At 39.0% G+C, this 72,089-nt stretch overlaps 1 long non-coding RNA gene across 2 annotated transcripts; it reads left to right on the top strand.

The window, feature by feature from the left end:
* Positions 1 to 13,811: 13,811 nt before the first annotated feature.
* On the top strand, positions 13,812 to 67,688 carry LOC121141781. Of its 2 annotated transcripts, XR_005878722.1 has the most exons (5): positions 13,812 to 13,933; positions 25,150 to 25,206; positions 61,458 to 61,554; positions 62,824 to 63,043; positions 67,545 to 67,688. It is a non-coding gene; the product is annotated as an uncharacterized LOC121141781 (long non-coding RNA). The 2 variants fall into 2 exon arrangements; XR_005878721.1 differs by lacking the exons at positions 61,458 to 61,554; positions 62,824 to 63,043; positions 67,545 to 67,688 and adding an exon at positions 30,273 to 30,442.
* The last annotated feature ends 4,401 nt before the right edge of the window (positions 67,689 to 72,089 follow it).

The following is a 72,089-nucleotide window of genomic DNA, read 5'->3' as shown; positions in this document are numbered from 1 at the left end:
GCAAGCTATTTTGTAGCTATCCATGCACATATGCTTTAGTTTATATGGTGACTTAGTTCACTGTGTGTTCACATAATAGGATATATGAGACTAGATTATTTATAAGGAATTAAAACATTTGTTTTCTTGATTTAAGGTAAGCAGAAACTAGTGAGAGGCCTCTTATTCCACTGTCATATGGTGGTGGCCAGAAGGACAAGTACGTAAGAGAGCTAACAAACTCTTGTAAGTTCTTTTTCTAATGGATTTAATAGATTTAAGATAGTAGATACTTATGACCTAAATACCACCTGTTGTGCCTGACCTCCCAACACTCCTACATTGTAATTACATTTCCAACAAAAAAAATTTGGGGGAGACACGTTAAAAGTATTACATGTCGAAAAGCAAAAGACCATGAATATCCACCAAAAAGTTGAAAAACAGCCAAGTTGGAAGACCAATAGTAGCCAACCTCAAGATTTAAGATACAAATGTAATGATTAAGTTCTGAGAATCGAAATGACAGACATCAGTGAAATATAAGAGGGATCCCAGATAAAAAGTAACCAACCTCAAGATTTAAGATACAAATGTAATGATTAAGTTCTGAGAATCGAAATGACAGACATCAGTGAAATATAAGAGGGATCCCAGATAAAAAGAACCTATTTTGCTAAATAATTAATCCCTGACAGTAACAGCAAGTTCATTCAATGCAGAACATGTAATTTATAGCCTTTTCAACAAATGGTACTCAGCATTGGATATCTATTTATATAAGCATTATCAAGACATACAACTTATACTTTTCAGAAAAATTCTGCATGAACCATATTCAATATGAAATACACAAGTTAAGAATTTCTGGAAAATACAAGAGAAAAATCTAAGAGATATTGAGCTTAATAATGAACTTCTAGTTAAAGTACCATAGCCAAGATTCATTAAGGAAAATACAGACTAATGAGATGGTTCAGTGAGTAAAAGCACTTGCTACCTGACAACCTGAATTCAAAGCCTGGTACTTAGATGACACAAGAAGAAAACTGACTCCCACAAGTTGTCCCAGATCTGACCTCCACAAATATGATACATGTGCACCCGCGCACACACACACACACCCCTAGAATTTAAATCTGCTTTATAAAAGTCATTATCAAGAGAATTAATCTAAAAGAAGAAAAATTAGATAAAACACATTAGATAAAATACAAAACTGATATAGGCTTTGTATCCAAAATATAAAAATGAATTGTAATACATAACAATAAGTAAACAACTGAAATTCACAAAAGACCCAAGCAAACATTTCTTCAATGATGATGAAGATATAGAAAATATGCATATAAAAAGAAGCTCAGCCGGGCGGTGGTGGCGCACGCCTTTAATCCCAGCACTCGGGAGGCAGAGGCAGGCGGATCTCTCTGAGTTCGAGGTCAAGCTGGACCGACAGCCTCCAAAACAATACAGAGAAACCCTGTCTCATAAAACCAAAAAAGAAAAAAAAAAAAAAAAAGCTCAACATCATATATCACAAGAGAATTATAAGGTTAAACAATAAAGAGGCATCCTTATTTACCAATTTGGATAAAATCCAAATATAACAAGGGGTAGCTCTTGAATCCCAGACTGATGGCTGGGAATCCAGCTTGGGACTGATCAAGACCTCCTGAATTTCGGTGTCGGTGAGGAGGCCTAGGCAATCTATGCGGCCCTGGGTAGTAGATCAGTATTTATCCTTGGCATACAAATGGACTTTGGGAGCCCATTCCACAATGAAAGATGCACTCTCACCCTGGACTCTGGGGGGAGGGTCTTGGCCCTGCCCTGGATAAAATGACAGACTATGGACACCCCCATGGAGGGCCTCACCCTCCCTGGGGAAAGGAGGGAGTATAGGGGGGGTTGGTGGGAGATCGTGGGAGGAGAGAAGGGAAAGGGAGAGGGACCTGGGATTGACATGTGAAGCAACCTTGTTTCTAATTTAAATTAAAAAAAATAAATTTTAAAAAATCCAAACATGAAAAAACACTAGCAAAGATTTAGAGCAAGAAATCTGAGTCATTGCTGAAGGGGAAAGAAGTAGTCCAACCTCTTTGGAATACTACCTAAGGTAGTTTTTCACAAAGTTAGTCTTACCATGAGATCCAGCAATTGCATTCCTATATATTACCTAACTGATTTGAAAACTTATATTTACACAGGTGTATGTATCAACTTTATTCCTAAGTTCCAAAGAACAGGAGTAAGCAAGATATCTTTCAAGGGATGAATTAACAAAAAAGAAAACTACAGTACAATACAATGGAATATTATGTACCAATAAAAATAAGTGATATATGAAGATATCAAAATATGAGAGAACCTTAAATGCATGTGGCTAAATGAAAACAGCCAGTTTGATGACATTGTATGCTTCACAATTCCATACATATCATTTTAGGAAAGGCAAAAACAATAGGCAGAAAAAACATTGTTGATTAATAGGCATTTAGGTGAAGGAGAAAAGATTGACTGGGTAAAACAGTTTACAATAATTAAATTATCTGTTTGCCAAACATTATGCATTTTCTAAAAACCTATGTAACTTTGGGAGAGTGATTATTTTGAAACTTTTAAAACTATTTTAAAAATGTAGCATCCCATAAAGGAAGGTTGAATATGACAAGAACACTTATCTGCATTACAAGTGTGTAATGATTCTCCTAAAGTGCTGAGGGGAGAGCAGTACACAGAAACAGAGATAGCGATCATGTGTGGTACTTTAGAAAAAGCAAGAAGAAAGGATTTAAAAAGGTTTACCATGAAGGAAAGGTGAATGTTTGCAGTGATAGTTGGTTTACTCTGGCCAAAACATGACACAATATATACATACATTCAAACAGCATGCTGCTCTATTATTATATGAATTTTTACATATCACTAAAAATAACATTATTTTTAAAATGCTCTATGGGAAATAACAAGTAATTGATGTGAAGGCTTCATGCCTAAAGGCAAAAGGAACTACACAAAGTCCTGTGATCACAGGTGTCTGGATTAACAATTCAGAAAACATTGTATACATATATATAGCAGATGGCGGTTGGTAGGCACCAGGTGTTTTACTATTGGAGTGTGAATTTACAGATACACAGAAGGAGGAAGCAAGATTGATTCACAGAGTAATAAATCAGAGTCACAGGCATTGGTATGAGCTCTGTGCAGCTTAATAAAGACATAGATCTTCACAGTATAGAAACATTTATTGATATGAGCATACTTGTGAGTATATATGTGTTTGTACTTTCTTGCCATGTCAGCAAACAGAGTCTAGAAACAACAGCATCCTAGTAGCAATAAGTAACAGCACTCACATCAGACCCTTAATAAGAAATACAAGGTCTATTTGGAGAAAATTGTTGTCTTGTCCTGAGGCACAAAATATACAACATAAGTCTTAGATTATCTACCTACAGTACCAGAAATTAAGAAAGTGATATTTTTTAAAAAATCCAGTAAGACAATTAAATAAGAGCAATTCCTCTACCAGTAAATAGTATCAAAAAAAGACTCCATATCAAAGCCAAAGACCAAATGCAAAAACAGAGCAATCTGAAGGCAAAACTAAGGTAGTTTGAGACATAACGAAAAAATAAAACCTCAAATATCTATAATTTTATTCTTATGCCAACAAAAATTTAAATAAATGATAAATGGCACCAAATAAGCAACATTATTTGTAGAAAAATTCCTAATTCTTTATGTTGCTCCTCTGTCCTCAAGGAGAGGAAATATCAGACCTTGCTATCTAGATATGAGTCCTGGAGGCTTTCTTTGAAATAGCACAAGCTGAACAGGAAGCAGGCGAAGGAGCTGATGACAGACAAACCTGAAAACCCTCCTCTAAGTAAGATGAGAATCAACAATGATTGATCTCTTTCCTATGGATACCTTTGATATGATGTGCTTAAAATGGCATTCTTTGGCTTAGTGCTTTCTCTTTAAAATTCATAAACTCTGTCTAACCAAGAAAATCCAAAATTCCAGTCGTGGAAAATCCTGTCAAGCACTTGTCCAATTTTCAAGCCCATCAAGGTGACCAGAAACAAGAGAAATAATCACAATCACCAGGAGCATTGGGAATCATAAGGGCTGATGTGATGTTATAGAGAAAGTCATGGGACTTTTGAAAAAGACATTTGGTGAGATCTAAGGACAGATGAATAAAGGTGGATTTCAACTAATAACTGTATATCAATATCTGCTAGTTAATGGTGACAGATGTGCATCATACTAATGGCATGCAATGTTAATAGCAGAAACTGGGTACAGGCTGTGTAGGAATTCTCTGTTCTTTCTTATTAATTTTTCTGTATATCTGAATCTATTACTTAAAGTGTCTTTTCAAAATCTGGCTTTAGAACCAAACCTGTTCCAACATGATGAAATTAGTTAAACACTTCTATGAGAAGGGAACTAACCTAGTTTTTACATAAAGATGTTTATTACTGCTAAGAAAAATCTATTAAACAATAGAACAAGATGGTTCTGTATGTATATATCAGATTCATAATGATATTTCCTTTCAGGTATCAGTTTAAGTAGATTAAGGAATGCCTAGAAGACAGATATAACATCTCTGGGTGTGTCTGTGAATTTCCAAAAGTGATGACTTATGCCAGGCACTCCTTGATCTTCAGACATCTGTTCTAAGCCTGAGAGTGGCATCATCAGTTTGCCTTGGCCTGAAATTCTGGCCTTGTACTGGTATCCCATGGCCTCTGTGCTGCAGATGCAATCTTTGGGGGGAATTCTTAGCCTCCATAATCATCCAAACCAACTTCCCTAATAAATCTTTTATTCAACTATGTCTTTTGGTTCTCCTCTAGAGAATATGGACTAATACAAAGGTTAATGATTAGCAGGAATGGAGACCTTTCAAATAGAAGAAAACACAGAAAATGGACAGGAGACTAATTTGTCTGGTGCTGTGTGATAGAAATAGAAATAAATTTGAGTGTCTGTCTAGAAGTTTGGTAATTTATCAAAAATTGTTGCTTTTGCACTCTTCATAAACCTTTTAAGACCAATAGTTACAGAGTATTTTTTCAAGTAAACTTGGGACAACTTATAAAAATAATACTGAACAGAGTGAAATGCTTGATGTTGGTTACAAGGATTTTTTTCAACTCCAAATCTATGGGGAAAAGTGTTTGTTTTAGAAAAATAACTTTTGGGATGATAGTAAGTCCATATATAATTTGTTTAGTCATCATATTCCCTATCTATTTCACTCCTTTTTTGAAGATACATTTCTAATTTGTATGTGTGTGGTGTACACATACATATGCATTTGTGTTTGTGCACATGTGTGGAAGGTGCATGTATACACTTGTGTGTGGAAACCAGTGGTTACATTAGGTATCTTATTCTATCATTCTCCATCTCATTATTTTAAAAAAGGTCTCCCATCAAACCTAGGACTCATCAATTTGGCTAACCTGGTCAAGCAAGGAGTTTCAGGACCCTCTTGTCTCCATTTCTCTGGAGCTGGGACTACAGATTGTAAAGATACACCCACCTTTTTATGTAAGGGCTAGAGATCTGAACCCAGATCACCTCACTTGGCACAGAAAATACTTTGGTCACTGAGCCATATCCCCAGCCCCTGTAGTACCTTTTAAATGAAAGATCAAATGTGTCTAGGTGTTATGTAGGGTTTTTAACTGTAAAAAATATCAAAAAATGAAAACACAAAAATCATAGACATGACTGCATAGTGAGTCAGATCTTCTAGAAACCAGAGTCCTAACCATTGGAACCTCACTAATTTAGATCTTTCAAAATTACCCTTGGTTGGAACACTACAGAAGACACAAGTTTTAAATCCCCTACTTGTGGCTCTTTTTAAAAAAATGATATTTTAAATTAAATTAGAAACAATCTTGTTTTACATATCAATCCCAGTTCCCTCTCCCTCCCCTCCTCCCCTGCCCCTCAACAGCCCCCTGTCCATCCCATTTCTGCTCCCCAAGGAGGGTGAGACTTTCCATGGGGGATCTTCAAAGTCTGTCACATCATTTAGAACAGGGTCTAGGCCCTCTCCTGTGTGTCTAGGCTGAGAGAATATCCCTCTATGTGGAATGGGCCCCTAAAATCCATTTGTACACTATAAATACTGATCCACTGTCAAAGGTCCCATAGACTGCCCAGTTCTCCTAACTGACACCCACGTTCAGGGGATCTGGGTTGGTACAATGCTGGTTTCCCCAGCTATCAGTCTGGGGTCCATAGGCTCTCCCTTGTTCAGGTCAGCTGTTTCTGTGGGTTTCTCCAGCCTGCTTTTAACCCCTTTGCTCATCACTCTTCTCTCCCTGCAACTATTCCCGGAGTTCAGCTCAGTGTTTAACTGTAGGTGTCTGCTGCTTCTGCTTCCATCATCTACTGGATGAAAGCTCTAGGATAGCAAATAAGGTAGTCATCAATCTCATTATAAGGGAAGGGCATTTAAGGTAGCCTCTCCACTATTACTTAGATTCTTAGTTGGGGTCATCCTTGCAGATCTCTGGACATTTCCCTAGTGCCAGATTTCTCTTTAGACCTCTAATGACTCCCTCTATTATGGTAATTATAGAGGTAAAGACTCCCTCTTTTCTTGCTCTCCTGTATTTTTCCCCTGACTCAATCTTCATGCTCCCTCATGTCCTCCTCTCCCCTCCTCTTATCCCCTTCTCTTTCTCCTAACTCCCTGTCCCCTCCACCATGCTCCCAATTAGTTCAGGAGATTTGTCCCTTTCCCCTTTCTCTGGAGGACCATGTATGTCTCCCTTAAGGTCCTCCTTGTTTTCTAGCATCTCTGGCTGTGTGAATTGTAGCTAGTAGTCCTTTTTTCTATGTCTAATATCCATATATGAGTGAGTACATATCATGTTTGTCTTTGTGACTGGGTCACCTCACTCAGGATGGTTTCTTCTAGTTCTATTCATTTCTCTGTGAACTTCAAGATTCCATTGTTGTTTTTTCTGTTGAATAGTACTCCATTGTGTAAATGTATCACATTTTCTTAATCGATTTTTCAGTTGAGAGGCATCTAGGTTGCTTCCAGGTTCTGGTTATTACATATAATGATGCTATGAGCATAGTTGGACAAATGTCCTTGTTGTATGAATGTGCATCCCTTTGGGTATATGCTTAGGAGTGGAGGCATATAACCACTCTTACTTCACCTGTTTGAATATAACTTTTCTCTTCTCTAACTTGAGACAAATGGTTTCTCAGTTTTATTATAAAATTTAAGGGATAAACAATACTTTAATATATCTGGACTCGTGTGCTATAGTAAGCCCCAATAAACATCTGGTATTGGTATTTGAATCATAAGTAACAAAGGTGCTTTCTTTTTTAATTTTTTTTCATTTTACATACTAGTCCCAGTTCCCCTCCCTCCCCTTCTCCCATACCCACACCCCCATCCCATGCCCCATCTACTCCTCAGGCTTGTTAAAGACATGCCTTCACTTTATGTCTCTATTGGCAAGACTTACCTTCTATAATCTTTAAGTAGAATTCCTGGATTGTATTTTTTTAATTGGCCACTCTGGTGATGAAGGAATTCAATAGTATTGTCCCATTTCATCCTGAAACAAATGTTTCAGGATGACTCTGTCTTAAATTATGCCAAGTATAATAACCAAAGGAAGTTTACATGCATATTGATTCCAAAAATATAAGGTGGTAATTCAAGTCCAAACTTGCTTTCATAATGCAGCACCTCAAAAAGAAGTGAATCATGAGTAGTGTGAATGAAAGAGATGTCACACCAGATGATGCCCACAATCCTTTCCATTTGTATCTCCAACAAAGGCTTGTTTTCCACAATCTATAGACAGTGTATGATAATAAAAGATCATATATAGGCCCAGAAGCTACCTTGGCCTCCCCCTTTCTATATATGCTTTCAGGGAGTATTTGATATTCATTCAGATCCTGTACATCAAGCACTAAGAAGCTTCAACATTAAATAATGGCAAAATCTGTAATATCTGTAATGTGCACTCCTAGAAGCCATTTTAACATGTGCAATTGTAGCTCAGTGTCAGCTTTATATGTTTATAAAGGAAAAGCTGCATTGACAAGTACTGCAAAACAAAAACAGAGGAGGAGGAAGCTTATACACAGTGAAAGAATGGTTACTATGTTTAGTAAAGGGGTACTAGAGAAATAGGAAAAGAAATAGATGGGCAATGAGCAACTTGAGAGAATTACTTTTAAAGATCTCATTAAAGAAGTGTAATGAAAATGAGTCTGAAGCAAAATTATGGGGGAACATATTTGTGTGTAATTTTGTCTGGGACATAAGATAGGAGAGATAGAGGGGGAGAGAGAGAGAGAGAGAGAGAGAGGGAGAGGGAGAGGGAGAGAGGAGAGAGAGAGAGAGGGAGAGAGAGAGAGAGAGAGAGAGAGAGAGAGAGAGAGAGAGAGAGAGAGAGAGAGAGAGGAGGATGCATGAAGGGAGACTACATTTTTAAAATTGAAGCAATAAATTATACCTAGGATCTCCCCACAGACCTGTAAAGAGGAAAGTGAAAGCATTCCCTTCTATTTATTTTATAAGTACAATAAACTTTATCAGCTTTTAGTATTGGGAGCTTGTGTAATATTTATAGGCTGCTTACTTTTAATGTTATTCAGAAGATACTATCAGGGGGCTAATGAAAAAGAAAATTGGGGTAGGGTTAGGGGGTCACTTTTCCTTCTGTCCAACAATCAGGAATCATTACAAAGATTTATCAGCTGCACCCTGGACTCTCCACCAGAGCCGATATGAGTTGCCCTGTCTAGCCTGTGGTATAATTGGTTGGCCACAGGAGAATGGTTCCTGCTTCCACAGAAGGCCATTACAGGCTGATTTCTTGCACAGTCATGGAAACAGCTATCTTCCAAACCCCCAAAGAAGAGACACTAATAGAGGAAGGACTGAGCAGTGGAGAGACTTGGAGTAGCTAGTGTCACTTGCTCTTGGGCATAGGGGAACAAAACAACACACATACACACCCTCAAATGGAAAACACAAAGACCTCTTTGCAAAGCCATCCAACACAAAGCTTTGACTGCCTGTTGAGGGCAACAGCTGAATGGATCTGTGGGCCATGAGGGCAGGCAGAGTTTTGATTCGGAAGTGATAATGCTGTTAGTTCATCTACAATTTAAATGTCTGCAACAAGCATATTTCAAGTTGTGGATCAAGGCAATGCTTATACTATATATGTAAAACTTGGACAGTCCCACACTTTACAAATTCTTTCCAGTGACCCCATATTCCCAGTGGGTCAAAAATCTTCTTGCCAGGTAACCCTGGCTATGAGGTGTCCTAGATTCCCCTATTTTTGGAAGTTACTTGGGTCATGGCTGACCCACCCCTTCATCTTTATAGACAGTCATGGAAATTCATCAGCTGTTAGTCATCGACTTTATCTTGTCATTATTAGCCATGAAGCAAAATTGCTCACAATTTTGTCTCAAGCTGTTTCTAATCTTTCCCAATATGCCAATTTTCGTATTTACTAGAGATCAGTGCTTTAATGAATGCAAGATATTCAGAACACAAGGAAACTTTTGCCTTAAAATTTATAAAACTCTCAGGTGTTTTTAAAAGCAATTTTAAAGCACTTTAAAAATATCAATCCTTTGACAATCTGCTCTGCCAAATAGTAAAGTAAAACAAACGTTTAAAATAGACATCTCTTGTATCAATATACAAAATAAAGATGGTCTGCAAATTGGAGAAGTCGAGACCGAAAGCCTACTTCATTTTTACATAGAAACACCTGCAAGTCCCATGTACTTTGGCCTACAGCCAAAGATCAGCTTTAGGGAAAAGACTAAAAAAAGAAATCATGCTAGGTCACTGTGATTACTACTCAGATCTCTGCATAGTTTTCCAAGTCTCACAGCCTGAGCCGAATTAGACCATGCTGCAGGCAACAACAGTCGTTTCTAAAATCATAGATGGTAAAGACAAAATTTAATGGAATTCGCGTATTACACTGAGAACTAGCAAGAAGTAGAACATTCCTTTTGCACCTGGTTTAGCTGTTTTGTTGCTCTGTATTTCATATGGGATGAACAACCTCACAGCAAGATCCACGTAACTAAAACAGCAACAAAGGACAGGAAACTGTTCTGTGTCCTCCACAGAGAAACCTCACTAAGACAAACGTTTATTGAACTTGAGTGAGAATCCTAAGCAGGCCCCCTGCATGTTCCGGTCAGTTCTGGGAAGCTCATGAAGGCCAGTTTTATTCAAATTCCTGCTGGATCAGATATTCAAGGAAGTCAGAGAACCTTACACTTTGTTCAGCAGGGTACACTCAGTCTATCATGATCAATAATGTTGGTTTAATTAAATGAAAAAGTCCAAGAACTTTCTGGGAGATAACAATAAGATTACATTTCATTCCATGTGTCCTGGGATTCCTGAAATGTTCTCCAGGCCATGGACATGTAAAGGTTGGAAAGGAAATGCTGGCCAGTGTCCCATTATTTGATAGGATCAGCGGCAGGTACTATTTTAAAAATTAACCACAATTTTAATTGGTGTTTTAGAGACTTGTTTGCTGAGTTCTTTGTAAATTTTGAAGATCAGCCCTCTGTCAGGTGTGGGGTTAGTGAATAGCTTTTCCTAATCTGTGGGCTGCCTTTTTGTCTTGCTGACTGTGTCCTTTGCCTTACAGAAGCTTCTCAGTTTCAGAAGGTCCTATTTATTAATTGTCGATCTCAGTGTTTGTGCTACTGGTGTTATGTTCAGGAAGCAGTCTCCTGTACCAATTTCTTCAAGGGTACCTCCCACTTTCTCTTCTAACAGGTTTAGTGTGGCTGGATTTATGTTGAGGTCTTCGATCCATTTGGACTTACGTTTTGTGTATGGGGACAGACATGGATCTATCTGCCAATATCCAGTTATGCCAGCACCATTTGTTGAAGATGCTATCTTTTTTCCATTGTTTAATTTTAGCTTCTTTGTCGAAGATCCAATTAAATTGGGGTACAGAACTAAATAGAGAATTTTCAATAGAGGAGTCTAAAGTGGCTGAGAGACACTTAAGAAAGTGTTCAACATCCCTAGCTATCAGGGAAATGCAAATCAAAACAACTCTGAGATACCATCTTACTCCTGTCAGAATGGCTAAAATCAAACACACCAATGTCAGTTTATTCTGGAGAGGATATGGAGAAAAGGCAACACTCATCCACTGCTGGTGGGAGTGCCAACTCATACAGCTACTTTGGAAATTAATATGGAGATTCCTCAGGAAAATGGGAATTAGTCTACCACAAGACCCAGCAATTCCACTCTTAGGCATATACCCAAAAGATGAACATTCGTACAACAAGGATGTCTGTTCCACTATGTTCATAGCAGCATTATTTGTAATAGTTAGATCCTGGAAGCAACCTAGATGCCCCACAACTGAAGAGTGGATAGAGAAAATGTGGTACATTTACACAATGGAGTACTACTCAGTGGAAAAAAAAGCAATGGGATCTTGAAATTTGCAGGCAAATGGATGGCACTAGAAGAAACTATCCTGAGTGAGGTAACCCAATCACAAAAAGACAAACATAGTATGTGCTCACTCATATATGGATTTTAGACATGAATCAGGGGAGTGCCAGCCTACAATCCCAGTGCCAGTGAGTCTGGGAAACAGGGAGGTTCCCAAGAGATATGCATGATATCCCAGAAAAGTGGAATGAGGCAAGACCTCCTGAGCAGATTGGGAACATTGGGGGAGGGGAGAGGGCACAGGAAAAAGAGAGGGGGATAAGAGGAGGGGAGAAGAAGGCATAGGGGAACAGGAAGGTAGAGTTGAGGTAAGAATAGAGGAGAGCAGGATGAAAGATACTATAATAGATCGAGTCATTATAGGCTTGAGGAGAGAGCTGACACTAGTAAGATTTCCAGAGATCTACAAGGACAACACCAACTGGAAAACTAAGCAATGGCAGAGAGACTACATTAATAGCCCCTCCCTGATGATAAGGTTGATGACTACCCTATATGCGATCCTAGAACCTTCATCCAAAGACTGATGGAAGCAGAGACAGATATCCACAGCTAAACACTGAACTGAACTCCTGGAACCCAGTGATAGAAATGGAGGAGTGATGAGCAAAAGGGTCAAGACTGTGCTGGTGAAACCCACATAGAACAGCTGACTGGACAAGGGTGAGCTCCTGAACTCCAGACTGATGGCTGAGAGGCCAACAGGGGACTGATCCAGACTCCCTGAATGTAGTGTCAGAGAGGAGGCCTCAGAAATCTCTGAGGCCTTGGGTAGTAGATCAGTGTTTACCATGGCATATGAATGAACTTTGGGAGCCCATTACACATGGAGGGATGCTTTCTCAGCCTGGACACACGTGGAAGGGCCTAGGTCCTGCCCTGGATGAAATGACAGACTCTGGAGATCCCACCAAGGAGGGCCTCACCCTCCCTTGGGAATTATGTGGGGATTTTGGGTGAGGGACTGGTAGGGTGGACTGATGGAGGGACAAGGAGGAGGGGTGGGAGAGGTAGCTGGGATTGACATGTGTAGCATGCATGTTTCTTATTTAAATAAAAACATATACTGAGAAAAAATTAACCATATTACAGATCCTTGGTAGTAATATACTGCAAATTTACAACACTATACAAGTTTGACATATTTAATATATTTTGTCTTTTGGCTAGGCCCCCAAACAATTAGCAGATAATAAGAATTACTGAGACATGAAAATCAGTTTAAGGGTTTTGTATTTGGTTTTGGCTTTGTTTTCTGCAGATAGGTATTAGTAAACACAAAGACTGGAGAGCTTCATGGAAGTTACTCTTTGTAACTTTTTGTGTGCTTTCTCAAACTTCACTCGTAAAGCTTTTTTCTTAAGTCACTGTTGGAGCTGTAGAGAGAGCTCTGCAGTTAAGAGCACTGGCTGTTTTTCCAGAGGGCTTGGGTTTAACTTCCAGCACCCACATGCTGGCTCACCATCATCTGAAACTCCAGTTCCAGGGAATCCAATGTTTTCTTCTGCTCTCTGTGGGCACCAGGCATATATGAAGTGATGCACAGACATCAGACATACATGAAGGCAAAACACTCCCCCTCACACACACACACACACACACACACACACACACACACACACACAAACCTTTTGAAAATTAGAATAATTTGAGTCAAGTTCAAGCGAAGTAAATGCAACTGAATGTTACTAACACAGACTGCCCAGCTGTGCAGCTGAACAGAGAGAAATGTTTGGAACTGATTTTTGATAAATGTAACTATTCCCATAAGCCCCCTTCCATTTCATCTTTGTAACAGGCTGTTCCTATTGATGTGGAAGCTATTAACTGAGCTCTTCCTGTTTACCTGGTGGCTGTTCTCAATCCAAGAAGCTATCATGCTTGTTTATTACTTGGAAACAAGCACAATATTCCACTGTGAATCCTCACTCACCAATAAACTGAATGAGAATACCAAAGCTTCCATGAAATACATCAGCCCATGGTATTCCAGCAGCAAAATGTTAAAGCATGAACAATTACATTTGGTGTACACCTTGTTTTGAAGGTTGATCTTTCCGATATTTGTTTTTTCTACTGTAACCTGTAGCTCATAAGCAGTCCATACAACAGCTCACATCATAGTAGAAAGTAAACAGTAATGTACAGGTAGCAAGTGGGTGCTCTTGAACCAAATTCAAATGTTCCACAAAGCCTATTATTGTCAGTAGTCCAAATATTACCTCATACATTCATGAAGTTCTAGAGCATTATTACTGTATGTCTGTAGATCTAAGTTCTATTCACTTTATACAAATTACTATCTATAAGCTAAAAATAGAGTATGTTTATAACTTTTAACTTCCTAAATCAATATAGATTACTTCAAACTTGAATGCGATTTGATCTGATTTGAAAAATAAGGTATTTCAAAGTTAATCTATTTATGCTGTTTATGTGTTCATCTATTTGGTCAGATTATGGGGGATATTGTACAGACGTAAGCATACATGGAGTTTAGATGATAAGTATAGTCAAATAAGCAGAAATAGAAAAAATACAAGGAGGAATTCCAGTGTAAACAATGATTATGGGAATGAGGCTGACAGAATACAATGAATCAGAAAGTTGAAAGTTAAATGATGATATGAATGTTTGTTATCAAACAACCAATGTACTTCATAACTTCAGTTTTATTTCTAACCCTGAACATTTGACTTTCTGACTATACATTTGTTGTAACAGTCAACTTACTGTTGCTACAACAAATACCTGAGATAAAGTACCCAGTTGGTTAAATTATGTGACTGAATCAATATAAGGATCATGGAGTTTAGATTGAAAGTACACTCAGGTACCCACAAATAGGGGAAGAAATAAAAGAAGAATTCCAGTGTAAACAAAAAGAGAGAGAAAGAGGAAGTTCTGGAGTCCTGATATCCTCTTCAAGGATGTGTCCCCAATGTCTTAACTTATTTCCAGTAAGATTCCTTTCAGGGTTCATAACCTCCCAAGAAACAAGCCCTAGATTTGGGTCTCTGAGGTCCATTCATGCTTTAAATAATAGTTCTAGAGGGGTCATTCAGTGGTTAAGAGTGCTTGCTGCTTTTCCAGAGGACCAAGTTCATTTCTTAGCTGCATGGTGTACTGTCACAATCACCATTAACTCCAGTTCCAGAGAATCTGACAGCTCCATGGGTACTGGCACACATATAGAATAAACACACACACACACACACACACACACACACACACGCACACACACGCACGTGCGCATGCACGCACACACACACTAAAATTAAAATAGATCATTCCCAAACAAGCTAAAGTGTATATTGTAATAGTATCTCAGTATCCACGGGTTTAGAGTACTGTACAAGAGATAATCACAGTATATGTTGAACCTTGCTCAGACTACCTTGGTGCAGTTCCTGTTGTCTGAGTACCAAGCCACAGGGGACACAGCCATGAGCCCTATACTTTAGCATTTTCATTTCAGTATCAGAGAAATAAATTAGGGGAGCTCCTCATAGGAATTGGAAGTCTGAGCCATTTTTGGCTGAGAGAAATCACAAATGTATTTCCATAGTCATATTCAGGAAGAGATTTGCCTCAGAGCCAACTGTGCATGACTCAGTCCATTTTATTAGCTGAATTATTATTAGATGACAATTTCCTTTTCATCCATATTTGATTGAATAAGGATCCAAACAGCTGCCCTGTCCTTTGGCCTACATAAGATGTTGTATTTTCCTATCTTTCCAGACCCAGGAAATCCCATCATCTTATCATTGATTCTATCCACTCTTCAACCTTTAAAAACAAAGTTGGTTAGTAACTGCCAAACTAACTTTTTCGATTACTCAATTACTCTGACAAATATTTGCCATTTTCCCTAGGAGACAAAAATGAAAGACATGTTTCAGAATCCAGTATGTAGATCATGAACACTCAAGCAGTCACCACCAATTGTTATGTATTATCTGTGAAGTATCAGGTACTTAGTGCAGAGCCAGACCCAGAACAAGTCATATATCTTAGTCAGGAAGCTAATGAACTATGCCAGACAGATAGAGCAGTTTGGTTATAAAATACATCTGCAGGAAGGAAGATTTTAAGCAAGGTTGGTGTTATGCTTTAGGTTACTTTAAAATTGGAAAGGTAGTGTAGGAAAAACCTTAATGATGAGAAATCAATGAAGCTATTCACCAAGGAAATGGGAGACAGAGCTATCCAGAGAGATTGGCAATTATTTCATGTCTATGCTGTCATTTGTTTCAGCAGTTTGACAACATCTTGCCTGATGATATGATTGCGACATCATCTTTTCTGTTGAGTTGGAGTATTCTCTTAAAACTAGAGATCAGTGGGCTATCCAGCTTCCAGTTTCTAGTCATCCAGGCAGTGTCAGCCATGGGCACATACGGTAGAACCAAATGATTCCTAATGATACTCCATTATTATGATCATCAGTGCCTAGCCCAGTCGTCATCAGGGAGGCTTCCTCTGGCAGCTGATGGGAGCAGAGGCAGAGACCCACAGTCAAACATTAGTTAGTGCTACAGGAACCATGTGGAAGATGGGGAGAAAGGATTGTAGGAGCAGCGAGGTTGAGGACACCAGAACACAACCCACAAAATCAACTATGCAGGGCTCACAGGGATCTACAAAGACTGAGGAAGCAATCTCGGAGTCTGCACCTGTCTGCACTAGGTCCTCTGCATGCATACTGTAGTTGTTTAGCTTGGAGTTTTTGTCAGACTCCTAACAGTGGGAGTGGGGGTTTTCTCTAACCCTTTTGTCTGCTTTGAGACCCTTTTCCTCCTCCTGGGTTGCTTCATCCATATGAGGGTTTGTGCCTACTCTTACTACATCGTGGCATGCCGAGTTTAGTTGACATCCCTGGGAAGTCTGCCCTTTTCTGAGGGGAAAGAGAGGAGAGGAGGCAATGGAGGAGAGGAGGTTGTGTGTGTGTGTGTGTGTGGGTGGACCTGTGAGGAATGGAGAGAGGGGAAACCAGTTATCATTCCTAGCAGAGTACACAGCCTATAGCATATGCTTAATAAATCTTGGGGGTGTAAATGAACGAAAGCTTAATCATTTCAAAGTTGATACTACTGAAAAACATTTGGGCCAACAGAGTTAGCCTACAGAGGGAAGCTAGAAGACAGAAACTATAAGGCACCTTATAGAGGTGGCATTTTGCAGAAAGATTTCTCTTCTTTGCGTTATACATTTGCAAATTAATTTGCATTCTGCAATATTCCTTATTCTAAAAATAATATGGAGTTACCTGCGTAACTCAATAAAGATACAGCTGCACATGGTTTGCTCTGGGTAGATTATGAGTAATAGAAGCCAACTTAGAGACAAATGGAATGAATATCAGACAGGATCAAAGAAGGGACACAAAAAGAAAATGACACAGGTGGAAATAAAATTTTGTCTTTGTAGTGATTCTCTAGACATGTAGAAATTGAACATATGGAGTAAGGCATGTTTCTAAGTTATGTAGCTAGCTGCTCTGGGCTGTAGCTCAGCCAGTTCCTGATGTTCTCATTGAATAGCAATCATTAGGCATAGTTCATTTGTTTTCTAGGGTGAGCTAACAAATTAGACTGTAGGAGTATATTCATCTGAAATTGTAATTCTGCTCCCAGAATAAAACAGAAAGAACAAACAGCATACCGAATCTAAAGAATGATTAGGTACAACAACGAGGCATGGTGACACTTAGAATGCCAGGGCCCCCTTAGTGGCAGGCAAAGAAAAATTGGTTTGATTTCACTGGGACCATCACTGCCACACAAACATATTGGTAACTCATTTCATTTATTTCCTGTGGTGCATTTTTTAGAACTCTGGAGTTGAACCCCAAAGATGTCTTCCAATCTATCTCCCCAACTAATTTACTGAATAAGGCAGGAAGCTGATTTGTGGAAATTCATTGGTATCTTTATAGGATGTCAAGGGAATCTTGACTTCCTGAGATACCAAATTCAGGTTTCTCCTCGACAGGATTCTGACTAGAAATAACATGGTAACCATAGAAACACCCATTCAATGAATGGCCATGGGAGAAATGACAGCACAATTCCATTCAAGAAAGAAAAAAGCAGACAGAATTCCTTGCCAAATTTGATATAGAAAAGGATTTTTTCCCTCAACACAAAAGTATTGTCATAATACTCAAAGGAGGGGCATTGAGGCCTTTTGTTGTTGTTGTTATTGTTTTTAACTTTATTTTGTTGTTTAAAGGAGACATTATTTACCTTTCATCCATTCAACAAATATTTTTGAATTCCAGTCACATCCCAGGTAGTGTTATAAGCACTGCAGTAAACATAGCAACCCAGAGCTCTGTTGTCAAATGTGGGACACAAATAGAAAATGAATGCTTGCTGAGTAAGGAAGTGATAGGGGCAAAGGAGAAGAGGGCAGGGAGAGGAGAAATGGCATAACAATAAGAGATAGCAAGAGGGTGCTGATTATGGAATGAGCCAAAGGACTTCCATGAGAAGGTGGTAACTGGACTGTGGCATGGAGACAGTGGGGGAAAGGAGCAAATTGATTTATTTTTCTTTGAAATTACATTTGTTTGTTTGTGGGACAAGAGGATGGGTAAGCTATAGCATGAGCAACATGGTCAGAAAATGACTTGAAGAAGTCCACTCTCACCTCCCACAGGAATCAGTCTCGGCAGCAAGCATCCTTCCTTGATCACCCATCTAACCAGTAAAGGAAGCCGCTTTTTCCTCTCAACCTTTTGTAATCTCTGGCAGTTTGTCATAGTGATGGAAAACTTTTATCTGAGAATTCTAAGCGTGTTCTTGGTGCATAAATCTCAGAGTTTTGGAACAAGCCCCTAAAAAAACAATACTCTAAGAGCATTGGACTAAATAACTATTTCTCTCCTTCTCTGATTTAACCTTGACTGTGCTGAGGTGAAAGTCTTCTATTATAAGAGTCCAAAGAGGAACCAGTTGTCAATGACCTGCTAGCATCAACCCTAACTCTTTATGGTCTGTTTGTACTTGTTTTAAACAAGTATAGAGTTCAAAAGAAACTTGACTATACTTAAGAAAATAAGAGAACTGATATTTTGTAAGAAAACAGGTAATGAAAATTTTTAAAAAATTAACAAACTGCCAATGTCTAAATGATCAGTTTATGAGTATCACTTCAATAATAGAAAAAATAAAAAGTAAAACAGGTTCTATGAATCGCATCTTGGGAAATATTTGACTTCCCTTATCCCAGTGAAGAGTGAATAGAGAAAAATAATCAGGATGCATATAAAGAAGAGCTAGGCAGGTGCAAAGATGGCAGATCTCTGGACTGGGAGCAAGCCCTGGAAACAGACACATACAAGTAACATTATACAGTAAACAGACTGACCAGGTTGTATTTCTATTTGTATTTATTTATATTGCTAGAGTTCTAAGATTAATAGGGAAGTATATCATGAATTACAGGCTGAGAATTCTCAGATATAGATTTTCCATCACTGTGGCAAACTGCTTGAGATTAAAAAGCTTTAAAGGAAGAAAAGTTTATTTGGCCTTACACTTTACATATATACACAATCACAGGTTTTATTTGCATACACATATCAACAATTAAGGAATAAAGGGCATTGAAAGAGAGCAAGGGCTTGTACATGGAAGGGTTTGGCAGGAGAAAAGGGAAGGGGAAAATGTTGTAATTATATTATTATCTCAAAAAATTTAAATATTTTTTAAAAAGAAAACACAAGTCTTTATATGAAATGCTTCCATTTCATGTGATCTTCTGTTTGCAAAACATCGCATTCAGTTTCCACAAAGATGAATGTTTACTCTAACAACTAGGTCATTGCCTGAGTTAGGGAGAAAACAACTCTCCCCTGCTGCTGACTTTCTCATCTGCTTTACAAAAATGTCTCTCACACTGGACACTTCGTTTCTTCTTCAGTCTTCTCTCCAAACCACTTGCTTCCCTTTGATCTAATAAATAATTGTCATCTTGATGTGAATTTAAATCAGTCACAAGCCTGTTATTCCTGCCTAGGCTCAACCTGCTGGCTGACTGTGTAGTCTCAGCCCCTTTCCGATAGTTAACTCTCCCATTTTCACATTTCCCAACTCAAGTTCTCAAGAGAAGGAAAAGAGTCTGAGCATCCCAATATTCAACAGAGTGCTTTAAAAAAATGCATGAAGTTAAGAGGCTATGTACTCTTTCAAAAAGATCGTAGAAGTGATGGAAGGGGAAAGTGAAGTGAAAACTCCACAGTGAAGCAAACACATTGCTACCTGAGATGCCTGAGCAGCTTGACATCCCCTCCAGCTTTAAGAAATCTTTTCTCATCCCGATCCCACCTTTCTCCCTGTCTTTGCAGTTCCTCCCATTTTCCTACCACGCTTCTTTACTTATGTTCCAGCATTTCCATCTTGGTTTCTAATCTTCCTTTAGCATGATTGCTGGGGCTATCACTATGAAGTCATGTGAATACTAAACGCTGTCAGAAACAAACATTCGTGCACATTGAATTGTTTCAAGTGTATGGTATCAGTAGATGTTTTGTGCAACCTTCCGATGGTGATGATGGATGAGACTCAGCAGCAAAGAAAAGGAAATTGAAACCAGAATATGTGTTTTCCCAGCCAAGGTGAATCACTACCATTCCCAGGATAAATAGGTTCCAAAATAATCGGCTTGCCCCTATCTGGCTGTTTGGTGACCTTGAAGGATGAAACTGTATACAAGATTCCAATTATTTGTGTTGTTGTCAGATGCAAAAATCTGTGTGTCTACCAAGTATATGTAAAGGGGACTGTTATGTGGGACAGTGACAAGTGCTTGGGGTTAGGGGAGACTGAACCCATTTAAATGTAGGTAGCATCAATAGCTGGTTAGTAGAGACCAATGACATTTAGTCATCTTTGGCAAGAATGTAATATAATGTATCCATTATGCCAACACTGTGGTGATCGATGACAGAAGCTGGGTGACATCAGCTGGCTGAGTCATTTTGTCTACTTAGCTGTTTAATGCCTCTTCCATGATGAACAATCTCTAGTGGGAATTATCATGAGCTACAAAGTCATTTAAACCCTATCTGAACTGTAGGAAACTTCCTGTATTTCCTTTTTATCCTTACCTCCAACATTTCCTTTTTATTTTGCAAAAAGAAGAAACAGCTGTGGTCTCCTGACACTATTCATTTGGAGTATATGGGACTAGAGAGTCGTAGCAGTGTTTTCTCAGCTTTCAACCGTGTATAGAGACAACCTATGTATGAACAATCTTGTCCTCATTCTCTTTTGTTATCTGATAATAAAGTTCCTTATGTGGCCCTAACAATGAGCTGAGGGAGATGGGCCATGTAACATCATAGCTATCATAGATGTCTGTGGCAATTGCCATCCATGTGTGCCTTCCTGCTCTATTTATCCTCAAGTTCACATATAGCCCTTCCATTTCATGATGAATTGCTATTGGTTCACCCAATCATATAACTTGATGAACAATTTTTTAATGCATAGTCGATTGATAGTGATATTTTTCTCTGTCAAGTCCCAGTAACACAGTCAGAATACTCAACCAATAATATGTTAGTCTCTAGCTCTCCTCTATAGATGATTCTGCCTTACTTGAGAATTATAAGAGTTCATGGTGTAATTTGCCTATTGGGGTTTTCCAAAACCTTCAAACATCTTTTCACATCATACATAACATTAGTTCTTCAAGACCATATGCTCCAGACATACTGCAGAACCTTTTCTTATTCTGAGTTTTAATTAAAGTTAGTCATCTTCTCTGTTGCTTGGGGCATGGGTTGCAGCCTGTGCCAAGCATGAAATATGCTGTCCTCAGAAACCACAGAGGCCTTAAAAGTGGAAAATGTGAAATGCAATATTCTTTTCAGAAAGAGTATCCCGACATGCCCAAAATAACTATCTCCCTTAAAACTACATGTCACAGCCTGGATGATTATGACATTTATCTTCCATTTTTTGAAGTATGTATATTTTATCAAGGCTCGTAAAGTACTTCTCATTTCTTCCTTATTGAGCATCACAATTATGTTCTTCAGAAGAAAAACAAGAAAGAGATTGAGGTTGGAGAGGTACCTCAGGAATAGAGTACTGCCTGTCTTCTGTGAGATCCTAGTTTCACTTACCCAATACACAAAAAGAAAAAAATCCAAACAAGCATCCATGCTCTTTGGTACTATAGTGTGACAAAGGGCAGGAAAGAAAAAACCATTCAAGGCAAGAACATGTGGCACTATGTTCATTCCAAATGAACACATTCTGATACTGGTACATCTTCCTGAAAAGGATGAAGGAATATCTGAGTTTCAAGATGAATGAAAATGGGGCTATTAATCAGCTCTAACAGCTTTAGAATAGCATGGCAGTTAGAAATAGTTCCATTGCTTCATTGTTTTGGGCAAAGCACTATCATCTGCAATGATTTACCCACTTGTTCTAGAAACTATATTGGTGATAGAAATGAACAACTCAGTGAAAACCCCAGTGGATCCATCAGGTTTTTCTAAGGGATTGAGAGCAGTCTCATTCAGTTGGAAGAAGCAATTGATGGTTCAATGGCCAATGAGCAAGTGCCAAATAGACTCACTCCGATTTTATATTTGATGACTAGTAAAGGGCTACCTACTGACTCCAAGAACTTAATCCCACTGGGAAAGGTAGTGTTCAGATCTCTAGTTATTAACTGGATTTCATAGATGCCCACTGCATGTCTCCAGAAATCATTGTCAATGTAGACTTTTTGAACATTAGTCCAAGTAATTGCATATTCTCTCTTATCCAAGTAAAATCACTTGAGGAAGAACCAAGTGCCTATACTTAACAAACACTAAATATGAGGTTATAAGTTTCTTTTTCTTGGATACCTAACTTAGCTATCAAGCAGCAAAACCTAAAATTTTACTGACTCAGTTTTCTTAAACTGGGGAAGGGATTTTTACTTCAAGGTACAACTTTCAAAATTCTGACTATCTGTCTTTAACTGATTTGAATGGATTGATCAAGCGTATCTTTGATGGTTGCCTACAGGTTCCCTCTTATTCATCTCCATATGGACCAGTGTGGGCCAAGCCTTTCTGGCTATAACTCAGATTGGTCACTGTATTAGTTACTTTCCTATAGCTGTGATAATAACCATGACCAAAAGCAACTTAGAGGAGACAAGTGTTTATTTAGTTTACAGTTTCATAGAGGATAGCATCCATCATGTGAGAAAAGGCATGGCAGCAGGAAAGGGAGGCTAGCCACAGTCAAGAAAAAGAGATCTGCTTACAGGATAAATATCTGTGTATAGGAAGCAGAGGAGGGTATACAGAAAGCAGAGATATGCATGTAGGAAGTAAAGGTCTGTATACAGGAAGCAGAGGTCTTCATATAGGAAGCAGAGGTCTGTATACAGGAAGCAGAGGTCTTCATAGAGGAAGCAGAGGTCTGCATATGGGAAGCAGAGGTCTTCATTTAGGAAACAGAGGTCTGTATACAGGAAGCAGAGATTTACATACAGGAAGCAGAAAGAGAATAGTACATGAAGCCAGGTTATAAAACCTCAAAGCCTGGCTCCAGTAGTTTACTTCTTCCAGCAGGGTTCTACCTCCTAAAGGTTCTGCAACCATACCAAACATAGCCAGTTCATGACCAAGCATTGCAGTTCATAAGCATATGGGGAGTGTTTCTCATCCAAACCATCAGACCACTTGTAATTGTGACCATATTGCATCCAATAGTAATAAACTACTGCTGGGTACTCATTGCTCTGGCATCTTCTTAATTTCTATTGGTGTTCTCAGTTCTGTGAGAGCATCTCCCTGCTGTACCTGGTCTACAGAGGACAGCCACCACTTACTTCCTCTGGGATGTCCTTCCCTCTCCCATCAGTAGCTTCTTTATCAGCTGGTAAATGGATCCCTGTGGATCCTTAAGTGAAACATGGTTAAGAGGTAAGCACTCTACTTGACACAGTTTGTCTTTTCCAGTACAAGTATTTCTGTGAACTTTTTGAGCCAGTCGTTTTTCATAATGAGTCATGATTTTGGACTTTTTACTATTTGATATGACCTGTAGCTTTTCCTAAACTTCTAAGACCTATTCTAGCTGAACCTTTGAATGTTTTACCATGCTCTTTACAAGGTATTAAGCCCTGTACCAATGGAAAGTGCTTCCATATTAATAAATTCTCTTTCATCCGGATTTCTGTTTTAACTCCCTCTGCCTTTTATACTCTACTAGCACATGCTGTCCAGGTCCTGCAGGTGTGAGACATGTAGTCCCTTTTCTCCCCTACTAGTTGCACTGTAACAACATGATCTTTGTTGTTGGTCTGGTGGTCAGGAGGAAAGTGGAAATCAGAGGTGGGTGGAGAAAATGAAAGGAGAGAGGGTCCACATCATATGAGAAGATTATAATCCAAGGGGAAATGATAGCTTTCACCAAGAAGGCACAGAACCTTCTGTGACTCAGAGGAAATCGGGGGCTCAAGATTTTCAAGTATTACAGCATAATGCCTATGACTCAGTGCACATCAGAAAGGCAAGCTTGAACTACATAGTAAGTTCCAAGATAACCTGCGCTAATGTGGGATACTGCCTCAAAAAATGTTTCTTTTCAAATGCATCGACCTAGATGAAGTACTGCTGGCATCAGAACTTCATGCTTTCCCAGCTAAAGCCAGATCTTAGTGAAACATATTTGTCAGGATTTGCTAATCCGTCTTCTATGAAACTGCTACACTTAAAAATGTGATCTAGGTTTAGTCCAGTGCTTCTCTACCCACAAGCTCTTTGGGTCTCAAAGCTTGTCCTGAATGCTAGTTTAATTAATCTCACTCCCTCATTATTTTTCTCAAAGGCCTTAACAGCACAAAGCCAAAGTAATCTGAGCCCATGATCTTCATACCATCTACACTTCTACAACCTCCCAACTGTTAGTACAGTCTCTGTGCTACTGATGGGAGAGGAAATTTGGGCCATGTGGCAGTACACCCACAGGCCATCAAAATCTCACTTACCACCTGTACCCAAGTTCTGTGGCAGCCAAGGGATGCCACAGCTCCAAATCACCTGCCGGAACTGCTTCGTAGGACCACTCTGGTGTTAATGCTTTTAGAACAGGCTTCTCACACAGCATACTGTGAGGTAAAGATTTGAACGTATATTTATGGAAAGGATTTGCATCTGATTTATGGATATAAGAAAACACTTGTCAGAGTGTAAGGGAACAGGATTAGACAAAGGGAAAAGACGCAGAGCAACACACTTCTAACAGGTGGCTAAGCCAATCATTCTATGAGAGAAGTTCTGAAGTTGGAGGTAGCTAAGTTTGAATCACTGCAGTGTTCAGCTATAGGATACAGGCAGCATGTGGGATAGTCATGCAGCTTTGGTGTATGGTACCTTCCTTTGGTGGACGGACAAGCTTTCAAACAGTGAACAGTCCTTGCAGTTGTGTATTTGTGTGTTGATGTCAAAGACTGGACATGTAAGATACTGTAAGATCTGGCCTGGTCCAGCAGGTTATTCTTCAGTATCAGGATCTTAAAGAAGAAAGTCTTGCACAAGCTCTATCCTGTGCCAAGAAATTTTATTAAGAACCTTATGTATTATTTTCCAGGGAGAAAAATGAGACAGAGTCAGCAAAAAGTCATCATACAACAGGACAAAGTCAGCAGTAAGTTAATCAAGCAATGTTGCACTAAGGAGACATGGGATATCTCCAGTGTGTCACAGATAGAGTGCTTATCAGCCTTGGGACTGATAACTCCAGTCTCTTCAGTTCTCTGGAACTTTAACTTTAGCTCCTTTGAGGCTCTGGCCCAATCTCCAGACCAGATCTTGCCGAGCAAGGACAAAAAACTAGGTTCCCTTTGTTCTTTCATTAGGTTCTCAGAGAAAGCCTTGGATCAACCTGGCTCTCAACAAACCCATTAAGCATGGGCTTTTGCTTGGCTGTAAGAAGTTCAATACCCGCAAATATGAATGTAAGAGGGATATGAATGTAGGACCAGATGTCTGAGGAGTTATTGGATCAAAAAGGGTATTTGATGACAATAGTAATACCCAATAAGCTCCTTGACATATAAATCTGGATTTCAGAAAAGATATTGATACAGAATTATCCAATGCATAAAATCAAATTGAAAGTCACCAGAAAGTAGATCATTTGAGTTTGAGTTGAGGAATTTTGAGCGCCACATATAGTAGAGATAAGGTCTTGGCCTAATTACATAGTGCTCTGAACACAAATTTCCTCATTTGGTATACCTTCCCATGACTGTTACAGGAATGAATATGGAGATTCACACAAAGTGGTCAAACAAAGCTTGCCACACTGTAAGATTCCAAGAGATTTTATTTATTATTATCGTTAGTATATGAATGGAAATTTAAATATGAATGGAAATTTAAAAGTGAATGGATAATGGAGAATTTAAAGAAGAAAAGGAAAAAGATAATAGGATATTATAGATGGCATGTGAGGGAATGAGGGTAGACTGGAAATTAGGCTTCTGACTCTTTGTATGAGCTTTTCCCTGTTTATGTTCACCTAGATGCCAAATGGTCACCCCAGTTTTACTGACTGTAAATTCAAATTCATTAACTTTCCATAAGTTTCCATTGCATGTGTGGGCATTTTAGTGAATGACATCACTTTTTTCCTCGGCACTATGGCCAACTCCAATTCTCATTTCATTGCTGATTCCCTAAAACTTAAGGATTACTCTCATTATTCCCTTCTAAGTAAAAACTTCCTAATTAACCACTAACATGCTTCTCACCTCCAAAACGTTTTACAAATACAATTTCGTAACATGGTCATTAGTTTCCTTGTCCCTACGTTTGTCTTTTTTGTTCTGCCTCTGTGTGTGTGTGTGTGTGTGTGTGTGTGTGTGTGTGTAAAACCTTGCAGTGTTCATGCTCTACAGTGGCTTTACATTAAGGCCAAATTCCTCCATAGCTAACAAAGTTCTTAGACACCCATCACACATGAGCTTATGAAACATCAATCACTCCTGTCATTATTTTACACACTTTCAACAATTCTGGGCATGTATAACATGTATCACATATTCCCCAAACTAGTTATACTCAACCCTTGCCCCTCAAGTACCTTGATCACTTCTCCATAGGCTTGAAGAAACCATCTCTTAGATTTGCCACTCTTTTTACCTTACATATTCTCATTAAAACAGCTTTGTATCAGCTAACTTCTAAACAGCTGTCCAAATAAATGTTACCTCTCATCCTACTACATCCACAATGCAGTTGTCATTTTGTTTGTCTTTTGTCTGCCCAACAGATTCCTTGGTTCTTAATTTCCATGTGTTTTTCTCATAAGAGAAGTAATGAAACTTCATCACAGAAGACATTAAATTTCTATTACACTGTGATAGAGAAGTCATTGGACAGTTGAAGTTACTGAGCCCTTAAAATGTACCTTATGGGCTGGTACACAGAGTGCTTGCCTAACATATATGCACTGGATTCATTTCTACAGCATCACCAAGGTGGGGTAAAAAAGGATAGGAGAGAAGATGGCTCAGTGAATGAGAACACTTGGTGCACAAGTGTGAGGACATGACTTTTAATGCCCAGGACACTTATAAAAAGCAAAATATGGACATATATGCCAGTAACCCCAGTGTAGGTATGCAGACACAGAAAATCCCTAGAGCTTAATGGCTAGCCAGCCTAACAAAACAGCAAGCTTCAAGTTCAATGAGAGAGACTGTCTAAGAGACTAAGGCAGAAAGTGATAGAGAAGGGCATTCAACATCTTCCTTTGGCCTCCTCCTGTGCTCATGGGTTTGTATACCCACATATACTACACACACACACACACACACACACACACACACACACACACACACAATCCAGCTCCTCTGAATTAAAAACATGCTTCCTTAAAAAATGTGCACCTTAATTTAAAGGCTTAGTACTGAAAAATGTTGTAAATATCTCATTAACAAAAGTTATGTTGCTTATATGCTGCCCTAGTTAGTTTTAATTGTCAAGATGATACAGTCTAGAGGTATCTGAGAGGAAAGCCTCCGCTGAGGAATTGCCTTAATCAAATTGGCTTGTAGGCATGTTTGTGGGGGATCATGTTATTAACTAAATGTAGGAGAACCCAGCCCACTGAGGGTGACATTTCTAGGCTGAAAGAGAACTAAACAGGAGCCCCATGAGGGAGCTGGAAGCAGGCCTCAAGCAGCATTCTTCCATGGCTTCTGCTTCACTTCCTGATCTGTGAGGGAGCTCCTGTCAAGTTCCTGCCCTGACTTCCTTCCATGATGGACTGTGACCTGGAAATGTAAAATGAAATAAACCCTTTGTTCCTTCAAGGTGCTGTTAGCAAAAATGTTTTACCCCAGCAACTTGATGCAACCAGAACCTATGCTAAAATACTGTTTTGGATATATTGAGCTATTACATTATAAAATGTAACTACTAGAGAAAGCTAACTAGCACTCACCTTGCATTCGATTCCTATTAGTCATCACTGATTGAGAAGACGAACCTTTCCAAAATGAGGAAAGTTGAACCTGATTTATAAATCTATCACTAAGCAGTAATTACTATCCATGTTGTGACACATATATTTCCATTGGATTTATGGCTATTGTCATGCAGTATATTTCTTCATGCTACATATCTTTTAATATGTCTTTGTGCCATCAAAATATATCCCTGTAATGACAAATAATTACATGCTTGATATTTAATTAATTACTAACATTCCTAAAAGTATTTCCAGTTGGCCATATACTTATATGAATGTATGGAGTTCCTCTTCCTTTCTAACTAGGCTACAAGCTTACAGAACCTAGCTTATTTACTTATCTATTTGATGCACAATTCAGTAAATATACAACCAATGAATGAATCAATATTATATATAATATATATCAATATTATAAAATATCAAATGATTATAGTTAGAGCACATATAAAATAGTTTATTTTATTATTGCCAAAAAAGGCTCCTCAACCCATTTTCTTTAAAGGATATCATTGCTTTGCAAAATATTGCTGCCATGTGAAATTGTGTGTGTTGCAACTGCCAATAGTTCTCAAACAAACAACAGTAACTTCTTGGAAAAGTAAATTAAGAGACATTGAGCTCCAAACCATATATATTTTCCTTGAGTTAACTGAACAGTTTTATGAAAATAGGAGAAAAGTAATTCTGCTGTGCATTTGGTTCCAAGGGAGATGGAAACCTAAAAAATCCTAGGGAGCACAAACAAAATGTCAGGTCCAGGAGATGTAAAGAGCAAATTTTAAATTAGACATCAAAAATGTACCCCTGGAATCTGTCAGGCACAATTTCCCCATGACTCAGTTTTGTGACACCTGTGTGTCGCTGAGAGCCTGGACTTAGGGAGTGTGATGTGTGAATATTCATTCCTTGGATGAACAAAAATAGCACTCAAGTAACTCTAAATGTTATGTGATGGAGATCAAGTCAGCCCTGTTCCATGCATAGTCAAGCACTTTGCTTGGTACCCAGTGCAAAATAGGTGCTGGATATAGACGGTGGCATAAATGAACAAACAATGAAACAAAAAAGGAAAGAGAAAGAAAAGACAGGGAGACAAGAGACAGAGGCAATCTTAGGTTGATCTACAACCAACATCATGGGTTAAAATACAGGTGTGAATCTCTGTTTTAGTTATTTGTATTAAGTTTTTACCATGGGGTCGTCTCTCACTGTAGTAGGGCTATTTGTACTCTAAAGAACAGCTAGTTCTACCTGAGAAAGACTGGTGGAATGGTGTGGATAATATTAGACAAAGTCAAACTTGCTTAATCTGAAAATGATTTGGGATAATCTTCATGCAAGATGATTAGCTTGTGACTTCATGTTTCTTTTTAAAGACAGTCTTTGAGACATTTTGAATTTACATGAAAATAGAGAGAATATGGAGATATTCCATACACCGGGAATGCACATCACCTTCCCATTGCCGACAAAAATACTCTTTTACTAACTGTTTTACTTGACGTGGTTAAGCCCACAATTCCCTGCATGCTAAGACTCTCTGGACCACCATAGCAAGCTCACATCAGTATGAAAGGTCTTTTATACTTTCAAGGAAGTTATATTTGTCAAAGCTGTGATGAGAAGCAAGTTTCATGTGACAATCAATGTGAACAGGACTTAAGTTGGTAATATCAAACCTTCCCTTAAGTGTGGGCATAAGACATGAACTCCCATCCCCAACCAAAAAGTTAGCTCCAGTTGACAACCACTGGCAAAGGAAATATTAATTTATCCAAGGCATTTTTACTGGATATAGAAACCACACTTAAGGGCAGGGTAGTCACTAGGACCACACATCTCATGGGTAGATAACTACATCTGACTAAGATTTAAAAGTTGCAATTTAGGGATGGAGAGATGGTTTGGTGTTTTTAGTAGCCTGGTCTGTTTGTGGGGTCCCTGATGTCTATCCCAAGTACATGAGCTGACTTTTTGAAGCACATTCCATATGCTCAGCCTCAATACAGGGGTGCAGGAAGGTGAGGATGTATACTTGGTCCTACCTCAACTGAATGTGCCAGGATTTGGTGACTACCATGGGAGGCTTTACCCTTCCTGAGGAGTAGATGGGGGTGGATTGGGGCATGTGGGTGGGGAAGGGGAACTGTGGTTGGTATGTAAAATGAATTTTTAAAAATTTAAAGTTTTTAAAAATTTTTTAACACCCCACTGGCTTTTTTTTTTTGCAGAGGACCCAAATTCAGTTCCTAGCATCCACGTGGTGATTCATAACCACCTGCAACCCCAGTTCCAGGGTATTAATGCCCTCTTCTTGCCTTCTTGGATACAAGGCCAACATATGGCGTATATACATACATAGAAGTCTAACACTCATATACAAAAAATAGATAAATAGAATTTTAACTTGCAACTTATGTTTCATTTTTTAAAACCGGCTACTAAATTCTTAGATGACAAATGATTTTAAGTTGTTTGGATCTAATAAACAGAATTATTTGATGTTATTTTGGCCAAGAGGCCTACGGGAAAATATACTGAAACACTAGAAGCATTTGAGAACTCTGTGCTTAAGAGGTATTTATTCATATTGTATTCAAAGCTGTCATCAACAATATAGAGACAATTTGAAAGGTTTAGTGAGGAAAATGCCTTAATGATATAGACATCTAGTAAAAAGTACAGAAAGTAGTTTTCATGCTACCCTTTCATGTGCACATCCTTGCATAGGGACTAATAATTCCACCTCTTTAAAATTGTAATTTAGAAGTTGATAGCCTCCTGTCACCATGTGGGATCCAGGGATGGAACTCAGGTCCTCAGACTTGGTAGCAAGGCATCTTAGCAGCCCCACAATTTCCCCTCTTGACACCCATCTTCCTTTTCTTACACTTTCCACTTTATATTGTAGCTATTACAGTGCTTTTACTGTTATTCTCAGAACAAATTCTCACTTTAGCTACCTAGGTATTTATTAGTATCAGATACTAGTCTATGCTTCTGGGATGTAAAAAGAGTAAAAGGAACATTTATAAATGTCTTTATCCTGCAAGACATATTTTTGCCAATTGTGAACAACTGTTCTGCGTTTGTTGTGAAAACAAACACGCATTATAAAGGGGTTAATGGAGGTTTTGCTGAGATTAAACAAATTCTAAACAGCGTCTTTCAGGACTGGTGCTCATAATGAACTCACAGAGACCAGTAGCATGCACAGAGCCTGCACAGGTCCAATCTATTTGGGCTCCCAGCACTGAGATGAGAAAGAGGACAATTGACAACCACTGGCAAAGGAAATACCAATTTCTCCAAGGGAGTTTCACTGGATATATATATGTATATATATACATATATATATACATACATATATATATATGCCACACTTAAGGGCAGGCTTGGGTCCCATGCCCAACAGTAGATGGCCAACATAAAAAGAACTCAAAGATACTTTTAATGATTTTTGTCTGAAATATCCCTTTGTGGACATTTTCTTATCTTTCTTATTGGTTTTTATGGCATGTGCTTATACATTTTTCTCATGTGTCTCTTTGTTTGTATACATTTTTGTGCTCTTTATTTCTTTTTCTTTTTTGTTGTTTGTTTTGTTGTATTCTTATATGTCTTTTTTATTTCCCTGCTTCTTTTCATAAGAAAGAAAAAGAAGGCATGGTGTTGGAAGGTAGGGAAGTGGAAGGATCTGAGGGTAGATGTGGGAGGGAAAACAATGATCAGAATATATTGCAGTACCTAAATTACTTTATTTTCAACCAAAACAATTCTTACTGCTGTAATACTGGGGAAGATTCTGTAACTTGCTTCTCTGGCATTTTTGGAAACAGCATGGGTGCTCTCTGGGCTATGGAGGATGAAAAGACCAGGTGTGCCTCCTAAGCTCTGGGACTCAGAAACCTGTATGTGGATTACATAATTCCAGTATTGTTCTCTGGCCAACCAAAGGATTAGTTCAGAGATGACAAGCCCCATATTATTTACTATCCTTTAAAAAATACCCACAAAATAAGTGCCCATGTGTGCTGAGAGCGAGTGTGGGTTGGGCTGCTATTTGTCATTCATGTCTGGAAAATGAAGGGTGACCTACTAAGATCCTTGGCTAAGGTCCCAGAGTAGGATGAGCCAGGACATTCAGTTCATACCAGACCCTTAAGTTCTCTATGTCACTGGGCTCTGTGGACATTAAACTCATTGTAACGGATAAAACTCTAGGATCTTCTTTCTGAGGTCGTTTTTCAGGGACTAGCCTCAGGTGTGGAGAAAAGTTGACATTATAAGGTTTACAGTGGAGACTTTGACAGATGTAGTCTCGGGTAACAGAATGATGAGGTGCTATAGGCCTGCACCTGGGCTCTGAGGTCAGCCTTGGGGTGAAGGAAGCAATGGGTGTGCCTCTGTGAAGGAGGTGGAATATTGTCAGTTTCTTCTCCTCAAGAGCTAATGAGCTGCCAGTGTTAAACTGCTGCCTCCCTCTGGGTTGGAACAGCCCCTTTTCCTGATTCTTTCAGCCTATTATATATAAATACCATTAGAGGAAGGGCAGACGGAGAAGAAACCCTGGAAATTCCAAATATATAACACATGTTCAAAATGAAGCTGCAGCTATAACCCAAATAGGAGAGAGGGCATTTATTTGATCCTGTGGGGTGGAGGGATGGACCAAAAGAGACATGAGTTGGGCGAGAGAGAAAGGGAAGAAAGAGAGGTATGAGCTTCACAGCTATCAAATTGAAAGACTTGTCAATTTGTTGAAACAAAGAACTCACATTGAAAGTTAGGTTGACTAAATATAAATGTAATCTGCAACTCTGAACAAAAGAAAAACAATCTTTATTAAAAAGAAAGTCACCCCAGGCAGTGGTGGCGCATGCCTTTAATCCCAGCACTCGGGAGGCAGAGGCAGGCGGATCGCTGTGAGTTCCAGGCCGGGCTGGACTGACAGCCTCCAAAACAATACAGAGAAACCCTGTCTCATAAAACCAAAAAATAAAGAAAGTCACCACACAACTCCTTAGTATTATAAGTTTTTTATCCTACTTTCTCTATTTGCCGCAGATCAGGACAAATTAGTAACATTGCAAGTCAAGGTTTCCTCCATCTCAAGAGCCCAGCATTAAAGAGTACATAACTGATCATAATTTTCTAGAAAGGTTATTTGAATGTTCAGATTTTGAGTTCATTTAATAATATCCTAATCTAGTGGATCTCAGAGGGACCCAAGAGGTGAATTTTTTGTCTAAGCAACTCCTTGTTTCTTGGTGATGTGAGGGGGCCAAAAGTCAGGCTTTGAGAAACATCACACATGGGTACTGCTCCTCTCACCTTTAACCTAGCTATCAGGGAGCATCAAGGATTAATAGACAGATGTTTACCTGGCCGACCCAAATAAGAAACTAGACAAACAGGAGAGTAAGAATAAACAATTTCCCCCTCAACAGTTTCCTCTAACTAGGAAGCCACAAAGAATGGCAAGACAGTCATAAGGAAGTCACAAGAGATTATGAAGCTGACTAAATAGTCCACTAGCTGTTCACTCAAGTGTAAATTGCAAATGATGTATAAGGGTCAACTCCAATATAGTTCATAATTCACTGCCCATGTCATACCTAAGGATTCTTGACTCCTTCAAAAAAGGTGGCCAGAGTAGTCTTCTCTCCAGGTCTTTATATGGAATCATTTTTAATCTAACAAGTCCCACTTCTGGCTTTGCTGAACTCAGAGATAGTAAGAGCAGGGAGCAAAGAATAAGGAACCAGATCAACATGGTTTTAAATCCCATTTTCTCAAGCAGATGAAGCTTTGTAAAAGATCCCTAATGATCTTGAAAACCTCAGAGTTTTCTGAAGATGTTAACTTTTTTGTGGGGATAACCTAAAGTTAAGTGCTTGGCCCAACATGAAAGTACTCAGTAAACTGTAGTTACTATTCTGACCCCTATGGCAGAGCTAAGAGACTTTCTGCAGGGAGATCACAGCCTGTCTAGGAAACAATTTATCAAATTTGAGTCTTTATTGTACACACTTATGCAAAGTGAAATAATCATTTGTATCCCATTTGCTACTTCGATTTCTATTCTTAATTCCTATCACACATATCCAAACAATATGGAGACTTCAGGAGACATCATAATCATAACCTCCTTCCTGTCTGTATTGAGCAGCCATTCAGAATCTTAGGGTCACCAGTCAATGGGCACAGGTCACCACACTGAGAGTTTATCCACCTTTTCTCTACTATTCTATGAAAGAGATATTTCTTATTGTACAGTGGTAAAATATCAGCATACTGATGCCAAAATCATTTTAGTGATCAATATGGTATGCCTCCAATTTATTTCTCTCAGTATATTGACTAATAGCAACTATCTTCAATTGTTATCATGCTTACATAAAATATAGAACATACTAGCATTAAGAAAATGAAGAAGAGAGATATCATAACACACACAGACACACACATACAGGCACACATCTTATTACTGTCAATGGATGTCTGTTCAATGTTGAAGTAAAAGGGGTTTACTCTTGAGTCAAGTGTTTTGTAGGTCAGACATTTCCTAGAATGTATATTCTTATCACTGTAAAACTTCTTTTCCCTGACTGATCTTATCTGCAGATCTCTCCACTGGGTTAGTGACTGAATGTGGTCTACTGAAGATCGTGTGCTCTAAGTTTTAGTAACTACCTAGACACCATACTCCCTTTCCTCATAGCCAGATTTATTGATATTCGTTTTAATAACACTATATTGAGCACCTCATGAAAGGAGGATACTATTGCTGATGGAAGCAGACATTAACACTAATGAGTGAACTGGTTTGAAGGTGAAGAGAAGTAGAATGAGTGTGGGCTGAAAATGGAAGGATGGCATAATGCCAGACCTCATCTATGTTATTACAAAATGTATGCAATGGCATCCTGGCTCTCCCGTATTCTCTACAGTCCACTTTCCACTCCTCTGCCAACTGTCCTTCTAAAACATAAGTTAGGTTATGTCACTTGGTAAAACAGGTCTCCTGTCTTGATCAGAGAACACCTTCCAGAAGCCCTTGTGATCCTTTTCTCTGTTTTTGTTCTTTTCAACTATTAAAAAATCCTTTATTTCTTATTTTTATGTGTATGGCTATTTTTGCCTGCATGTATACATGTGTATGTACTGTATGTGTACAGTGCCCAAGGTGGGCAGAAGAGGGTGTGGGTCCCTTGGGCGTTATAGATAGTTGTGAGCTGCCCTGCAGATGCTGAGAATTGAACTAGACAGTTAGTACTCTTAACCGTTGAGCCATGTCTTCCTGACACTTCTTTTCAACTCTTTAATAGTCCTCAAACATAGGACAATGGCTTAATGTATATGTTACTCCAAAATACATAGGTTAGAACTTAGAATCCCACCATAAAGAGGAGGGCCTTTAGAAGCTGACCAAACTGTTGGAGTAGAACCCTTACAAATGATGCTAATGACTCTATGAAAGGACCCAGGAGACAAGTTCAGCCCTTTAGCTTCCATGTTTGGATGGAATCTATCTTCTCTGGAGTATGGTACCATCCTAGGAAAAGAGAGGAAGTTCCCAGGTGCTGATGCTGCCAGTTCTTCAACTCAAGACTTCCAGGCTCAAAATTATGAGCAATGTATTTCTTTATCTGTAAGCATATGTGGTATTTGGTATAATCACAAACTAAGACATAAGTGGCAATGACCTTATCTCAGGGGCGAAGCAATTGTTCCTTCCTCTCTGCCTGGAACGTTCTCCATCAGGTAACAGCATGGCTGACTTTCTCATTCCGTCTAGATCTCTCCTTTAAGATGTTTAACATTATTGGGTTAGCAAGAAACCTGGCACTAGGGAAATTGCCAGTAGTTCACAAAGATGACCCTAGCTAAGACTCTAAACAATAGTGGAGAGAGTGCCTGAACTGGCCTTCCCATATAACCTATGATGACTATGTTAATTGTTATCATAGAACCTTCATCCAATAACTGATGGAAGCAGATACAAAGATTCACAACTAAGAGTCCAGTTAAAGACAAGGAGGAGTGATAATCTGAGCAAAAGTGTTAGGACCATGATGGGGATACCCACAGAAACAGCTGACCCAAACTAGTGAGAACTCACTAATCCTCAGACTTATAGCTGGGGAACCTGCATAGGACTGTACTATGCCCTCTGAATGTGGGTGACAGTTGTGTGGCTTGGGCAGTTTATGGGGCAGTGGGACCAGGATTTATACCTAGTGCATGAGCTGGCTTTTTGGAGTCCATTCCCTATGGAGGGATACTTTGCTCAGCCTAGACAGCCTTGATGGGGGGTGGTTGGTCCTAATTCAATGTGATGTGATAGACTTTGTTGACTTCACATGGGAGGCCTCACCTCTCTGAGGAGTGGAAAAGAGGGGAAGATGCTATGGGGAGTAAGAAGAGGTGAGGGAGGGAAAACTGGGATTGGTATATAAAATAAAAATAAAATAAAGATTATGTTTTAAAGGCCATTTACTCAAACTCTCTCACCCTATTCTACATATTTTTCACAATACTTATATCTCATAGAGCATGGGCTCTAGGAAATGAAAGCATTCAATAAGTTGAATGAATGAGTAGTCAAAGAAATAATGTGTATATGGTAACAGCCATGGACTTTGTCAATCGTTCCTTAGGATAAATCCACAAATAGTTGCTACTCAGTACATTTTTTAAAAACAAAAGATAACTTCCTTCCACTGTTTCCTACCATATATTTCCCTGAAGTAGATCTGAGGCCAGACTGTAAGTTTTAACAAGACCTGGTTGAAAGCCTTGGGGATCCTAGGGAGGTCAGAACTTGTTGCATATATGATTGATGTTGGAGCTTAACACCTACATCTGGCATAGTAGGTCTCTACCCAACATATGGTTAAATCTGATTGGCTGAGCCAGCTAACTGCCTCCATAGATTATTCATCTCACCAGTTTATGGTCAAGTGATTCCTTAGAAATAGGAAAAACTTGGTTTCTCGTTTAAAGCCACTGCCACCTTTCTAAATCATCACTCTAATTTTAGATTTGCTTTTTCCTTTAGATGGCTGGAAAAATGCATGTCCATTCTTTTTTGGGGGGATGAGGGGGCAGGAATCATTCTTTTAACTTTAAGGACAAAAATCCAACTTCATTATTTCCTAAAATAGACAGTATCAACAATCTAACAATATGGGTCTTGTATGGGGTTTAGTCTTAGAGAAGATCTTAGATGAAGCTCCAATAGAATAGGCCATGTTTTATGTGCAAAACACAATCTATGTTTTTCAGTTTTCAGGTCATAAATCCCTCTAGTCCTTCTGTTATTCCAGGCAACTATTCAAGGGATAGTGAATGCAATTCTGTGAGAAACTAATATTGTGTAGGCATGGGAAAGTCTAAAGTTGGATTTAGAAAAGCATCAGAAAGCATTTCTCCAAGGGAAATCATCCATGGCCTGCCCTACACAATTCTTAACCACTTCAGTCTGAGGCACATCTCCAGCCACTCGTCTCCAGTCAGAGCTTACCCAGACAAACAGAATGCTCACATTCCCCTAAACAGCAGCAGCAACGAAACAAATTAAGCATTCAAAAAACATTGATAATCTATCTTAAAGTTAATTCTCATTTCTACTACATAGGGAGAAAATTGCCAATAATAAATAAAATGTTTTATGTTTTAGCCTTCAACTATTAGAACTTAGTCTCTATCTTTTTATAAACTTTATATTTAGTCCTAGCCTGAGATCAATTTCCTTAGTTCCTTAAAGTGTCTAAAGCATTTATGTTCCCAAATAAAAAGAAAGGCCAAGCCGGGCAGTGGTGGTGCACGCCTTTAATCTCAGCCCTCAGGAGGCAGAGGCAGGCAAATCTCTGTGAGTTCCAGACCAGCCTGGTCTACAAGAGCTAGTTCCAGAACAACCTCCAAAGCCATAGAGAAACCCTGTCTCAAAAAACCAAAAAAAAAAGGAAAGGTCAATTCTTTTTCTTCCAAAGTAATGGTAAATGGAAAAATAAAATAGATGGATTGCTTCAACAGGGATGTCTTGTTTTTGATCATCCTTATTTTCTACGTGTAGTAATAGTAGAATAAATTTAATTTTGTTTTGTTTGTTTGTTGCTTTGAAATCACCCAAGGAAGCTTTCTCTTTCCATTAGTCACTAAAGCTAGGACTACTTTGACAGCTTTATAGAGACAGTTCAATCGAGAGCTGAATTCTTTATAAGCTAGTGTTGCCAGGGTTTGGCAGGAATAGACCAAAATGTGGCTACTTACTGGACCACACTATTGAGATTCTGATCTTAGGACTTTAAAGTTGTTTGTAATCAGCCCCAAACTACTTTTTACACTCAAGACCTTCAAGTCATTAGCAGGACAGTCATTACAAGGCTCAGGCTAAGTCATTCCATTTCACATTCAAAACTGGTCTAGACATCCCCAATCCAATGTGCCAAGAGGCCCTTCATTCAATTATATCTTCACCAGTTTTCTTTTTTTCACTGCCTAAGCTTAGCTGTCCTGAAACTGTATCTCTAGATCATGTATCTGAGTTAATGAGGGCCAATTGCATTCAAACTACCACAGCAGGGAAGACTTAGCAGCAGGTGACTAGAGCAAGAAGATGAGAGATCACATCTCCATCCACATGCAGGAAAAACAGAGCCAACTGGAAGTGAGACAAGATTATGAACTCTCAAAGCTTGCCCGGTGACATACTCCTTCCAGCAAGGCTATACCTCCTAAAACTTCTATAATCCCCCTCACACACCAAATATGTGAGCTTAGCGGGGGAGGGGCTGGGATAGGGTGATTTTTCATTTAACCATCACATCTCAACTCCTATATCCTTGTTGAATCCTACTTAAAATTCACATACATTTGTATGACTCCAGTAAGTTTGGGTGTGGACAGCTTCTTGTGTGGGTTCTTCATTTGAATTTATAAAAAGATAATGTTTTCTTCATTTTTGTGTTTAAATATATATATATATGGTGTCAATTAGTATGTATGAATGTATGCATGTATGTATTAGCATGTATGAAGATGTGAACAGTATATATAAAGGCCTGGGGTTGACATCAAATGTCTAGGCTATTCTCCACCTTATATATTGGGGCAGAGTTTCTCACTTGAACGTAGAACTCAGTGATTTAGATACTCTATCTGTTGTTTCTACCCCATATTGACTGGGAATAGAGGAAGACCACCCCACCCACCAGGCATTTACATGGATGCTTGGGATCTGAACCTTGCCCTCATGCTTGTTCTTCATGAACTTTGCCCAATGGGTCATCTCCCCACCCCAGTGGGAGAGATAGTTAAGAAAAAACATTGGGTAAGATATCTGAAGAGTTCAGGAACAGATGTGTGGGTAGGAATTAACGATGAACTAGAAGGGAGGCTCTCCCTCCGTCAAACCTCTAGCATTCAGGCCAACTCTATACAGATGGAAGTTATTAGAAGAAGCAAACTTAGATAAGGGATAGTTAGTTAATTAGTTAGTTAGTTAGTTAGTTAGTTTTTCAGAAACTTGGTAAAGCAGAAACACAAAAGCAGTTTCCAGGTAGAAAAATGTCTCATTTTCTGCACTTGGAAAGGGGCATCTCCAAACATCTGTGTACCTGGGTTCCAGTACAGTATGAAGTACAGGTGATAAAGGTCACTTCTTGTCCTTAAATTTACTTGTCCAAAATTTTGTGGCTTTGACGGGTCTTGGGCATAGTCACTGGGAAAGAAAATCAGAGTTCTCCTTTCTCTGCTCACTGCATTAGAATTAATTCATCCTTAGGCTACCATGGTCATAAATGGCTACAAAAAGAAAAAAAGAGCAAGTAAACAAACAAAAAACCAATTGCTCATTCACAGCCCATGGGAAGAAAGTGAAAAAATGAGAAGGGTTTTTTGTTTGTTTGGTTTTGGTTTTTTGCCTGAAATTAGCTTTAGCACTTTGACTTGGTAATACTTATCCTTGAATCCACCACTATAATGAGAAGAGAATTATTACCCAGAAAGGTAGAGTATGTTGTTATATTTTTCTCCCTGCTCCCATTCATTTATCAACACTCATTGAGTGTCCACCTTGCTCTCAATGTTCTAGGTGCTAGAAACACCATGGCAAACAAACACAAAATCTCTTAAATTATTACAAATTGTCTAACATCTTAAAACCACACATTGCTTTAGAACTCTGTCTTGGATAACACATTTGTTTTCTGGAAGTAGGGGGTGTGCTCAGATTGCTTCCCACCCACACCCCTGATAGGAGAATATGTTCCACAGAATGGCCAATACTCTTGATTTGTTAGACTTGCAAGGTATGACTCGCCTGCCAAACGAAAGCTACCATTAACCAAAGCAATGACAACCTTTCGCCTGAACTCAGAGGATGTAGGTTGCTTAAGCTATTCGTCTTTAGCCAGTATCCAGGCGTATGCATGAATGAGGGGAAGAAAGAGTATGAGGGCAGAAGTGCGGATGACAGGGTCATGACTTCTCCTGGACACCAGGGAAACTCTTCCTGTATCCTTCTGACAGAGAAACAGCTGCTGCATTTTAATACAGTGCTAGCCTCTGCAGATATGCTATTCTCTAACTATCAAGGTAAAAAAAAAATGAAGCAACAGAAGAAGGAGCACTGGTGGGGGCTAAGAGTTGATTAAAAATAAGGGAACGAAAGCTAATGACTATTTCCTTTACAAGGCAGCATGAAGACACTAGCATTAAAGATAAGTAGCTTACTTGAGAAAACTCAAAATCAAAATGAAGAATGAATTATTAATTCTTAGTAAGCTAGAAATTAACATTCCACATCTACTCCCACCCCATGCTAACTTTTAAAACACAACAGCCTTGGGTTAGTCTGCCCTCCTAGTACCCACTTACTGTGTCCACTTCACATTCCTTCCTTATTCTTTCAAGACTTATTTATCTTTGTTCATTCTCTCAACCCCTCATTCTTTTTCTCTCAATCACTTGCTCCCTCTCTTTTCCCTATTTTTTTTTTTGGTGTTAGACTGTATCCTAGCAACAGCTGTTTCAATTAAAAGAAGGTGGGAAGGGCTACCAGTGTTGCCTAGGTTACCAGTATTTCCTGCTGCCACTGGAAGTAACCTGAATTGATCACAATGGAATCATATGTTAAGACAGGCACTTCCCTAGGCTAATCTGACAGATGTTAGCATCACATGAAGAGCTACTCTATAGCCCAGATGTCAAAAGAAATTTTGAAGATAGCACAAAATGCTAATAAGAAGACTTATATTTTTAAATCATTTCAGAAGGCTACAACTGTATTTCTTTTGATAACTTGTAGGTTTTAAATAACACTGGGTAACAGTAGCTGACCAACAGAACCCACACTGTCACAGAGATTCCATGTCATACATATTGGCTTTTTAAAAACATAGCAGCCATAGTAATTTGTACCAAATATGTCATCATTTTGGTGCTATATCTAGTTTAAAGTACAAAATTAATTCTTAAATTCTCTTGTCTTTATAGTCATGTGAAATTAGTAATTGGGATGCTATTTTTTTCTTCATCTGAAAAACATAGCAAATGGTGTCCAGGAACTGGTTCAGAGTATAACATCTGTACAGAAAAACAACAGAGACTCCAGAGGAACTAACAGCAGGCTCCATAGTGTCATTGGTTCTGAATTCATTTCCTACACCAATCAGAAATAAAATGTTTTAATGTCCCTATGACTCTAACCTTACATTTGCACACCATGTCACAAATCCTTATTCTTTCTTTTTTCCACTATAGCTCTGTAAGCATGTACTTCCCACTTTTTACTGATGACCAAGATGAAAATCAGGTAGTCTGAATGACAAGTATCTGAGGGCTGGTACCATGCTTCTAACTCCTACTCACTCCTAGTTCATCACAAATCAGATTTCTCACACCAGGCAGGAAGCGATGGCACATATACATTTTTCTTTGCCCCTCCTTGTTTCTCTTATTCCATAGTTTCTCCAGGAAGCAGTTCACAAATGAAATCCTCAGAGTTTAGTTCTGAGACTAAGAAAAGCAATAGCTACTATCAGGATTCTCTCTTTGTATAGCTCCACCTTTCATTATTTCTTCATAATCATCCAAGACTAAGATTGCTTCCCAGTTGCTTTAGTAGAAGTCATGAGTCCTGTAACTCTGAACATTTACTCTGTAAGTAGTTTCTCAATTAAATACTCACAAGATAACTCAACCAGTTTCCCTTTTGTATAAATATAATGACAGGTAGTCATATGCCCAATTTCACCATGGTTTCTCTTCATTATTCATATAGTGGGTGGGCTGATATTTAAAATTAATCAATGACATCAGTTTACTACTTACTTAAAACTCTCAGTGGATTCTCAACATTCACAGGTAGATTTCTCGTCCTTTACATTCTTTATACTAATACAGAAGATCTCATCTGCGCCCACTGGTGTCTCCATATTCTGTTCCAGTCACTCCCTGGTAGGCAGTGCTGCAGCAATGCCAAGTGAGAAGTGACCCTCAGCTCAGATCAGACTGATTTCATCTCTGTACCTTAGTTCAACTCATACTGGTTCCCAAGTGTGCATGCACTCTGCTCCCCCAAATATCACCAGCTTGGCTTCCAGCTCAGGAGTGCATCTCCACAGGGAGCCCATGAATTCCTGGAGAATGGGTGTTGTTCATTTTCATTGCCAGCATTTTCATTTAACTTGACACAATACAGAGAATTTGTTAAATAGGCAGTTTTGGAAAGTGTGAAAATAGTTACACTTTGACAAATCCTTTAATGGAAATATCTAACATCATTAACTAATGATATTAATAACTGCTATTCATCTGTGCCATGACACTGGAGTGCCAGATACTTAGAGCTTAATATATGTTATTACATAATCTTCATGATAAGTATTAGGTATTAGTATACAGTTTTAAAGATAAGAAAATAAGATAGGAAAATAAAAATGCCTCTAACATACACAAGTAATATGTAATTTGAATTCTCAGTAACTATCTTTGCCCAAATGGTTGTCTGTCTCCCTGACAAAGAAGGAGTTGGGCCCTGATGTAGTCTGTTACTTATCATCTCCCTCATGAAAGCCAAATCCTCACTCAACTTAAATTCCAGATGCTCAATATAAACATAGGAGTAAGCCTTGCTTTGGCATTTCATCCCAAACCTTTAGCTGCATAATTAGCAGGTTATGCTTCCATTTCCAGCTTTCTATAATAAAGGAAATTTGGTTTGGGAGAAGCTCATCTAAATAGATTATAGAACTAAAGATGGCTAGATACTTGCACAGGACAAATATGTTCTTAATATATACAATATACAATAAAATACTCATGGAACATTGATTCACTGCAAGAGTTTGTACTACAGCCTGCCTTCCTGTGACTGTGTCTCTCCATTTCTCTTTAGGACTCAGCAAGGCCCTGGTTGCATGCTGATCACACACACAGAGCCAGATTCAGACAATTAATGTCGTGATTTGTTTTTGTTGCTATCAGAACTTGATAACTCAATGAGATCAGTAGTTAATGTGGCATTTTATAAGCAACAATGAATTACCCATGGTTAGAGATTAGCAATAAATTAGTATGGTTATCCTCACCATGAAGAAAAGGTCTACAACAGAGAGCCCCTGTTGTAGCAAGGAAATGGGAAAGTTTGAGCCAGGTCACACAAAATCATGAGCTAGTCCACTAAGGGATGCAGATCTGCCTCCTCATCAGTTCTGCATCGATGTGTCAATTGGCCTTGGGGTCTCTCAACACTGCATGATGTGATCTCCATCAGAGTAGTATCACTCTTCTCTGTACCCTGCTCTCCAATTAAGGGATGACCTTGTCCTGGCTTTACCCAAGACTCTTCTGCTTTTCATATGAAAGGTCCTGTGTTCCAGCCTTCCATTTATGTTAACTGTTGTAGGCAGAGTAAATGCTGACCAAGATATCTTCATCCTAAATCCTGGGAATATGGTCCCTGAAATGGAAAAAGGGACTGAATAATCAACTAAGTTCAGGATCTATGGTCCTAACAATTGAAGAGCTTTCTCTGGCTGTGATCAGAGAGAGATGTGACTACAGAAGAATAGAAGCCAAGATGTACTGTTACTAACTATAAGGGTGAAGTAAAGCGGGCTCTGGAAAATATAAAAGTCAAGGAAACAGATTCTCCCCCAAGACCCTATAAAGAAACATCATCTGCCTCCCTGCCTATTCTGATTTTTAACTTCGAGACATCCATATTGGCCAAATGACAAAAATGTGAGATCATAAATTGTTTATTTTGTGGGCTTTGTGGTTTTTATTTTGGTTTAATTTGTGTTTTTATACAAGCAATATAAAAATATGACAATAACCAATTCATTCTGGTTTGCTAAAGTATCATATACTTAAAAGTCTGTGGAGTTGAAGTTCTGGGAATCCCTTCAGTGCAGCAAGTGATGAAAGACAGCCACAGTCATCCAATCCCTAATTCTCTAGAGCAGGTGGGCTCTAATTCCCCAGGGCATCTCCTTACCTTTCAGCTGAAATCAATTGGCTATGCAAATGTCCTAAAGTTGTGGCTCTGGGGCACAGAGTCAACTGGAGACTTTGTCAAGAATGTTGAGCCTGCTTCAGAGTTTCTAACTTGACAGAACAGAAAAGGAACACTAAAAACAATGTCATTTCTATCATGTGCTTGGGAGATGTTCTGATCTGAGGTCACACTTCTTCAAAGACTGTTTTTGTTTATTCTTTGTGAGTATCAGATGATGGATTTTGAGCCTATTTATCTCCTCAACCAACTACTGCCAGATCCTTCCAGACCTCCCTACCCACTTATGTCCATATTGTCCCTCTATAAAAACAAAAGGATAAGCTGTTAAATTTAAAAGAAAAGCATGAAGTCCCATTTCTGTTGGTTGACTATTCCTAGGCATTGGTTCTGCTGAGGAGTGTGGTCAATATACCACATGTCACTCCTCCGAATAGAACTGATTCTCCTTCTACCGGCACTAAGCAAAAGTCAATCGGCCTTTAGCTAGGTGTAGGACTTCATGTCAAACTACCCCCTACCATACTGGGTTTTGGTGTGGCTTGAGCGTGTGTGGGTTTTGTGCATGTTGTCGCAGTCTCTGTGACTCCGTATATTCACTTCCCTGTAGTGTCTGAGAAGAGCATTGATCCCTAATAGACATCTGCCTTACCTCTTTCTCTTATATTTTTTCCTGTATCCTCTTCTGCATAGATCCCTGAGCACTGACGGGAGGGGTGTGATATAAACATCTCATTTAGGGGCAAGCATTCTAAAGTCTCTGACTCTCTGCACATTGACTGGTTGTAGGTGTCTGTGCTGATTGCCACCTGTAGCAAGAATCAGCTTTTCTGATAAGGGTCGAGTGATGCACTGATTTGTGGATATAACAGTGTCATGAGGAGTCATTTTTATAACTATGTTCATTTATCAGAATAGTGGTAGGTTTACTACTAGGGTTCATGATCTATCTAGCCTCACTGGACAACATGCGGAGAATGAGAGACTTTGGAGTACTCAGTCCTAAATAGGATTTATTCATCAAATCCATCCCCTCAAGGCTCAGGGATCTATGCAGAAGAGAAGACAGAAAGATTGTGAAAGTCAGAGGTGATGGATGACACTAAGGAAGCAGTATATTCCAAACCCAACTGATGCCCATATGAACTCAAAAGAATGGGGCAGCAGACACAAAACATGTACAGGTTCAAGACAGACGGGATCCCAGCACTGAGAGGGAGAAGTTGATACCTGCTGCCAATTGAATATCACTAGTTATAGCAACCACATTCCAGGTAGGCTTTATGTCCAGGAATAGAATAAACTCACTGATATTTTTGGACTATTTATTCCATTTTACTTTACTTTATTTTTTTGTCCTATTGGTCTTTTTTCTATTTGTTTGGATTTTCATTTTTGTAGCTTGTGTGTGTGTGTAGAGTCGTTTCATGTTTTTGTTTTGTTTATAGTTTCGGTTTCTTTTTGAGAGAGAGAGAGAGAACATAAAGTTTGGAGGGTAAGGAGAAAGGTGGAAGAAGTTGGGGAGGGGAAAACATGATCAAAAGGTATTGGATGAAAACAATTTAAATTAAAAACAACAGCAAACACTTAAGCAAAAAAAGAAACAGACACAGGAAGGATAGTGCAGATGGACCACAAGGAGCAATAAGAAGAACACAAAGTTGAAGAATTCTTGATTCCATAAATTCATGGATCTTGGGTTGGATGGATTAGCTTTTGGCCCAGCAGGAAACCATATAATAAAAACAAATTAAATGAAACACTTTATTTGGAAGTACATTTTTCATGCATGGTTTGTTTCTTATATCTATTGTTCTGATGACCAATCTGGTTTCTAAACTGTATTTATTGATGGTTCAGCTTACATCCCTCCTTTTTCTCAGGAGAGGAAACAGTTTGTTACATTGAAGTGAGGTTCCAATCAATGTGTTCTTGCCCCAAGGTGAATAAAATACATAGAACTTAAGGCTGGGGCTGTAGCTCCATGGCAGAAGGTTTGCTGAGGTCATTCATTTGATTCCCAGAACTATGCCAAAAAAACTTAAAAGAAGAACAAAATATAAGAAAAGCCAATCATAAGCTTCCACCTGCAATGTTCATAACTGAGATTTATGAAGAATTTCCTGCTTCCCCTTACCAGCGATAGTTAATACTGACAAAATTACTCTCATGGAAAGAGCAAAACAGGTGTCATTAAAGGAGAGAGAGAGTGAGAGAGAGAGAGAAACAGAGAGACAGAGACAGACGAGACAGAGAGAGAAACACCAGAGGTAAATTGTGGGGAAACAAAGGAAGACACCCTAAAGTTTCAGGTGTCCTTAGACCAAGGCTTCTAGATTACCTATTATGCCACAAGTTTTTCTCTGGGTTCTTATAGCCTGAGTTGGACTTCTGTCATATCACACACCAGGTAGGCTACTACACAAACCACAAGCTCATCTTAAGCCTTGGTGCCCCTCCACTCCTGTCTTCTTTCTTGGTTATTGTCCAGTCTCCTCAAACATCCAGCCTCAGTCTCCATGTGGCTTCCTTAAAGCTCTTTCAGTCTTGTGAAGAACAATGGCAGAGCCATAAGCTAGATGAGCTTCAGCAAACAACTTGTGGCTGAACCCCAGCTCATTACAGTCTCACTAGCCTGTCCAAGTCACATCTGAGTGCCAAATCCTGGAGTGATAAAAGTGCTATGCAGAAGGAAGCAACCTTTCTAAGTTGGGAGGGGATCAAATGAGAGCGTAAGGGGCCCAAACAAATAGGTAAATAAAATCTAGGGTCAGGCAATCAGCACCATGCCTGCACGGTCAGTCTTCATATAACTCAACATTCCAAAAGTTCCTAAATTTGCCTTTAGATTTATTTTTCATACTGCTGGCCAAGTGGGATAAAACATCACGTCATTTTTTTTGTTTCCCACTGCTGTCCCAATAACTGGTTCATCAATGCACAATCTGTAAATGAAAAGTTGGGGTGTGTGCTCTGAAAGAAATAATTCAAAATAAGGTGTGTGACTGACTCCAGTGCTGGCACACTGTACATTATATGAGAGAGCATGTGAGATGGGCTGCACAGGCTATAAGCTGATGGGTTTTTATAACTCAAATGAGGCTTGTCTGCTATGGAGAGCATTCACAGGGTAATATTTGCAAGGCATTTGGTTTCCTTGGAAGACAGGTGTAAGCAAAATACAAAGTAGGATTAATTATTGATTATCTGTGGAAATGAGAAATGAGGAAGCCTAGATGCCTACTTCCCTTTTGGAGCATTTTCCTCTGTGCTTTTTATTACAGTTATTTTCCCCAGACATGCTATAAGCTCCTCAAGAACAGAACTTGGCCTTCTGAATTGTTGCATCTCTTGGATTTCCTGGCAAGTAGATGAATGTTGAATGGATAATTAGGATGGATGCTGAATTAGAATGCATGGTTAATAACAAAACAACATTTATCTGTGTATAGAATAAAAAGAAAGCCAAAAAGGAGACAGTACAGTTTTATAAAACTGTGGGAAATGGAGAATGTTACCGAAATCCAGAACTGGTTAAAATGTTGAGAACAACTGATTATGGGATGTCCTGTGCTAATTTCTAAATAGACAACCCCCACACCTAAAGCTCTGGCAACCTCATGGAAGATCCAGGACCAGGGAATCTGATGTGAGATAGCATCTTCTACATATGACAGGAAAGCCACACCCATGGAATCAAAACAATAAGGTTGCTCAAACAAGCCTTGAATAGTGACAACTCCAGTTGAAAGCCAATGTGGATGAGGAGTCATCTTCCACAGCCCCACCTCTCGATGAAGAGCTGAAGGCAATTCATGACTGCTGAGATAGGGAGAATCAGTTTGCTATAGGAGGAGGCCCCTGATGGAATCTCCAATGAGTGGTCAGTCCTTAACACCTGTATGTAAGAGCAACACTAAAGGGAATTGGCAAGCTGTATCTATAAATTTGTGTGTGTGTGTGTGTATTAATAATAATAGTTCAAGAATGGGAAGTCATGAGAACTGAGGGACAAGGAAGGAGTTGGAGGAGGAGAGAAATGATGTAAATACAGTACTCATATAAGAAACTCTCAAGAAATAAATAAAACTGAAGTAGCACCCTAAAGAACAAAGGAGGAAATAGACGTACATAGAGTATAGTCTTTGTGCCCTTGAAACCAAATTGGTGCTTTATATTTTATGTAATTTTTGTCTTGTTTTACTTCCTTCTTTAATTTTAAATACATATTTTCTTATGTGTCAGTTTTTAAAAAAAGAATTAATGAGCTTTCCTATATATAAAATTTAGATCAACACTCTATGTCTTACACATACTTTTAATGTAAGTAATGGAACCTCCATACACACTTGGTGACAGAGTGGCAAGAATTAAGTATAAAAAATACCTATAATTGCCCAATAGATGAAAGTAGAAATTGTTAGCAAAATCCTAATGTTTCCAATTATGCCTTCGCTGCTTCTGTTTGCTTCTGTCTAGTAGACAAGGTTATGTCTCTGAATTTCTTGGTCAGATACTTTCTTACAACAGTCTTTTCCTGTCAATTATATGCTCAATTACATGTGATGAACACTTTCCTTAAGCCATTTTCCCATCTCTCATTAAAAATTGAATTAACTCACTTTTGTAACCCAAATAAGAATAATAAAAACAACAAGAAGAAAGCACCACACAGCTGCAATGCAGCTGGACATTGCTCCTGCTGTGTTTAGGCGTTCAGGCGACTCTTGTATCCCTCTGAGTGTTCTTGGTGTTTCTTCTGAAACTAAGTTATTGTTTTGGATATTTTAAATATTTTATCTCTTAATATTTGGGGCATCAAAAATGATGCAACACTTATTGTTTAGCTTCACAGGTGGATCAATTTGTTTGTGGGTCCAATTCAAGAAGGAATTAGAGTTCCAGTGTAGGAAATTCACCCATGAATTGTTCACTAGGACCCAAAATTGCAAATATACCAGTATATTTACTTTGACTTATGGGAGTTGGACTATGGAGATTTCTGCAGCCAGTCTGGAGGATAAATCCTACACACCACAAGCATCTTAAGATAACTTCTGTGATGTTTTAATGGTCTTTAGTTGGAATCTCCACAGCTTTAGTAAATGAATGGATGGGGTACACAGGGTGGTGTCTAGCAATAAACAATCAGGGTATGGTTACTAAAAAACAACCATGTATCAGTGGACGGGCAACATTTCCAGTAAGATGACTTTCTTCCACCTCATTATAGTTCTTTTGTTTGTTTGCTTTTTGTGTTTTGTTTTGCTTTGTTTTGTTTTTTTGAAGCTGTCCTGGAACTAGCTCTTGTAGACCAGGCTGGTCTCGAACTCACAGAGTACTAGTGTCTTGAGTGCATTGAAGGCATGCACTACTACCGCCCAGTTCATTATAGTTTGTTTTTGTTTTTGTTTTATGGTACCCATTACTTTTTCTCTTTCTGGGGACCAAATAACTGGGAGAAAAGAAAAAGCAACTCAAGGAAAGAAAGAGGATTCATACTGGCTCATAGATTGAGGATACAGTCCATTATGATAGGGAAGGCTTGATAGGGTAAGGGCTGAGGTGAGACAATTGTTCACACTGTGTCCACAGATAAAAGCAGCAAGAGATGGATACTGGTGCTTTCTTTATCTGTTAGTCCAGAACCCTAGATCAGGATGATGACTCTGTTATTAAGGTAGTGTCCCCTCAGTTACATCTATCTGGAAACACAGTCACATATGTACGCACAGGTGTGTCTCCCAGGTAACTCTATATTATAGCCTGCCATGTTTACTATCAATATTAACCATCACAAATGCAAACAAAACCCCAAATATTTCACTTTCTTCAGTCTTGACTTGGAATGTGAAGGTTTCCTAAGATAATCTTGCTGTCCCAGGTGTTAAACAGGTTTCAGAGAAGGACAAACTTAACTGTTCTATAGATAAAACACATAATAGTGGTTTGGTCAGAATGGAAAAGAAAAAGAGGGATTTGAAGTTGGCTCAACATTAAACCTTCCAAAGTCAATCTCCCACAAATAAACAACAGACTAACAAACTAAAAGAACATACTTATTCTCTGGCTCTGATTTTTTTCTCTATAACCTCATTTTATAAAATGACTGACATCTCTCCAACCTAAGTCCCTTCAAGTTTTGTGTTTCAAAATCAAATACTTTTTCAAAGGTTCTACTGCAAATGCATTAACTCAACACTATAGAACTAGATGTACTATGGACTTCTCACAAGTTCCTTAACCCTCACAGTAACTGATAGGTATTAGTATCTCTGTTACAGAATGGGTAAAAGAATTCTCAACAGAATAAGTAATCCCTAGCAAGGTCAGAGAATTATTGCAGTGTGGCTGCAAAGGTCATGCTAATATTTACTCCTTTCTAATGCCTCATACTTGCTGGGTTCAGAAATCGTTCCTGAGATTGTCCTCAGAGCACCAGTGCAAAGCAGATACCCCATGCTTACTTAAAATCACAGTAGGTAGAAGGTTAGGCATGGTGACCTCTGTCCCTTTTATACCTTCTCACAATGGGACTGGAGTCTGTATTCTACAGATAATAGTAAAATAGGCCCCTGTGGTGATATATTGTTTATGATTTATTTATTACTTATTTATTTATTTATTGGTTTTTGAGACAGGGTTTCTCTGTATTGTTTTGGAGGCTGTCCTGGAACTCGCTCTGTAGACCAGGCTGGCCTCGAACTCCCGAGCACTGGGATTAAAGGCGTGTGCCACCAATGCCCGGCTCTGTCTATGATTTATTAAAGCTAAAGGATTCATACTAGTTAGCCATGGAAGCCAGATGTACACCTTTAATCCCAAGAATCAGGATTAAGGTGTAGATGGAACTCTTGAGTCCAAGACCACCCTGGGCTACCTGAGAGTGAGTCATAGCTCACATCTTTAATCCCAGGATTTGAGAGGTATAAAAGGTAGAAGCACTCAGTCTGAGAGTTAGTCTCTAGCCACGTTGAGGAGAACATGTAGGGGCGAGCCCCACAAAGCTATCCGCCCAAAAGGGGCAGAGATAGGGAAATTTAACACAGGTGAAAATAAAAGGAAGTGAAAGAGAAAACGAAACTCTCTCTTCTCCTCTGGAAGCCTGCCATGCTTTCTGTCCTCTCATCCTGTATGTGAATAAATATATTATATTCCATATTGCATCAGCTCGAGTGATCTGAGGAGCAGTGAAGTCAGGAGCAGTTTAAGGATCACCCTTTTGGTCTGAACCGAGGTTGCTTTGCTTTTCTGATCTTCACCTTGAAGCTTGAACCCCAATATCAGTCCCTGGGTCTTTTATGTATCATGTTACAGGCCCCAGAAGGAGGCACAGTGCAGTAAGAAAGATGCCAATAGATCAGTTTTGAAAATCAGTGGAAGTTCCTTCAAGTCGCAAATCTGCAATTCACAAATTATGTGATCCTGGGATGGCCAGATTCTTTCACTTTCAGTCTTGAGATCTTAACATATATGAAACAGCCATAGCAGCGCCTGGCTTAGGACCTGCTGCAGAATTCAATAGAAAAACATATGCAAATCAGTAAAAAATCTATGCATGCTCTTGCAAAACAGGCTATTCTAAATTTTAGTTATTTCTAGTTCCATGGAGGTTTCCTGTAAGTGAAATCACACATCCCTGGTTCTCTCTGTCTCTCTGCCTCATGCTGTGCCATTTTCTCAGAAGGCTTGAATGTGATTCTGTATCATAAATCATTCAAACAAGTGGGGGAGGAATTCATGAAAAAAGAACCGGAATGCTCAAGTCCACAGCTTTTGTGGCAGAGTCAGACTGCTTCTCTCAGGGGAGTTGTGGGCTATGCTGGCAGGTGGATCCTGCAGTGGTTTTCATCACTGTATGCTGGTGTGGAGGTAAAGTAAACTCCTTCCCCATTTGCCTAAGGGGGGAGATGTCTAATTACCACACTTCTGATTTCCCTCTGGAAAGCTGGCGCCAGGGCCTGAATTCAATTCTTCCCACAAAGTCTCCAGAGACACATGGTCTTAACACACACACACAAACACACACACACACACACACACACACACACACACACAGAGTTGAGAACACAAACAATGGTTGCCAGTATCCATTCTGTCCAATCCAACTCTACCACTTGGATACCAGAAAAGGAACAACACAGATAACTAGCGGGGCCACTTCCCCTCAACTGAAGACCTCACAGGCTTTGATCCTACCTATTTAAGGTATTCCATTTGCATGTATATTACATCACCTCATTGGAAGCTCTCTGGTGAGCAGGCCCTGGTTTTCACAGTTCTTTGCTCTGCTTTCAAAGAACATGCTATGTAAGAAAATGAACCCCTCCCTGTACCCTGTCTCCTGCCCTTCTCAAGAACAATCCTGACAAAAACTGATTCCCTGGCCCCTCCTTCTACTGCTCAGAGAAAACCATACAGTAAAAACTCAGAAAATATTTCATCCCCCATAGGAGAAAGCAATTTGAATGTTTTAGCAAGGAAAACACCTCAAAAATCATGTTTCCAGCCATCCCTTCCACTAACCTGAGAAGCCACATGCTACAGTACAGACATCATCAAGGAGGAATGTGGTACCCAAGGGATGGTGGAGAGGGTAACTCTCTGCTGTGTAAATACCCAGTCACTGTCCATTAGCAGGAGCTGGTTAACAGGACCGCATGGCTTTCCTCTGGGCTTCTAACCCCAAGGGTTCCCTTTCCTCTAGGTGATAGTCTGAAGCATCTTTTCCTCTGACATCTGCAGGTTTCATCTATCTGACTTCCTCTCATTTACAAAATGGATAATATTGACCCTGCTGAAAGAAAGAACGGCATCCAAAGCAATGAATTTTGTGTATGCCTAGCATCACATATACCCACAGCAAGGTGTGGTCTGACCGCACACAAAGGTATTGCCTAGCAAGCTTTCTTTTTCTCTCATCCCATTCCTTTCTTCACTGTTTTGTCACTACTTCTTTCTTACTTAAATAGGGTAAAAGTTGGGGAAGAGAAGGCAGAAGAGAAGAGAAAGTACCGATACATAGTGACCTATTTCTTCCAACTTACTTCTTTCAGGTTGTTGACTCTAACTAGCCCTCAGAGCTGGGACTAATCTTGTGTTCCCTTTGTGAAAGATTAGAGATTTCTCTCATAGGAGCAGTGGGAACCCATTCATGAGAACACAGGGTCAACATCACTTAGCCACTTACTGAAAATGACAGTTCTCAGCACCTACCCCAGGTCTGCTGAATCATTCTTCATCTTAAATAGACCTCTAATAGACAAAAGTGCAAATTAATGTTTAAGAATCAGTGACCTATACCACACTGACACATTGCATTCTTTTACTGGGAACTTTTCTTCCCTTTTCACGTAAATCCCCCAAAAGTCACTGTATCACAAACTCTATGCATGAAATTAAAAGTCCAGGGGATCAATTGATACTCAATGCATAGCTTTTATGTGAGCTCTTGGGGTCTGAAACATCATGAGAACTGGCCAAAGGCTCCCAGACCAGCAAATCAGTGTTGCTATAACAAACCCAGCTACTCAGTGCCTGGATCCTGTAAGTCATCAGTTAACCTTGAGATCCTGCTGGCTTCACACAACAGGACCAATCCTGGACCAGAAATCAGAAGGGTGGGAACTTCAAAGTCTGACATTCATCATTTCTTCCTGCTACTTCTGTGACTTCAGTCAAGTAACTGGCTTTCTGGGTCCTCATATCTGTATTTAGATTGTAAAGGATAAGCTAGTTGAGATGAGTAAATATTTAAATATTTTAAAGACACTGTAAGCTGCACAGCAATATTTAATTGTTGTTTATTATCGATGTTGGTAAATAATCAGTTTAGCAATAGCTTCAGATTGGGAGTGTGTAGAGTGCAGCCTTCCTGCCAGCTTGGTTCCAGAGCCGCATCAGTCCCAAATGAACACACAGGAGGCTATATTAATTATGAAGCTGTTGGCCGTTTGCTTGTTTCTTACTGGATATCTCTGACTTAAGTATTTACCCCATAATTGTTAATCTAAGTGTTTCTCTTATCAGAGAAAGGGGTCTGGACCTCTTACCCCTATGGCAGCTACATTGTGACTGACTCTGTCTCTCTTTCCCAGAATCCTCCTTGACTCCTAGTCCAACCTATATTGCTTCCCTATTGGCCAACAGTGCTTTATTGACATATACACAGGACTTTCCCATCATCTCCTCTTTTCTGTCTAAACAAAAAGAAAGGTCTTAACTTTAGCATAGTCAAATTACATATAATAGAACAGCTATCAAGCAAGAACGCAGTTACAATATTTTGTCCATCAACATTTAGCAAGATTTAAAGAAACTGTCATCTATCCCATCCTTGTGAGTCCAAAGTCCTATATGTAGCTTATCTTTTATCATAACTAAGAGAAACTATAATTATAACTATCTGTCTTCAACTCCATCAAAGACCACAGAAGGATAATATATAAACACTAGAATTGACAGAGACATCTCGCTACTTGGACAGTCACCCGAAGTTCCTCTGTAACATTGGGGCATCCATCTTCAGCCCATAGGCCACAGTGTGTCTGGAAGACTCCTCAGCAAAGCAGGAAATTTTAAGCTATCCATCTGGAATGACAGTTCATCAGTGATTTTCTGTGTCCTGCAGAAAGTCTGGCAGACTCTTCCATGAATCAGGAACCCTGAAGGACTGTTTGAGTTCAGCAGTCACTTTCCTGTGGGTCTTGTATGTCCAGTTTATACAGAAACAGTCAAGCAATCCAGGCAAGAGAAGTTTCTTGCCCAAATGGCTAATCTTGCCATGTTGAAAGCAAACTCCATAACAAGTTTCTTCGATGCCCATCTTCCTCTCAGACATATTTGGTGCTGCCAGGAGCAGACATTTCTCATTGTCAAGAAAAACCCTAAGCCATTTTAAATGCCATTTTCTGAAGGTCTTTGAAAGGTTTGAAGACTATCTATCTCAAATACATCTCTATATATCTAGAAAACCTAACTTACCTAACTATAAGTTCTGTCTATTATAAGTAACTATCTATAGTCTGTATTTAATTATGCATTATGTTTTAAAAGATTAGTAAAAGCACAATACTTAATAAAGAGGAGAAATATACACATCAAAAAATTGACCTTGAATTTGTATCAATAAATTAAAAACAATACCCAAACCAAGTATTCATTTCCATACCATAATGCCCCTTTTACCATTAAAAAGAGATTGGCTGTGATCATTAACCAGTTATAAGCAACCCCATTTAAATGAAAACAAAGATTTATAAACAATATGGGAATTTGGATGTGGCTCATCCCAAACTGCTTCCTGCTGGATGGGGGTGCTGTTCATACCATGGGGATCATGACAACACTCAGAAACCTGTATAAGTCCTTATCTTCAGGGTCTGTAAGGCTGCATCATCTTAGCTGTTTTAGATGTTGAATCAGTTGGGCCACTGCTTCAGGGGGTCTTGGTTTATCAAACCACAGAAGCCTGGAAGGAATCCACAGCTTTCCATCTTCTGTGGAAACATAAACAAAAACTCTTTTCCCAAGTAACCGGTCCTTATATTTAAAGTTAGAAGTCAAAGCATTTTTGAAATATATAAGTTGGATTAATTCAGCAGCATTTATAATCAAGTATATTTTAGCAGTTGATAAATTCAGCCTACTTCAAAGAAGGACTTTTTATTCCTTGTAAGAGAGATGACAGCTCAGTTCTATGACCTTTGAAAAGGAAAAAATGATAATAAATGGATGGATGGGTGAGGCGAGTGGAGGTGGATGGATGGAAGAATGGCTAGATTAGCATTTACTGAGCATGGAAAGGCGTTAGCTGTTCTCACACGCATTCCTCTGGTGTGACAGTGCATAGACCCCTATAGTGGACACTCACATTCCTCCTCAGGATTGAAAGACTTCCTCTTTCAACTACCAGTGAGTTCTTCTGGTAGAAAGTCCTCATTACCAGCCTCACTGTAGCTAAAGAAAGCCACTCCTTATAGCCTGTATCCAGTGATGGTTAGACATAAAGGCACCAGGACTCAGCCAAGTCTCCCAGCTCAGCTCAACTTGGGGAAATCTACTTCCCATTGATGCAGTCATAGATTCAATTGTTTTCTGATCATTTCTGCTTCATTACCTTCCTTTACTTATGTTCAAATATCTGTAACATTCCCTTATAAATAATCTGCTTGATAATTCCTCTGCCAGAGGTGGTTATCCAGAGAAGCCACCCCAGGACACCCTCATACTTATTTTGGTACCTTTATCCTCTCTTGTCAATGCTCTATACCCTTGCGGTGACTTACAGAGGAACAAAGACTTGGGGAATATGTCATCTAGCTACTTCATTTAACAGAAAATGTTTTCAGTTTAAACAGTTTAGCCAACTAACCTTGCTGGTTAACGCCAGAGCTGAAACTAGTATCTTGGCTAATGAAATATTCTTTTTCCATTATACATCACATTATTTGAGATAATGTAGAGGCCTAAGGCCATATCTGGGGATGAATACAGAGCTCTCTTACCATCAGCAGAGTTGAAGGCTACCCTGGCTTTCAGTTTGTCTTCTAAAGCATGTGTGCATTTAATATTTTAAAATAGTGCTGGTTTTCTTTTCTTCATTAAGATATATAACTAGAGACATTGTTTGACTGAGTCCAACTACACTTTTGATGACATACTTACACTGAAAATTATCTCAAGGCAGATTCAACAGACTCTGATCTGGGATTCTATTGTTCTTAAACAGTAAAATAAAGCCTGGCAGTGGTGACCCATGTCTGTAACACCAGCACTCAGGAGGCAGAGGCAGGTGGTTCCCTGTGAGTTCCAGGCCAGCCTGGTTATAAAGCTAGCTCCAGGACAGTCAGGGCTGTCACATATAGTAACCCCCATCTTAAGAAACAAAAACAACAAAACAAGCAATAAGCATTTCAAATAATTTTTATAAATTATCTACCTTACAGTTGGAAAAACTTATCCTAATTCAGATCTTTGGTTAAGATGCAGAGCAAGCAAAAGCCAAGATTATTAGCAATGAAGATTCAAAAAGATAAAGGATGTAGAGCTATTTATTGTTCTGGGCCTGTGCAATATTTTTCTTGAAATAGATCTACTAGGCTCTACTCTGAATCTACAGTACTTTGTGTGGATGGATCTTGATTATGTTGTGACCACAGAGGATGATGATGAGCCATTATCTTCCCATTTGGATGAGCTCTTTGCAGTCAACCACTGTCCTTAACTCACCAGAGTACCTAGTAAGCACTCTTTGAAAGTTTGCCAAATACATAAAGGAGTCAATGAATATAGCTAGTGCTGTGGTCTCCTGACTCTTTCTTCAAGGCATCTTGTTCCACTGAAGTATTCCAGGTCCTGAGAATCCCAAGTAAGTCTGAGTTGAGAGCATCTTTCACAATTAGCTTGTGTTAGTGCTAGAAAGATAGTTCAGAAGTTAAGGGCATTTGCTGTTCTTACAGCAGACCAGGTTCAGATCTTAGCAACCATACATGGACACAACCTTCTATAACCCACAATTCCGGATCAGATGTCCTCCTCTGGTCTCTTCAGGCACCAGGTGTGCACATAGTGCACATACATACATGGAGGCAAGCACTCATACACATGAAATCAGATAAATCAATGTCTTTTCAAGTATTATCTTGATTTATCTTCACACTTAACATACTAGGAAAGGAAATCAGAAGTCCTAAGAGATGGAAGGGCTATGACCTCATATCAAAAGACATGTTTTCTTTTATAAATCCCTAACTCTATCATCTCCAACAAGTAAGTAAGCTCAGGTTTATTCTGAGGTTTTAAGTCTAATCCATTGAAATCTGTAGACTCAGGCCAGAGAAACAAGTTCTGAAGTTCCACACATAGTCCCAACTTTTCCAAATAAGGGCCTTCCAGGCACATTGGTGCTTCACTGAGTGCTACGAGATGGAGTGCAGCTGGTTGTTCACCACATGTCTCATTAAATATGGAGTTAATCTGATCAGAGGTGCAGCCTAGCTGAGGCTGACTATATTTCCTTAGGGGTTTTGCTGTCCCTGAAGGGGAGGGGAGAGAAGATGCAGATGAGAAATTGAAGTACTTTCACTGAGGCATGCCCAGATTTGCAATTCAATGGCAAGTAAGGGGAGGTGGGGGGCTACTCAGCTGAAGCTTAATGCCACTAGGTCACTGGGGTTCTTTTTAGCTGCAGTGACTGCTTAAAGGGATAAAGGGTCAGGGATCTAGGGCACAGTAAGAAGCATCAAATGTATTCTCTGTCATTATGGAGAGAGGGGCCTTCTGGGAAAAACTGACAATTGCATCACCAATTTGATTTGCAGAGTGGCTAGGTGAGCTGAGGTAATTCTATGCACTGTGACTTATTTATTTATTTATTCATTCATTTATTTATTTACAAACACCTCTACTTCCATTACTGTTGCTATGGCTGCTTTCATTAAACAGGATATCAAATTCAAGTCAAGGAGAACTGAAAACTTGGAAAAAATGTCATCAATCTTGTTGTTTTGATTTTTTTGTGATGTTTCCAGAAGTGTGCTATGCATAAAATGTATTTTTTTACTGTTAGGATTGATAACTCAGCTCTGAGGAGTTCAAAAGAGAATGGCAGAGGAGAACTAGCAGTAGACCCTGAAGGTAAAGATAGGAACACAGCTGAGCTTAAAATAGAGCAGAGGTAGCAGAGGCCAGGCACCCTGTGGGAATGCATCAGCGTTAGAAATGAGAAAATCAGAAAATAAAAGATGAGACAGAAGCAGTAGAGAATTATCAAGAAGCCTCCTTTTAAGGTGAGAAACAATTTAGAGATAATTTACATCCAAATTGCTGTTTGATAAAGAATGGAAGGGTATCACTTGATTATTAAGATGGAAAGACATTTTTTTGCATTAGATCAAATGTATATCTGATCATAATGGGAGCAACCAATGTTAAAGTGCTTCTCTCCAGAATGTTTTAATCCTGTAAGGGCCAAATGGCATGAATCATGGTTATCTCATTTGACTTAGGCAAGATACAATACCTGAATATCCTATCCACATCTATGTAAATGCCACAAAGAAGATATAATAAACTTAAGTATACCTATCATTTGAATACCCCTTTACATTCTTCAAAATGCTTCCTTGGACTTCAGAAGACTGCCTGTAGGAACTAAAACAAATATAGTAATACTATTATGTTCATTTTTTTCTCACTTTATCTGTTTCTATTCTATCACATAAATGGGTGGAGAAAAGCTAAACATGTTATCTTAGGATTCATAATTATTAATTAGTTTGGTAGCATTAGTTTCCTTGTAGCAGAAATTCCAAAGTTCCATTGTAGACCCATGCTTTAGGTTTCCAAACCAGGTTCTATGCCTAATGGAGAGTTTGTCTGCCACACCAGCTCAACCTGAGAAATGAGGCCTCTCAGGGCATCTGTCTACTGTCACTATTGATCTGTTCAAACATATCACTGCAATTAAATACAGCCATCCAAGCTAAAAAGGACTATTAGTGTTCCAGTCCAAGAGTCACAGTACAACTACCAGCATGTTGAATTGGTCAAAATAGAATACATTGTACAATCAACTGACTGGTTCTGATGAAAAGAGAGAGAGCAACAAAGAGAGGAAGGAATGCTATCCTCCCATTATTTCAATTTCATATACTACTAAATAGAACAGATTTCCAGAAAAATCAATGTAAAGAGTTATCTGCCTCTGAACCATGCAGAAAGACTCCTGTTACTTTTAGAAACATTATAGAACTCTTCTGTAAGGAAACTCTCTTTAGATCCTTTCTTCCTCAGCCTTTTTATTGCTGTGAAGAGACACCATGACCATAGCAACTCTAATAAAGTAAAACATTTAATTGAGGCTGGCTTATAGTTTCAGAGGTTCAGTCCATTATTATCATGGCAGGAAGCATGGTGGCATGCAGGCAGATGTGGTTCTGGCTACATCTTGGCTTGCAGGCAACAATAAGTTAACTGAGACACAGGGCAGTATCCTGAGCATAGGAAACCTCAAAAAAGTGACACACTTCCTCCAAAAAGGTCATATTCACTACAATAAAGCCACACCTCCTAATAGTGCCACTCCCTATGAGATTCTGGGGGGCCAATTACGTTCAAACTACCATAGATCCTTAGTGTACATATACACAAAGAAAGTACTTAATAAATTTCTAAATATATGGTAAATTTGTTGAATATTGGTTTCATATTTATTTTATATATATATGAGAGCAGTTTATATAACAGAGTTCATAGTATTCCACTATTTGAAGATTATGTATAATTCTCTAACTAGAAAATAACATCATTCAACTAAAGAGAAAGAGGGGATATCTAGATTCTTGGTTAATGTTATAATTTTATAACTAAATGCTCAACAGTATAGACATAATTTGGTTCATTAAGTTTACAGGGCCAGTTCTGGCAACACTAAGGTGCCTGGTTGTTCAGTATTACTACCACTATTCCTCAGTGTCCATGTGAGAGGTTCAAACTACTCCAAAGTCACTTCTTGCTCTAAGAGCATGGTTTTGAGAGCTAGAAGGTACTGTGGAAATATTGTCTTTAATAAGCTGGTCATGTTATTTGTTATTCAAATTAAAACATCTTTGTAGGAAAAATAGAATGCTACTGATAATTATTTTCAGACAGAAGTATAAATCAGAAGTTTAAGTGTTGTGTGTTACGTGATGACCTTGTGTTGGTTTGAATGAGAATGGTCCCCATAGGCTCATATATTTAAATGTTTGGCTCCTGGTTTGTGGGACTATTTTTGAAGGATTAGAAGATGAGTTCTTGTTGGAAGAAGTGTGTTTAGAGTAGTGGGCATTGAGGTTTCAAACGCCACACCATTCTCATCCTCTCTTTCTCTGCCTTGTGCCTGTAGACCAGATGTAAGCTCTCAGCTACTCCTCCAGAACCATGACTGTCTGCCTGCTGCTTTGCTCTCAACCATGATAGTCATAGATTCACCCTCTGAAAGTGTAAGCAAATCTCAATTCAATGGTTTCTTTTATGAGTTGCTTTGGTTATGGTGTCTGTTCAAGGCGACAGGGAAGTAAGTAGGGCAATATTGTTCTTAAAAGACAATAGATTTCAGACTCTCATTGAAATCTCAAATTTTTATTTTCCAGTTCCTAATATTTCTGAGAGTAAGAAAAAGATGAAACTAAATTAAATGAGCTAAAGCCTGTGAGCGCTGCTATCCTCCCAACAGTCTGTGACATTATTTGGAAGGAATAAGTTTTAATCAATTCAGTGTTCCTGTTAAATGACTGAGACCAAGATTAAAACATAAAAAGGACTTCAGAATATCATAAAATAAAACAAGATGTAGAGAACAAAAAACATTGGAAAGAAAAAAATTCTGTATAGAAAAGAGAAGAATGGAGATCTTATCCATGAGGGTTACTCTCTAGTCATGTGATACCCTCAGAAATAGTATTTAAGTGAATAGTGCCATAAAAATCAGAGGCAGAAAAGTGAAAAAAAATAATAACATTTATATAACATTATCAAAGCAAACATCATCCTTCTCTATGGCTAGAAAAATGCTGAAATGTAAGGATCCTTATCAGATGTCACTTTCATATTCCTGGCTTTGGGTTGGTAAATTTCCAGCCATGATAATGCATATTTATAGGAGTCTGGGAGTTAAATAAATATAATGTGAGATAGACAATTCTCTGTGGTATGCTTTCTGCAATGAATAAAGAAGCTAACTAAAATAATTAGTCACTGCTGGGATGAAGCTTTGCTCATAGAATAATAATAGGATTAGCTTCTAAATATCACACAGTGACACACTGTACAAAGACAAAGATACATCATTTGGTCCTCTAGTGCCTTGAGACAAAGGAATTTCATTACTGTCCCAGTCTTAAGAATAAGATAACTGTGGATCACAGGCATTAAATAATTTTGTTGTTAGTTCACATTTACTGGAGAAATTAGAACTAGAACCCACTACTCATCTCCTACTTCGTTTTTAATTCACTGTTCATTGTACTTGAATACCAAGAAAGAGCAGTTGACCTTGAGAAAGTTACAGTGTTGGTAACTTCTGAGCACTCATTTATCCAAAGTCCATCTGTTCAGCTTTCATAATCCCCTTCCCAACTTAGGGGCCATCTATCTCACTCATCCCTACCCCATTCACCAACTGACCTGCCATGCTCTCTGAAAATTGCTACTGTGTTTTACCTTTGGAGTAACCAAATTCAATTACAGGTTCTGCCTTTGTGTTTCCTCAGCCTTTTTTCCTGCACAAATTGATGGTGACAGCAGCGATACCAATTCAATTACATACCATCTTCTGGTTCCCAGTAATGATTCAGAGTAGGTCAACAAGGACCAGATTGGAACAAGAATGACCATGAATTAAAAGGAAAGAATAAGCAACAAAAGCCTGAGTTATAATCTATTTTCACTTCTGGGGAAATTTTAAGCCATATTATCTTAAACATAAGCAGGGTAAGTAATAGTATATTGGTATATATCAAGATTTATGGACAAGAACAAAATATTTAAAAAGTCATATGTCCAAGATGAGCAAAAACGTGTCTAAAATCAAAAGGCTACCAATCAACTAGTCAGAGAAGAATAAAAAACTTTTGACATTTCAATTCATTTGGCCAATGTTTATGTATGTGCTATCATCATGCAACAATGCAAGTTAATTCTGGAAACACTGAAGATGAAGTTAAAAAGTGTTTGTAATTAGGACAGGCATGTACTACTTAGGAGTAAGGGGATGGAGAGACTTCTAAAGAGATAACATTTGAAAAAAAAGAATCACACATATATAACTCACACACACTAAATTTATCAAAGGCCAAACAAATGAATGTGGTTATTTAGTGTATGTATATTTCTATCATGGGCCTCAATGTTTGTGCTTTTATAGCTTATCCAGTGTAATGGTTTGTGTTGTGTGTCAACAGACTCTAGAACTATTTAGGAGACAAGTCTTTGGAGAAGCCTGTGGAACATCATTTTCTTGATTATGGTTAATTGAGTCTAAGAGGCTTACCTACTGTGGGAGACACCATTCCCTGGCTGGAATCCTGGACTGTATAAACCAGAGAAGAGGAATTGATCACCAGTATGCATTCTTTATCCTCTGCTTCTTGACTGCAGATGTAACTGGACCAACTGTTTGAAGCTCTATCTCCCTTAAATTGTTAGCCAGAATAAAGTTGCTTTTGTCAGAAAATTCAAAAACCAAAAGGTATAGAAATAAAAAGCCAGCACGGAACAATCTAATCTAAAGAGGAAACAGAACCTCCAAAAAGAAAACATGAGAGCAGTAAGAAGTAGGAGAGCAACTTTCTTACAAATATTGAGAAAGCTGAAACTTTACAATGAGCAAGGAAGTTAATGGTATCAGATTCAGTCTAGAAATGTGTGAGGCCCAAAAGTAAGAACGTCTAGGAGATGTATTACTCAACAGTGGAGGGACGTTCATCATCTTCCATGTGTATATGGCGTATATGTTTGAGTTTTGTATCAAGTCTGAATCTTTTATTTATACAAAAAGCTGAATTGTAGGAAGAGACCAAGTACCTGCAGCTGTGGAAAGATTGCGGGGCTAAGAGAAGGAGCAGGTGAGCATTTGCTCTCTCTTGGATGTTTGCTGTGCTTTAGAGGGCAGAGCATTTCCAATGTAAGTGGTTGCCCCTTTAATAAATATCCTTCTCTCCCCATTGCATTGTTTCCTTATCAAAAGTCCAAGGCACAGGGAGCGTAAAGCGTGGCTATGGGGCTAGGTAGGAAATTAACAATGAAGATGCTAGGGTATAGGGAGCATAAACAAGTTGTTGTGGGGATAAGAAGCCGGTGCTTTCCCTGTAACACTGTGACAACACTCTGAGTCAAGAGTCTAGAACTAGGTTTTAGCAGAGAGGAAGAACATATCTCCTATTCAAAAATTTAAATAATGGAAGTAGGGGATGGTAAAAATATATATTCAGGGTGAAGATGTCTGCTGCAAGTGGTTGGTTGATTGAATGACTGACTGACTGGTTAGTAAAACAGAATAAAGATAATTAGGTACAGTACAGAGGCAAGAACACAGATTGTTCTACATTACTGAGACCATCCTCCATGCATTGTAAGGGTGAAAGGCATTAGGCATAAGAGGCTAGTGTTTATTGTTAAGAGAAAAGTTGAAAGCCTGGAAATAATAGAGACTAAGAACAATTTATGAGAACAAAATCCAAAGAAGGGAAGAATCTGAACTGGAAACTACATATCAAAGTCTAAGTACACAATCATTTCATAAGAGTTAGGGACTAAGCCATTTATTATAAAATCTCAATCACATGGATGGCGAAATCTTGTAAAGGATTAATCACAAGCAATAAAATTAACCCTCCCCCAACAAACAAGGAAAAAGACAATTATAAATCACTTCTCAGACTCATAAGTAGAAAGGTTTACTGCTTTACTGAATAGGAAAGAAAATAACACAATCAAACTAAAACACCTTATTGAAGATAGTACCATGGGATAGTGGACTGGAAGAGACCACAGGGGAAGCAAAGATAAAATAATATCTTTCTTCTCCTGGCCCTGAAAGAGAAGGTAGGAGAAGCAATTTGTTTTCACTGGAAGCTTAGGAGAGAAATGGTTTCCTGGAAGAAAATTCTAAATCACTCATGGAATTTTTGAAGGAAGGTTTGAAGACAAAAGGAAATTTACAACCAAAGGAAGGTTCTTCTTGAGGCATAGACAGAACACAAGACATGATGTTCAGAGGTCACAGCTGAACCAAATAAGGAGGCTGATGTTATTTTAGGAAGAAGATTTGCATGCAGAGTTAAGTTGAGCACAAAAATGAGAGAGCAGGTACAGGAGGCATATAAGAGGGATTTCTTAAGCAATAGAGAACAGAAAATGCCAAGCAGATAGTGATTTATGCAGGCAATTGCAGAACAAAATAGCCCTGTGTTTTAATAGAAGAGTAAGTCAACAGGACAAGGAAGGAATGCTGCTTCATAAAATCGCCCTTTCAAGAAGTTTATTGTACTGCTAAGGATTCTCAGTTCCTGAGAAGAGTGTGTGTGTTGTGTGTGTGTGTGTGTGTGTGTGTGTGTGTGTGTGTGTGTAGCCACAATATATGTGTTTAGGTATATACATAGATTCACACGGCTGTTTAATATATCAGAATGTACAAGACAATTTTTTAGCTTAGGTTTATTTCAAATTATATCCAGTCAATATTTTCCTTCTTTGCTGTGCATGATGACTCACTCCTATAACTCCAGAACCCAGTAGGCTTCCTTAAGAGGACTGTCCTGAGTTAGAAGCCAACCAGGGCTACACAATGAGTTTCAAGATGTTAAAACCTACACAGCATGATGCTGCCTCAAAACAACAAAATCCTTTCATTCATTGAACTTGTGACACCTACCACTTTCTTTATGCTTTCTGCCTGTTCATCCTTTGTGTTCCTCCCTGTTGTATAAGCTAAGTGAAGGTAGAATCTTTGATAAATTCACTGCTCAGTCCTCAGGATCTAGACAGACATCCAAGGATTGAATCAGTAGCTACATATACATTAATAGTACTCAAACAGTAGGTGATAGTCATTTTAAGAGATACATTAGATGTATACAAAGTTTATAGAAATTCTTATGAACTAGAAAGAGAGCACAGCAATGTATTGCTATAGAGATAGCAAATAGTAAATGGAGATAAAGATCAATCTTGCTTTAGTTGGGAGCATCAAACATAAAATTACAGACTAGAAAACTAGTCTCCCAAGCTCTGTGTTCTTCTCTGAAGAGATCTGTCCACAAGAATAAAAATAAAACTAATTGTTTATTTTTCAGAATAGGTTTTTAAGTGCACATAGGAATTGTATACACAATAGTACAAATATAAAATTCTGAATAAAAAGTTAGCACACTTAAACCTGTGCTCCATATTCTTAACTTTTGGTGCATGCATTATGCAACCGAAATTATCTTTTAGAATCTTTTAGTAGATAAAAACCTTAAGCTCTATCTTAAAAGATAATCAAGAATATGCCTCCTAAACAGAAGCAATGCAACACATTACAGAACAAAGATAGAAATCTCAATCTATGGCAAGTAAGAGATTAATCTGCAAATTAGAAGATACTTTATCAGCCTGGGCAGGGTAATGAACACAAGGATTCCAGAGGAAATGAACTAGAAAGCTGCATTTTGGGGAAAGAATTATAAGCAAAGGAATGGCAAGATGAAAGGGATTTTTTGTTGTTTTGTTCTTTAATTAGACTATTCACCTAGTAGAGGGTGAATTGGTAGGGTATACAACTGGAGACTTGAGCAGCAGTTAGGAAGTACTTTCATACTTTCCAGGATGACAAGAGTCTAAACTAGGGTTGGATCATAGTGTGTGGAGGAGAGGAGACACAGTTGGGAATGTTAAATGAGTTTCATTTGGTCTAGAGTTGCCTCCATAGACAAATTTGTCCTAAATATTTCTCCATACATAATGAACTATACGCTAACTTGGTGTGTTAACAGACTGTAAGGTATTCTTATACCAATTATCTGAAACTCACCCAATCAAATTAGCCAACCTTCAGCCAACCAGAGGCAGCCAACTGTTCAAATCAGGTTCAAACAAGGCTAACATTAAACTTTAACCAATCAAACTATCTCAGTACCTCACTTCCACTTTCCATATGTCATTTCCTCTTCTCTGACTATAAATACAATCTGTCCATGTGGCAGGGTGGAGCATCCGAAACCATTTTTGGCCCAGACGGCTGCCCAATTTTTAAATCTCAATTAAAAGCCAATTAAGATCTGTAAAGCTGAACTTTTTTTTTTTGCAATTTTCTCTTTTAGCAAAACATATTTTGAGGTAAAATCAGTAAGCCTTGGTGACAATTGCACATGGGTTTCATATCTTAAATACAACTGTGAGAACAGAAGACCTGAAATAATTGTGACAAGGAAATGTTACTTCTTTTACACAGTACAGGAGTCAGTTTTCAACACTGGCTTTCCTCTCAGAGGGATGCAACTTCTTCTACCTCTTCACTGCTGGGGACTTGCATCTCCTGAGTTACATCACTGCAAGAATCCTACATCACTGCAAGCGTCCACGCCCCTATGGTACAGGCGGGAGGGCAAATGAAAGGTGAGCATGGGGTGTGCTCAGGATTTTAGAGAATCTTCCTTCAAGACTTGCACCTATATTTCATCAGTGTTGTCTGACACTATTCCCTTCCCCAGGAGGCATGAACAGATGTCTACTCACCCCAGAAAGAGAAGTGTCGACTAACTAGGATACCACAAAAATCCAAGTTGGTGAACTAATGAATTTTATTGAGGGCTACTTACGGATGTGGAGTTATTCACGAGAACAGAAATGGCCCAAAGATGCTGCAACACCAAAAGCTAGCATGGGTGACAAACTCACAAAAGCTGGCATTCTGGAGCACACTGCACAGCCCAAAGGCAGTGCAACCCGTTGAAAAGCGTCTTTTCCAGGCAGCTAGCTCAGTTGGTCTGAGCCTCTTCCAGGCAGCCCAGCTGGTCTCTGCCTCTCCTAGGCAGCTTTGGTGGTTTCTGCCTCTTCCAGGCAGTTCAGCCTGTCTGAAATTATCTCTGTAGATCTTACTTTTACAAAACCCTGAGGAGGGAGGAACTTAGCACATCTGGTCAGTTTTTCGAATTTCTTAAAGCTTTTTGGTAGTTTACTTCCTGAGTCTTAGTGAACCCCCCCTTTTAGAAAATCAAGTCTTGTGCCAGGTGAGTGATGTGTGCCTTTAATCCCAGTGTTTGGGGGACAGAGGCAGATGGATCTCTGTGAGTTCAAGGCCAGCCTGGTCTACATAGTGACTTCCAAGACAGCCAAAACTACATGGGGGACACTGTCTCAAAAAGAATACCTTGAGACTTAAGGAACTTCCCTCCAAGACTGATTGTTTTATCTGAAGGGAAATTGTCACCCAACACCCAGATAGCCCTCGTTCTAAGGAAAGTTGTCAAACGCAAAGTTTATCCTAAGTCCTAGAAGAACCATTTTGCCTTCTTACATTTGAAGCAGAAAAGTAAATATTAGACGGCAGCTAATATCTCCATTGGGAATAAAGAAAGAATACTCTAAAAACACAGAAATGACACAGGCTCTCAGAATGCTCTATGCAGCAGTACCGACAGTGACAGTGGATGAACCCTACCAGGGAGCTCAAGGCTGGGCATCTGGATTCTGGAGCCAGCTCTGGGTCAGGTTCCTGGAGCCCAGACCTGGCTCTGCGTGCCTGGCCGTAGTGGAAAGAACTGTAAGGGCTCCATCATTTAGCAACACACCAGGTGCTGCTGGAAACCAAATTGAAGGCTGAACCATCCTTGGCAGAACAAGTAACCAATGAGGGCTTGGAAATTTGAAATTGAGACATTCTCAACATGCCAAATCTCCTTTCTCTGTCATAGCCAAGTCTCACCAAAGTACTGCAGGGATGGTCCAGGCTGCACGAGAGTGGAAGTAGGCACTAGCTGACTCCATGGAAATTCACCAACAGCTCAGCAACACCTTACAGAGCTCCAAAGAAAGAGTAAGGGACTCTAAAGTTAGGAAACTCACACTGCACTGCATGTCCTTCAGCCCATGCTAAAGTCCTGCGGAGCAACAGACCCTTTAGAAACACAAGTATGCTATGCGGCAGACCAGGTACCATGTTGCTGCTTCCGGTTCAGAGAGCATCAGACTCCCAAGCCACACAGACTGTGGAGATAGCGAAGTGAGTTAAGGAAGTCTGAGCCAGATCCAGAACGCCAGGAACCCTGACATTAGCTAGGAGGGGCTACATGGGTCACAGGGAGTTTATAATAGAACCAGGTACAGTGTTCCCAGAACAGAACTGATCTAAATGCAGGGGTTTGGTTCTCTGTCCGGAAGAAGCATTGGCTGAAAACGTAAACCTGTTTTAGTTTATTGACCATACCACGTTTAGTTTACTACTCATTTGTGTTTAGTTTTTAAATGTTTAATTTTTACTTTTACTTTCTTTTCCATATTTTAATCTACTCTGAAAATATCAAATTCAGTAGTATCTTTGAAAAATACACGTGTAAGCATGTGTATATGTTTTTAATTATCCACCTCCATGCCCTCCCCTCCAATTTCTCCCAACACCCTCCTGCTATGTATGTTTTCTTCCCTACTTCATGAACTCTTTTTGGACCCACCAAGACTACATCCCTAAAAGAAACTGACTCACCTGTCCTCATCAACCACCATCTCCTAGTAGTTTCCTAGGCAGGAGTGTGAGCTTTATCCCATCAATGATGGAATTCTGACTGACTGGATCTTGTGATAAAGCTCACACTCAGGCTTAGGCAACTACAGTACAAACAATGGCCCCACCATACCCAGAAAACAGTGTTTCTCAGCAGTGTGATGAAATCTCTGGCTCCTACAATCTTTCCTCTCCCTCTTCTACAATGGTCCTTGAATCATTGGGGAAAGGGACTGTGATATAGATGTCTCATTTATGGATAAACAATTCACAATCACTTACTCTCTGCACTTTGACAGATCTGAGTCTCTATCAGTTTCTGTCTACTGTGTCTTAGGATTAGTATTGCTGTGATAAAACACCATGACCAAACAACTAAAGGAGACAGATTAGGTTTATTTGCCTTACACTTCAATACCACTGTTTAACATTGAAGAAAGTCAGGACAGGGACTCAAATAGGGCAAGGACCTGGAGGCAGGAGATGATGCAGAGGCGACAGAGGGCTGCTTCTTACTGGTTTGTTTCCCATGACTTGCTCAGCCTGCTTTCTTCTAGAACCCAGGACCACCATCCCAGGGATGGCACCACCCACAATGGGCTGGGTCCATCCCCTATCAATCATTTATTAAGAAAATGGCCTACAGCTGGATCTTATGGTGGTATTTTCTAAACTGAGATTCCCTCCTTTCAGATTACTCTAGCTTGTGTCAAGATGACATAAAATTAGCCAGCACACACTGCAAAAAGAATGTTCTCTGATGAGGGTTGATAGTTGCCTTAATCTATGGGTTTAAAAATAAGTGTTTAGAGACAATTTGTTATGCTCATTAGGTCAAAATAGTGCTAGTAGACTCTCCATTAGAGTCAATGGACTTTCCTGGGTATGTGTTCACGTTGAGGTTTATAATATTAGATTTGAGTTGCATTCTATGTAGTAAATCTTAAATATGAGTCACAGAACATACAGAAATCACTCTAGTACTGACCTGGAAGCTTGCTCCCTACTAGCTAGCTTTCCTAGAGCCAGAATCTGCACAAAAATAGACAGGTAGACAAATGGAATCAAATTGAAGACCCTGACATTAACCCACACACCTAAAAACACCTGATCTTTGACAAAGAAGCTAAAATTATACAATAGAAAAAAGAAAGCAACTTCAAGAAATGGTGCTAGCATAATTGAATGCTGGCATTTAGAAGACTGCAGATAGATCCATGTCTATTATCATGCACAAAACTTAAGTCCAAATGGATCAAAGACCTCAACATAAATCCAAGAACACTGAAGCTCTTAGAAGACAAAGTTGAAGGTACCCTTGAATGAACTGGAACAGGAGACTGTTTCCTGAACATAACACCAATAGCAAAGACACTGAGATCAACAATTAATAAATGGGACCTCCTGAAACTGAGAAGCTTCTGTAAGACTTTCATCAACCCCACATCTGACAGAGGACTGATTTCCAAAATATACAAAGAGTTCAAGAAGTTAATCACCCAAACACCAAACAATCCTATTAAAAAGTGGGGTACAGAACTAAATAGAAAATTCTCAATAGAGGAATCCAAAATGGCTGAAAGACACTTAAGAAAGTGCTTAACATTCTCAGCCATCAGGGAAATGCAAACCAAAACTCTGAGATACCATCTCACTCCCCTCAGAATAGCTAAAATCAAAAACACCGATGACAGTTTTTTGCTGGAAAGGATGTGGAAAAAGGGGAACACTCCTCCACTGCTGGTGGAAGTGCAAACTCATACAGCCACTTTGGAAATCAGTATGGCTGTTCCTCAGGAAATTGGGAATCAGTCTACCTCAAGATCCAGCAATTCCACACTTAGACATATACCCAAAAGATGCACATTCATACAACAAGGACATCTGTTCAATTATGTTCGTAGCAGCATTATTTGTAATAGGCAGAACCTGGAAGCAAGCTAGATGCCCCTCAACTGAAGAATGGATAAAGAAAATGTGGTACATTTACACAATGGAGTACTACTCAGCAGGAAAAAAAATGGAATCTTGAAATTTGCATGCAAATGGATGGCACTAGAAAAAACCATCCTGAGTGAGGTAACCCAGTAACAAAAAGACAAACATGGTATGTACTCACTCATATAGGGATGTTAGACATAGACCAAAGAATTACCAGCCTACAATCCACATCTCCAGAGAAACTAGGAAACAAAGATGACCCTAAGAATAACATATATGGTCTTCCAGAGAAGGGGAAAGGGCCAAGATCTCCTTAGCAAATAGGAAGCACGGGGA

This window comes from Mesocricetus auratus, unplaced genomic scaffold (assembly GCF_017639785.1).
Source record: "Mesocricetus auratus isolate SY011 unplaced genomic scaffold, BCM_Maur_2.0 Super-Scaffold_100008, whole genome shotgun sequence".
Taxonomy (NCBI): Eukaryota; Metazoa; Chordata; class Mammalia; order Rodentia; family Cricetidae; genus Mesocricetus; species Mesocricetus auratus.
The sequence above is the reverse complement of the archived record's forward strand: the minus strand, read 5'-3'. Positions and strand labels throughout refer to the sequence as shown.